The following is a 61,405-nucleotide window of genomic DNA, read 5'->3' as shown; positions in this document are numbered from 1 at the left end:
GCCCATCCCTCAATGCCCTTGAGTCCCACCTGCTGTGCACAGGGACATGTCACATCTCCACCCTCATGGTCCTGACCTCCAGTTGGGTGAAGTCACCCAATATGACGTCAGGCCTGAAAGCGCTAAGAAGGCCAGAGGGTCCCTGGAGGCCAGCGGTGGTCTTCCATCCCTCTCCCTGTTTCTCCAGGCCTTTCCTTATCTCTGCTCCCCATCTCTCCTTTGTGCAGGATGGTCTGGTTGAGCTGGGGTGGGGAGTGGAGGCTGGGAAGAATCCTGGGCCTGTGGCCTATGTCACCTGACGCCAGGAATCACTCCCCAGCCTGGCTCTAGCCCCAGAAGCAGAGCCTTGAGTGTTTTTCCAGATCTGGGGGCCTATGGGGCGGGGGCTGGCTGGAGCCTGAACCCAAGGGGCAGAGAAATGGGGTAGCCCAACGGGGCTCACGTGTGGGCATCCGGTGGGAAGGGGTGGCAGACCCTGGGTCCCCCTGTGACCCTGGGCACTTCCCCACTTTAAAGCCCACCAGCCTTTTGGGAGAGCCCCCCCCCCCGCCCCCCACTGTACTTTAGGGCCTTGTTTGAAGGTGGGGATCCTCAGAACCCTTGGGTGGCTCTTCCTATTGGCCCAGTTCGGCCTCAGTTTCCTCATATGCAGGAGGTGGGGGAGAGGGGGCCACGGTGGGACCTGGAGACTCCTGGCCTGACCCCACTTTGCCGCTCCCCACACAACTCGTCTTTGTCCGGGGTCTCAAGTGACAAAGCAAGGGCTCGTGTGGCCTTTTATTATGGAAATTCTCAAACCTATAGAAAGGATGGAGGCTAGTATGGGGGCGGCTCCACTTCTCCGAGCCCCAGCGTCAGTGGTTACCGCCCCGCTGTGTCCTCTGGACAGAGGCGAACTGAAGCGCCAGGAGAAGGCCCCTCGTCAAGGTCGCGCGCGGCGGCGATGACCTTGGGCGCGTCCCTCTTTTTCGCGGGCCTCAGTTTCCCCTTCTGGGACTAGGCTTGATCGGATCTCCGAGGCCTCGAGCCGCGTGACCTTGGGCCGTCCCAGAGCCAGCGGCCTCAGTTTCTCGGGCGCGGGACCCGTGCGGGGCGCGCCGGGCGTGTGCGCGGGCAGAGGAGGGGCTCCCGCCCCCTCCCCTCCCCCGCGGCCCCGGCTCCGCCCCTCGCGGCTCCGCCCCGCCCTACCCCCGCCTCCCCCCTCCCTCGGGCTCGGGCCGGCGGCGGCGGCGGCGGCTCCGCTCCGCACTGCCCGGCGCCGCCTCGCCATGGACGCGCGCGGGGGCGGCGGGCGGCCAGGGGAAAGCCCGGGCGCGACCCCCGCGCCGGGGCCGCCGCCGCCGCCGCCGCCGCCGCCGCCCGCGCCCCCGCAGCAGCAGCCGCCGCCGCCCGCGCCCCCTCCGGGCCCCGGGCCGGCGCCCCCTCAGCAGGCGCCCCGGACCGAGGCGGCGCCCCTGGAGGCGGCGGACGAGGGCGGCCAGCGGGCCCGACTCCGCAGCCGAGACAGCTCGTGCGGCCGCCCGGGCACCCCGGGCGCGGCGAGCACGGCCAAGGGCAGCCCGAACGGCGAGTGCGGGCGCGGAGAGCCGCAGTGCAGCCCCGCGGGGCCCGAGGGCCCGGCGCGGGGGCCTAAGGTGTCGTTCTCGTGTCGCGGGGCGGCCGCGGGGCCCGCGCCAGAGCCGGGCGCGGGGTCGGGGCCGGCGGACGAGGCGGGCAGCGAGGAGGCGGGCCCGGCGGGGGAGTCGCGCGGCAGCCAGGCCAGCTTCATGCAGCGCCAGTTCGGCGCGCTCCTGCAGCCGGGTGTCAACAAGTTCTCGCTGCGGATGTTCGGCAGCCAGAAGGCCGTGGAGCGGGAGCAGGAGCGCGTCAAGTCGGCGGGGGCCTGGATCATCCACCCGTATAGCGACTTCAGGTACAGCCGCCCAGAGGGCCGGCCGGCCGGCGCGGAGGGGCACGGCGAGCGGACGCGCACAAGGGTCGTCCTGGGAGCGCTGTGGAGAGGGCGGGGCGGTGTGCCCCGCGGGTGACCTCGGGGCCCCTCGGTGACCTCGGGCGCGTCCGGGACCCGCCCCGGAATGACCCGGGCGCTCGAGGCGCCGCCCTTGGAGGGACACTGGGAGGCGCGCGCCCCCTCCCACGCAGCCTGACATTCCCCACCCTTCGGGTGGGCGCACGTCACGGGCCGCAGGACCAGGGTCTGAGCGCGGAGGGGCGGAGAGGACGAATAGAGGGGAACGTGGGCACCGGCGAGGCAGCGGAGCGGAAGGAAGGAGGAAGGAAGGGCGCCCGGGAAGGACGCACCCCGTGGAGGCTGGCGGAGAAAGGGTTAAGCGGACACGCCGGGTCCCAGGGTCTCCACCTGCGTCCCACGCCGCAGGGAGGCGCGTTCCGGGTCCCTGGGCCTCGATATTGCGCAAGGAGGGGACACTGTTCGTGCTGGTGTCCCCCGGCTGTGTCTACTCTGAGCCGCATCAGCTCCAGCGGCTGGGTGGTGTGCCCAGGTGTCAGTGGTGGTGATGTTGATGTGAATTTAGCTGGCTGATCCGTGCAAAGGCTCAGAGCAAGGCCCGGAGCAGGCTCAGCCGCGTGTGTTTGTGGTGTGCCCAGGTGTCAGTAGTTGTGTAGATGCTGATGTGAATTAAGCCAGTTGGTGCGTGGAAAGCCTCAGAGCAAGGCTGGAGCAGTGTCACGCCGCCGCGTATGTTTGCAGTTCCGTTCCCGGGTGAGCGCTGTGTGGCCTGAGAGTGTGAACGATGCATATCATTGCAGGCCGTGTGTGTGATCACGAACATGTGACTGCGGCGGGCAGGGGCCGAGTGCTCTGGGGGGGTGTGTCTGCATGGCGGATCACTGGTGTGTGTTGGGGAGAGAGGGAGTGTGTGCGCATCAGCGGGCAGTGGGTGTGAGGTGTGTGCATGGTGTGTGTGTGTGAGGTGATGTGTCCGTGACTGGGGTGTGTGAGTTGGGGTGCAGAGGGTCTCCCCAGGCCTCCGGGCCAGGATCTCAGGGCAGGCACGGTTTCAGCACCACGGACAGCAGTCCAGCGGCCTCCGAATCCTTTGACACCGCGGGTCTCCCCTCCCTCGGGCCTGAGGTCGGATTCCTGGACCCCCAGAGCTGGGAAAGCGGAGCTGTGGGACTCTGCCTTTCCCTGGCCCTCCATATCCCCTGTGCCTGGCAACTGGGGAAACGGAGGCCCAGGGGCACACAACTCAGGAACGGAGGCTGGAAAAATGTCCAGGATTCCAGCTCCTCACCCCCAGACCGTCCTGGGAGGTGAATGCAGCCTTGACCGGCGGCTTTGGGAGAGGCCAGGGGGTCCAGATGGGGTGCCTCTGGATGGGCCCGACCGGCATGGGGGCTCAGCACCCCTGCAGATGGTTCCAGTCTGTGAAATGGGGATGAACTTGACTTCCAGGGCTCCCTGGCCCACCTGGCCCCTCTGTGAATGGGGGCTAAAGCCAGCTGGCTGGAAAGGGACGTGGGGGCCATGTGGGCAGGGGGAGGTGGCTGCAGAAAGTAGCCATTCCTCTGCCCCTCCAGCACATCCGCCTGCAGCATCCTCGGGGCTGTGGGTGGCCCTGGGCTTCCTCTCAGCTACAGAAGGGGTGGGGGCTGCTGGGAGAAGGAGCTGGGCGTCCCCAGCCTTGTGCGCGTCCAGCACAGTTGCCCGTGGGTCCCTGGGCAGATACATTCTAAACTGGGGGTGAGCAACGGGATGGGGGTGAGGGAGGGATGAGTGGGGCCTGTAGCTGGGACTAGGTGAGCCAGTCAAAGTAAAAACCTTAAGACCCTGCCAAGCTGGGGTGCTGCGGGGCCTCTACAACCCCCCACGTTTTGGGAACCCTTCTAGACCCCTCGGATTCAATCTGGAGACAGACCCCCCCAATCACATGATCGGAGAAGTGCTTCCTGAGCCCCTCTTGGGCCACAGCACCTTAAGAATATAGATCCAATCCTCATGTCAGATGTGAGGTGGCTGCCGCAGCTACCCCAAATTTACATGCGAGGAGAGGGGGTCACGGAGAGGTAAAGTCACTTGCCCAAAGCCACACAGCTAGTCCCCGGCAGAGCAGGGATTCATTCCTGGGCAGGCTGGCCCCTGAGTCTCCACTTTCGGACTGTCAGGCAAGCTGGCCCCTGGCCATGTCCTGTCCAGGCCAAGAAGAAATGGGAGGAGAAAGGCATCCTGGGGATTGTTCAAGATAAGGGGGTTGCCCAGGGGGAGCCGTGGGTCATCTCTGTGTTCGTGTGAGTGTTAGTTTTAAGACCCATTTGTGGAGCAGTAGGGAGAGGCCTTTCTGGGTCTGCTTGTCCACATTTGGCTCCGTTTGTCCTCATGACCTGACGGTGCAGACACCATCCCCGCTGGTGCCCGGGTAAGCCCTGGACATGACTTAAAAGGGAGACTGGGCCGTGAGACCAAGGCTTCTCCCCCAGCCCCAGGTCCTGCCCAGGGCCGTGGCATCTCCACTTTCTTGAGCTACAGCTTTGCTCAGATTGGCACGGCACCCATCTGGCATGGAGCACAGAACAATTCGTGTTTGGTGAACTGGAACAGCCTTGGTCACGCCTAGCTCCTCGGGCCACGTGGGCTTCCAGGGAGGGCATGTGTCTGCAGAGTCCTCGGGGAGGGGGGCTCTTGAGGAAGGTGACTGGACCGAGGCCGGAGGAGCGGGCTGCAGAGGGGCTGCGGCAGTCTGCGGCGAGGCCTGCACCCGCTTTGCATGGCCTGGAGTCCTCTCCGGGCTTCCCTGCCTCAGTTTCCCCAAATGCATGGTGCACCCCATTTCTCTCGTTCCGGTCGATGTCTGCACCGCCCATGCGTTCAGAAGCGGCCTTTTTTCCTTGATACGCTTACCTGCCTCTCCCCACCACCTCCATGGCGTCCTGGGGCCTGGCACGTCGGGGGGGGGGCGGGGCCCAGGATGGTTTTGGGAACCTGCCGAGGGGCACACATGGGTACCAGGCAAGGTCAGTCAGGTCGTGAGCCCCGTTTCCTGGCAGCTTTGGAACAGCCCCAACCCTTTCTGAGGCATGTCTTCACTTCTTCATGGGGCCATGAGTAACACTACAGCTGGCGCCCGGATACAGATGTTCTAGGAGCTTCCATGGGGGCGGGGGAGGGGAGAAGCATGTTCGAGGGACAGCAGGAAGGATTCAGGTTCAGGAGGGTTGCTTTTCCTTCTTTGCACCCTGAGGTCCATTTCTGAGTCAGAACAAGCATGAAGACCACCCCAGAGCAAAGCAGGGAGAGCGGCCAAGGGGCCAGCATGGAGGGTCACAGCCTGGGCCACTGCCTCCCGGAGGTCCTGGGGCCCTGGCAGGATCTTCTGCCCCTGCCCCCAAAAATGTATGAAGAAGAAATACAGTTAACTCCTTCACCTGGCCACCCCGGATTCTAGAGGCCAGAGAGAGGGGTTCGTGGGAAGGAGGAGAGCTCAGAGGGGAGGGTGTGGGTCGTGGTGCTCCAGGCAGCTAGGGCCCGGCTGCAACTCCCCACCGCCCGTTCTGGACAGTCCGCTTTTTCTGCCACTTCCTCCACCTCCTTAGTTGGTGGTCACTTGGTGGTCAAGGCAGCCGTGGCCGTGTGGGAGCGTGGGCAGGTCGGGGGGGCGGGTAGAGGCTTCATCTCCCTAGAGAGAGTGTGGGCAAGTGGCTCCCCACGGCCTTTCATCCCGTTCCCGAGTCTGTAAGTGCTTCTGAGGTCTGACCTGAGTCTCTCCTGCTGCTGCCGCCGAATTTCAGTTCAATGTTCCCGAATTGTGTACCACCGGGGGGCCTGGTTTGTGGGGAGAAGATAAGTGGGTCCTTTTCCTGGCCCTCAGCGGAGCTTAGACAAAGCCAGGACAGGTGGATGCCGACGTGTATCTGTGTGACATCCTGTGGGGTCCCTGAGGGCCTGGGGTGATGGAGGGGCTGGCCTGAAGATCCAACAGGGCTGGAGGACTTCTCCTGCCCCAGATGGCCCTACGGATTAGCGGGAGATCAGGATGCATCAGCTCATGAGAATAAACCCTGAATGATCCCAAGTTGGGGCGGTGGTGAGGGGCGGGGGCCAGGGTTTCCCCGGTTCTGAATCCAGCATGAAGGCACTCAGAGTGGGGGGTTGGTGGACATGCCCATTTCCCAGGTGGGAGGATTGAGGCCCAGGGCCCACCCGGCTGGGAGGAAGGACGCTCCACGGTCCCTGTGAGGGGTCAGGGGCCTGAGGTGGCCGAGGCCCCTCTCCTCTCTCCATTGGTTTCCTGCCAGAATTTGGAGTTTCTGGCCCCTGAATTAACTGCTTTAAAAACGTCACATCCCCACACCCCCTGTTTCAACATCCATGACCTGGGGGTTCAGGGGGACACTGGGGGGCCTTCCTTAGCTACCCACTTGCTCAGGACAGACCCTGCCTCACTTCCCCCATCAGCAAGCCCAACCCAAATGCAAAGAGCACAGGCTACCCCACTTCCTCCCTGGACGCCGCCCTCCGCCCCTTCCTTGCCTTCCGGCTGCCGGCAGGGGCATCTCAAGATTCACGTCCGTCCTTCTCACTTAAAACCTGCCATGGCCATGGCCTCCACGGCCCTGTAGAGCCCGGCTCCCACCCCCTCTCACCCCTTCTCACCTCCCTTCACACCCCTGCTCCAGCCCCAGGCCTCCCAGCCGCCCCGAAAGGCAAACTCCATGCAGCCACGGGACCTTTGCACTTGCCGTTTCATCCGCCCAGGGTGCAGTGCCCGCGCTCTGCCTAGCGGCCCTTCTCCATTATCCACCCACATGTCACTTCCTCTGAGAAGCCGTCCCAGCCCACCCTGGCTAAAGTGGCCCCTCTGAAGCATCCCACTCATTTATCTGTCTGTGTGGAACGCCTGTCTCCCCCCTGGGCTGGGGGCCCTGAGGGAGGGCCGGGTCTGTCTGGTCGCCATGTGTCCCCCCAGGCCTGCACACAGTCAGCCCCACAGTCTGCCCTGTCTTGGGATCACTCAGGAACCTTCCCCTGCAGGAGTCTCAGTTTCCCAATCCCTGACACCTGCCTGGGATCCGTAACTCACATCCGAGGGCTCAGGTCCTAATAATCCATCCCTAGCTCATCCTTAATCCCTGACCCCCCCTCCCTTCCCGGCCCCTAATCCCCTAGGATTTGCCCGATCCGATAGGTAATTCCTGGACTGCTTCCAGCCTGGTTCTTGGTTCTCTGACCCTGAAGGGAGGGAGCCGCTACCCTTGTTAACAGCGTCCCTGAGCAGCCACTTCAAGCTCCCAGGACACCCCTGCCCCTCGTCCGGCCCTGCCCTGCCAGGTCCTGGAAGAATAGGGCTGCTTGTCAGCTTCTGGAATTGGAGGGGCCCCAAGTGCTGGAGGCAGGAGGGTGACAGCATGGTCCTGAGCTGTGGCCTGGAGGTCTGGCCGCCTGGGTTCCGTCATTTCACCACTTCCCACCTGGGTTTCTCCGCCTGCGCAGAGAGAAGGGTCGGGGCAGCTGCTGGAGCGGGAACTGGGCCCACAGTGGGGGCCCTGCTGACATCAGAGCCATGTGGGTGTGGCGCCCGGGAGAGGGTTCCAGGCTCTCCTGTTCACAGGGCGCTGGGGGTCGTTGCCGCTGAGCCCCCGCACCCCACCAGGAGCCCCAGCCTTGCTGGTCTCTCAGGGCCCAGTTCCTGTCCTGGCACAGGCAGGAAGCGGGATCTGAGTGTTTCCCGATGGGGCCCGTTGTTTGTTAGGAAGGACCTTTCAATACGAGGTTTAATTACTGTCCCTGAAGGCCCTGGGTGGCTGAGGGCTGACTCAGGCCCCTGCAGGCCCCGACCCCGTCCCAGAGGTCTCTGGGTCCCAGGGGTCTCTGGGGCAGCCTGATGCGGGAGGGGCTGCCAGAATTGGGCAGAGGGAAGCATTGTGGCTCAGAGAAGGACAGTGATTAGCCCTGGGATGCACAGCCCAAGGGGGCGGGCAGGGCGAGGAGAGGGGGTGCTGGGGAGAGGGACCTGGATCCTCTGCCCCAGCCCTCAGTTTCCCCTCCTCCTACCCAATTCCAGGAGGACCAAGGGCCACAGGCCTGGGGGCGGCAGGCTGGCTTTCAGGTCTTTGCACCCCTCCCTGGCTGGGCCACCTCTCTGGTCTGTCAGTGGGGAAGTGTGGTGCCTGCACCCCCACCCCCACCCCCTACCCCCAGAACAAAAGGAGGGAACGTCTATGACGAGTCGCCTGTGAAGGAGGAGGCCGTCTTCATCCTGGCCATTTACGCTGTGGCTACCCGACGCTGGTAGTTTCTAGGCCCCCCGATTTAGATGGTTTCTAACCCCCCCCCCCCTGGGTTTCTAGGCTCGCGCCCCTGGCCTTCCTGCTCGCTTTGTCCCTGGGCGTGAGCGTCCACTGCCATGGAAGCTCTGGTGGTGGAAATGGGGAATAGGCAGGTGCGGCCCCTCAGTCAGGTTGGGGCTGGGCCCCTGGGGGTCTTGAGGATGAGGAGATGCCCCATTTCAGAGGTCTGAGCCCAACACCTTGTCTGGATTCAGGCAAAAGAAGGTCTTGAATTTGGAGCAGTCATTTGGGTTTTGCCCTTAACACTCACCCCAGATCATGTCAACCCTTTCAGCTCTCAAGGTCTCCATCCCCACACCGAGATGGGTTTCCCGGGCTCTCCCCATCATGGTCGGAGGCCCCATGGCCACTGGGAGAAGGCTCCAGTACATGTGGGCGGACAGAGCCGGGGGTGGGGGAGAACCTCAAAGCCTGCCGCTCCCTGGGCTCCTCCCGGACAGACAGGAGACTGAGGTTCCCAGGGGCTGGAGGGACTTGCCCAAGGTCACACCTGCCAGTGGGCGGGAGCCCAGGTCTGGCTGCTGTCACCACGGTCTTAGACATTGGGTCCCTTCCAACCTTGGCTCTGGAAGACCAAGCTGCTGTGAACATCTTGTTACAAATCACTTTTTAATTTTCTTCTCTTCCTCTTGGATGATTTCCTTGGGATCAATTCCCCGAAGTGGAAGAAGGCCTGGGTCACCCGGCAGGCGCGGTGCTGTAGCTCTGCCCTCGGGGGGCTGCTCAGAACAGAGCCAATTCACAGTGAGTCCCAAAACAGGGAGCCCAGTGCGGCCAGGCCAGCGCTGGGGTTTACGGCTTTCTGCTAATTTGGGAGAGTCCCTCCAGCCCTTGGGAACCTCAGTCTCTTCTTCTATCCATCCAGGAGGAGCCCGGAGAGTGGAAGGCTTTGAGGGTCCCCCAGGCCTGTCCTGCCTACACATGCTAGAGCCTTCTCCAAGAGGACATGGGGACTCCGGCCAGGATGGGGAGGGCGCCGGGCCTACGGGAGAGCCCTGGAAACCCACCGCGGGGTGGGCGTTTCTCCCTGCACCGTGATGGGCAAAGTCAGACGCATGACTCTTCAGAATCTGAGACCCTCCTTTGTCCGAATCTAGACAGGGGGTGTGGGCTTAGACCCCGATCTGGGGCATCTGCTCATCACTGAGACCCTGGGCCTCGGAGGTTTTCTCTTTACGTATACGTGTTAACAGAAATATAACAGTTAGCCTTTAACCATTTAAAACGTACATCTTTTAATGTGTACACAGCGTGTTGCAGCCACCCCCCTTAACACTCGCCAGAGCTTCTTCATCTTCCCAAACAGAAACTCCCCCACCCCTACAGCCACAAACCCACTCTGTGTCTGTGGATCTACCTGTTCTGGACGTTTCCCATCAGTGGAATCACACACCGTGGGTCCTGCTGTGTGCGGCTTGTCTCACTGAGCATCGTGGTCTCGGGGTCCACCGACGTGGTAGCGGGTGTCGGGGCTTCTCTCCTTTCCGCGGCTGCGTGACGCCCTGTGTGTGGAGGGACACGTGTGTTTGTGTGTCCATCCGCTGGTGGACACTCGGGTTGCTCCCACACCATTGTGAATCGTGCTGCCGTGGACGCTGGTGCACAAGTGTCTCTTTGAGTCCCTGCTTTTGAGTCCTTGGGTGAAGGCCCAGGAGTGGAACTGCGGGGCCACATGGTGACTCTAACTTTCTCAGGAACCGACAGGTTTCCCTTGGAGTGGTTTTCTTTCCTATTTTATCGATTGCCGCAGGGCTGGGCATCTCTCCATGTGGCCTTTGCTGCATCTGTCTGTCCTCATGGGTAAATGCTGGACTCGGAACACTGTGCCCGGCCGTTAATATTCCATACATGGACGGGCCTTTTTCTGGGAGCACAGAATTCCCGGGTGGAGTTTTGGAATCGACCTCCAGGACTTGTATCGGTCCTGGGCATATTTGGCCAGTCATCCCTTTTTCGGGTGTATTTATCACATGAAACATCCAAGCCGTGGCCAAGTCCCGTCCCTCAGGCTCTTCCGCCACCTGGCCCTGCGCTCTGCCGGGCAGGCCTTGGCTTCTCCCTTTTTCCCAGACGGCCTGGCACCCTGGCCTCTGTCCGGTCCCCAGCCCCCCCCCCCCCCACCGGCTGCTACCTGAAATGGATGGACAGCCTGTGCCCCCTGTTCAGCCTTCCGGTGCCCCACTGGGAAGTCCGGCCAGGGTGGGGGTCCTGCACCTGGATGTCAAACTGTGGGTGTCCGGTGCCCACCCAGCACCTGCAGCCCCCGGCCGCCCAGCCACTCAACCCTCCTGGCTGCAGTTCCCACCCCCCCCACCCCCCCCCCGCCCCTCCAGCTCCTCCGCGTCTGTCTTCCCCTCCTGGCTCGGCCCTAGTGCTTTTTGGACGGCAGCCTTGTGCCAGGCACGTTGGGCCTTCTTGGTCCTGGGAAACATTTAGTCAATTTTTGAGCGGCCTCTTGGACTCTTCCAGGTCTCCGGCTTCTTCAAGGAGAGAAGGTCAGGCTGGGCCAGCGAGAGGGACCTGGGCTGGGGGAGCCCAGCCGGCAGTGGAGTGCTGTCTGGGGCTTGGGAGGGCTTCCTGGAGGCGGGGTCCACAGTAGCCGGGGCCAAAGTCTCAGCTTTGCCGGAGGAGGCGAGCGCTGGGCTGGTCTTCAGAGGCGCATGCGCGTGTGGTGGGGCAGGCAGGCTCCGCGGAGGGCCCCGCGCAAAGGTGGAGGTGTGACCGCGTGACCGGCTGCACCTTGCCCCCAGGTTCTACTGGGACTTCACCATGCTGCTCTTCATGGTGGGAAACCTCATCATCATCCCCGTGGGCATCACCTTCTTCAAGGACGAGACCACGGCCCCGTGGATTGTGTTCAACGTGGTCTCGGACACATTCTTCCTCATGGACCTGGTGCTGAACTTCCGCACGGGCATCGTGATCGAGGACAACACGGAGATCATCCTGGACCCCGAGAAGATCAAGAAGAAGTACCTGCGCACGTGGTTCGTGGTAGACTTCGTGTCCTCCATCCCCGTGGACTACATCTTCCTCATCGTAGAGAAGGGCATCGACTCCGAGGTCTACAAGACGGCGCGCGCCCTGCGCATCGTGCGCTTCACCAAGATCCTCAGCCTGCTGCGCCTGCTCCGCCTGTCGCGCCTCATCCGCTACATCCACCAATGGGAGGAGGTGAGCACGGCTGCACGTTGGCGCAGGGGCGGGGCCGTGGGCGTGGGCAGGGTCGTGATGAGCGAGGAGGAGTGGTGACGCGGATGCAGGCGTGGGGTCTGTGGGGTCGTGATGGGCTGGAGCGGGGCTAGGATGTAGGGGCACGGGGTTGTGATGAGCGAGGGGGTGGTGATGGGTGAGGATGCCGTGACGGGACCCGGCCACTGGCTGCAGGAGGGGGGCAAGGAGGCACCAGGAACAAAAAGGCGGGGCCGTGATGGGAGACTCTGGGCGGGGCTACCGGGGTCCAGGGACATGGTCACAGTGAGAGGACAGGTGGGGATACAGGCGAACGAGCGGGGTCATTGGGTGGGGCACTGGGCGGAGTTACAGGGACTGCAGTGAGGGGCCCAGGAACCTTAGGGGTGGAACCTGGGCCTCGGGGCGGGGGCGGGGGGCCACGGGGCGTGGTCACAGGAGCTTGTACGAGGTGGAGGGTGGGGGGGGCGGTCACAGGGAGCGCAGCATGGACGCTTAACGCATCCGCACCCCTCTCCCTCCTTCTACCCTGTAAGAGGCATACTCCACAGCCCCGGTGGCAACGGGGAAACTGAGGCTCCGAGAAGCGAAATCACGCCCCTCTCCCCCAAGTTCAGACCCGCCTCTGGACTGAGTGTGACCCGATTCCTGAAGCCCGCGGCCACCACGCAGGCTCAGAGTCGCCGCCACTGTCCGGGACAGCAGCTAGGCTCCGAGGCGGGGAGTGGGTGGGGACAAGGCTGCGGAAAGAGGCCGTGGTCCTGGGAGAGGGCAGTGGGCAGGCAGACGGCCGGGCAGAGAGATTTGGGCGCCCGGGGCGGCAGGCCGAGCAGGGGGCCACGTGCTCTAGTCTAGGGTGCTGCATTACCTTGAAAGGCAACGGGTCTCACAGGAGCGGGGGCCCCACCGGCCGCGTGGGGGGCGTGGTGAGGTGGGGCGGCTCCCGAGGGGAGGGGGCCCTGCGGAGGGCTTCGGGCGGGCGGAGGCCCCTCCCTCGCACACCGCCTGCGGGACTCTCACGGACGCCGCCCCTCCCCCCAGATCTTCCACATGACCTATGACCTGGCCAGCGCGGTCATGCGCATCTGCAACCTCATCAGCATGATGCTGCTCCTGTGCCACTGGGACGGCTGCCTGCAGTTCCTAGTGCCGATGCTGCAGGACTTCCCGCGCAACTGCTGGGTCTCCATCAACGGCATGGTGGTGAGCCCCGAGCCCCCCGCCCCACGTCCGCTCCCGGAGCGCGCGGCGCCTGAAACGCTGCTCTCCGACTTCGAGCCTTGCCTTGCAGACCCCGGCACCGTGGAGACCTTTGACCGTTTGAGGGGCTCTAGGACAGTTTCTGCCCCCCCAGGGATCGCATCATCTGCTTACTGTGCTTTGCGATGCATTCCACTTTTTAATTTGCATACATGTATTTAAAAGACAGTTTTATATCATAGCCCCTCAAATGGAAAGATGGTATCACGGGCCGTGAGAGAGAAAAATTGGAGACTCACAAGCACCTGTTACTTCCTGGCTGAGATGCTGAGTGTTAAAAGCTTTCCTCCTGCACGTGGGGCACAGGGCAGGTGGGCATTGATGGGCGGGAGCAGCGGAGGGAAAACCCGTGGGTGCCCAGCCGGCGCCTGGCACAGCTGCCTGGCTGAGGCAGCTCACTGTCTGGCCGGACACCCAGGCATGTGGTCCTGTTTCCTGAACGGGGCCCGCTGCCCCCTCCCCTAGCCAGGTCAGCTGAGGACCGGGAAGGGCTCCCGGTCCTGCCTGATGCCTCCCCCCTCTCCACCCCTCTGATCAGATGCCAGTGTCCCCGACTCACTGTCTCCGGGGTCCCCGGAACTTCCCCATTCTCTTGGCCTCACAGACACTCTCATCAGAGGCTGAAGAGTGGCGGGGGCTCCTGAGCCCCCAAGGCTAGACCCTGGCCCCTCCGAGCCTCAGTTTCCCAGGACTGAAGCGGGGAGGCGGCTTCAGACCCGCACCTGCTGCTGAGTTGCTGTGACGTGTGCGCACAGCCATGTCAGCTGCCTGAGTCTCAGTTTCCCTTGGTTACCTCTGGAAGACACGGAGCTCACCACCTGGATGCCTGGGGGAGGACCGGCAGGCGGGGCCCTGGGGGGGTGGTGTGTGTCAAGGGGCTCCCTGGGGGCCGCAAGCGCCCACCCACCCACCCACCCACCCGTGGCCTTGCAGAACCACTCGTGGAGTGAGCTGTACTCCTTCGCGCTCTTCAAGGCCATGAGCCACATGCTGTGCATCGGGTACGGGCGGCAGGCACCGGAGAGCATGACAGACATCTGGCTGACGATGCTGAGCATGATCGTGGGCGCCACCTGTTACGCCATGTTCATCGGCCACGCCACCGCCCTCATCCAGTCGCTGGACTCCTCGCGGCGCCAGTACCAGGAGAAGGTGAGAGGGGGAGGCACCCCCCTGGGTCTGGGGGTCCACCCCACATCCCCCCAGCTCTGTGGAGGAAGGAAGTCTGGAGCCTGGAGGGGGACAGGGCAGGAGGGGTTGAGGGAGACACAGGCCAAGGAAGGGGACGGGAGCCAGAGGGGTCCGAACAGGACAGGGCGGCCAGTCCAAGGGGCATCAGGGGGCTCCAGGCGGGGAGGAAGGTCTCTGGGCCATCTCGGGAGGGGCTGGGGTCCTAGGGTCGCTCAAGGACACGGGGGAAGCCTCTGGGGGAGCAAGGATGTCCTGGCGCTTGGCCTCGGTGGAGCCAATCCGAGGGCTGTGGGCCGGGAAGGGCCGAGAGAGGGCGGGTGCGACCCCACAGGCCAGCCCTCTCTGGAGGTCAGCCTCAGTCTCCCCTCCCTAAAGCCAAGGGGGGGGCCTGGTCCCTGGGACATCGCCCCATTGGCCCTGCACTGCTATCCGATGGCTGGCCTCGGCCAGGCAGCTGCAACCCCCCAAGCAGTGCCCAGCAGTCGGGTCGGCTGGGTCAGCTGGGCCTGGCGCCAGGCACCCCGGCTGTCCGGAAACCACCAGCCTCCTACCCAAACATGAGCTGGTGCCGCCACCCGCCTGCCGTCACGGGTTCCGCTGAGCTCAGGGCAGCTGTGGCCAGGCGGGGCTGGGCTGATTTCTCGAAAGATCATTGGGGAGGGGAGCCAGGGCCACCAAAGGGTCTGGGACCTCTGGGGCGGGGGCCAGTCCAGCCCCCTCTAGGGGCTGGGGGTGGGGTGCTGGTGGCGGGAAAGGGTTGCCAGATGAAATTCAGGACAGGACTTCCCAGTGGTCCAGGGGTTAAGACTCCACACTGCCACTGTAGGGGAAACGGGTTCCACCCCTGGTAGGGGAAGTTCTGCGTGCCGTGTGGTATGGCCAAAAAAAAAGGAAATCCAGGACATAGCAATAACTTTTTTTTTTTAATTCATTCATTTCTGGCTGCGTTGGGTCTTCGCCGCTACGCGTGGGCTTTCTCTAGTTGCGGTGCGTGGGCTTCTCATTGCAGTGGCTTCCCTTGCTGTGCAGTGCGGACTCAGTAGTTGTGGCGCACGGGCTCTAGAGCGCAGGCTCAGTAGTTGTGGCGCACAGGCTCTAGAGCGCAGGCTCAGTAGTTGTGGCGCACAGGCTTAGCTGCCCCAGGCTTAGCTGCTCCACAGCACGTGGGATCTTCCAGGACCAGGGCTCGAACCCGTGTCCCCTGCGCTGGTAGGCGGATTCTTGACCACTGCACCACCAGGGAAGTCCCCCGCCCAGGATATCCTTATCTGGGGCATTTTGGTCGTTTATCTGAAGTTCAGATCGCCCTGGGCATCTCGTAGCATGTTACTGTTAAGTCGAGGCCCACTCGGAGCGGGGGCTCGGGAGCGGCGGCCGCTGACCCGGGCCCCCCCGCAACCCGCCCTGTTACAGTACAAGCAGGTGGAGCAGTACATGTCCTTCCACAAGCTGCCTGCTGACTTCCGCCAGAAGATCCACGACTACTACGAGCACCGCTACCAGGGCAAGATGTTCGACGAGGACAGCATCCTGGGCGAGCTCAATGGGCCCCTGCGGGAGGTGAGGTGGGGGTCCGCGTGCGGAGGAGGGTCCTGGGGGAGCCCCACGGGCCCCTGCAGGAGGTGAGGGGCGGGGTGCTCACTCCAGAGGCTCCAGGGAGGGTCCTTCCTGCCCCTCCCAGCTCCTGTTGTGGCCCATGGTTCTCGGTGTCCTTGGCTTGCGGACACGTCACCCGGGCCTCTTCCTTCATCTTCACGTGGCCTGTTCCTGTGTCTCTGTGTCCTCTCCTCTGTAAGGACACCAGCCACTGGGTTCAGCACGACCTCATCTTAACCAATCACACCTGCAAAGGCCCTGTTTCCACATCTGGCCCCGTTCACACGTACCAGGGCTCAGGACTTCAGCGTATGATGGTGGTGGGCGGACAGTTCAACCCGTGACCCTCAGCAAGCAGTTACTGGGCGCCAGCCGTGTGCCCTGCCCTGTTTCCAGGGAGGTGGTGCCAGAGGGGAAGCTCTGGGAGGGACGGAGTGGGGGGGGGCTTGGGGCGACTTCACAGAGGCAAGTGTGAGCCTGCGTGGCCCTGAGGAGGGATAGGAACGGGCGCTAGGATTTCTTCTGAGGGTGGAGGTGCCTCCCAGCAGGGAAGCACTGTGGCTACCTGCAACGAAAATATTCGCTGGGTAATTATTTTCATTCATTCGCTCATTTACAGACAAACACCTCACAGACCACAAAATGCGTGAAATGCCGTGTCAGAGTGGTGCCACCACTGCCGCCTAATCCCGCGGCCTGGCTCAGGACACCCGGCCCTCACTCCCCATTCCCCTCCCGCCAGCCCCTGGTGACCCGTGTTTGATCATTACTTAGGTGTTTACATAAAGTCAAATTTACAAAACCAGATATATTCAGAAAATGCCCGTCTTCTGTCCTGTCCCTCTGCCCGGTTTCCTCCTGCTCTCTCCGTCCATTTTCTGCCTTTTTAACAAAACAAAGGCGGGCAGGCCTCCGGGGTGTCCGTGCCTGGCGCTCCCTCTCGGGTCCTGTTATGCTTTGTGGGAGGAGCTCGCGGCACAGGGCAGAGTCGAGGGTGGGGTCGGGGCCCTGCCGGTCTGTCCAGATTCCCCTCCGAGGGCGCCACGAGGGAGACGGTCCCAAAACGCCCAGGTGAGAGGTGCACCCCTCAGGTGCGGTTCTCTTATTTTCCTGCCATCAGAGGCTTACTTGCATTTCTTTCTGTAAACTGTTCATAACTTTTGCTTGTTTTCCTACAGAACTTTTGGTCTTTTTGTTTTTATTATTTTTTAAAGATTGGGAGCGATTTATTCATTTATTTATGTACAGCTGCGTTGGGTCTTCGATGCTGCATGCGGACTTTCTCTAGTTGCGGCAAGCGGGCTTCTCACTGCGGTGGCTTCTCTTGTTGCAGAGCATGGGCTCTAGGCATGCGGGCTTCAGCAGTTGTGGCTCTCGGGTTTAGCTGCTCCGTGGCCTGTGGGATCTTGCCGGACCAGGGCTCGAACCCGTGTCGCCTGCATCGGCAGGCGGATTCTTAATGACTGCACCACCAGGGAGGTCCCCGGCCGTTTTATCTTTAAAACTTGCTTACTGTGGTTTTATTCCCCCACGTGTGGAATTTTTATGCCCTGTACGTCAGGTGCTGCATGTATGCTTGCTGTACACAGTAAGTGTTCAATGTGTGCTTGTGTAACAGAGCGAGTGTTACAGTGTTCGGTGTTTGGCAGCAGGTGCACAACACCTGACTGCTGTACACAGTAGGTTCTCAATATCTACTCTCTGCGGACATCAGGCACACGATACATGCTCGCTGTATACAGCAGGCGCACAATACCTGCTTGCTGTACACACCCAGGCTTCGGAGGAATCTGCCCACGTTTTCTTCTAATACTTGTAGAGTTTCATTATTGGCATGTAGACCCCCCTATGCCTTTGGAATTTATCGTGGAATCTGGCGTGAGGAAGGGATCCGGTCTTACCTGCTGTGTGGGGCTGAACCATCTGGCTCTGCCCCGAGACTTGGTGGGGGAGGGGCACCTTAAGCTGAAGTTCCCTCCTGCTTGGGTCTATTTCTGGACTTTTCATCTGTCCCATCGGCCTGTCTGCTCTGTGTGCGCCAAACCCACTCTGCATCGCAGAGGTTTGCAATGTGCTTCGGTGTCTCAGAGGGTGAGTTCCCCCTCCCTGCTTGTCTTTGTCACGGGCTTCCCGCTACTTCTGCTCATTTGTTCTAAATGCACTTGACTAGCCCCGGTTATCGAGAAGCGAGCCGGGCGGCATTTCCACAGGGCTCTGTGTCCTGTATCCCTGCCCAGGGAGAATGGGTGTCTTCCGTCTCGAAGATGGTGAGCAGCGCTCTCTAAGGACACAATGTGTTCAAGGCTCTTCTGTGCCTCTGGGAGGGTTTTCAACGTTTCCCCATATAGATTTGGCCATGTCTTGGTAAACTCGTGCCGTGGCATCTTACTTAGCTCTTTATGTGGGTGGAAATGGGGTCTTCTCATCCATTACGTCTTCTTCGAAGTGCCTTTCGTTTGCCTGTACAAAAGCTGTGGATTTTTTATTTAATTAACTTATTTTTGGCTGTGTCGGGTCTTTGATGCTGCACGCAGACTTTCTCTAGTTGAGGCAAGCAGGGTCTACTCTGTGCGGTGCACAGGCTTCTCATTGCAGTGGCTTCTCTTGTTGCGGAGCATGGGCTCTAGGGCGCGCAGGCTTCAGTAGTTGTGGCATGCGGGCTCGGTAGTTGTGGCTCGCGGGCTCTAGAACACAGGCTCAGCCGTTGTGGCGCACGGGCTTAGCTGCTCCGCAGCATGTGGGATCCTCCCGGACCGGGGCACGAACCCGTGTCCCCTGCATTGGCAAGCGGACTCTTAACCACTGCGCCATCAGGGAAGCCCGATTTTCTTTGTAAGGTAAGCAAAGTGCCCCGTCATTAGGGTACACCCGATGGGTGTTCCATCAAGTGAAATCCCCACATGACCCCCACCCAGATCAAACATGGAGCATTTCCATCCCGCAGAAGCTTCTTTGCCAAGGATAACCGTCATCCTGACTTCTACCCCCGTGGATTCGTTTTAAGGCTCTTGGTTTTCATGTTGGTTTTTTTAACCACTTGCTATTTTGACAAATTTCCCTTGTTACAGTTTTCCATTGACTCTTTTGGGTTTTTCAGGCAATCCCATTAATACAGATAGTGAAGAGATAGCTTTACTTTTTCCTTTCCAATTCTTAACGTCTCTGAATGCTCTTCCGTGTCTAACTGCATCGGCCAGTATTGCCAACACAGAGTTCAACAGTAGAGGATCTTGGGAATCTTTTCTTGATCCTGTCTTTGGTGGCAAAACCTCCAGTGTTTGCCTATTAAGATGCTGGCTTTCAGGCTAACGTGTTGTTAAATCCCTTTCACAAACCGAAGGTCTGAGAGGTGCAACAGTCCCAAAGGTAGGGTGCGATGGAGGAGCGGGTGTGCGCCCTGCCGTCACCCCCACCTCCCACCCCTACAGGAGATCGTCAACTTCAACTGCCGGAAGCTGGTGGCCTCGATGCCACTGTTTGCCAACGCCGACCCCAACTTCGTCACGGCCATGCTGACCAAGCTCAAGTTCGAGGTCTTCCAGCCGGGTGACTACATCATCCGTGAGGGCACCGTTGGCAAGAAGATGTACTTCATCCAGCATGGGGTGGTCAGTGTGCTCACCAAGGGCAACAAGGAGATGAAGCTGTCCGACGGCTCCTACTTCGGGGGTGAGCGTCTGTGGGCAGGGGTGCTGGCGGCAGACGGAGTTCAGGGTGGGGAACCCGAGCAGCAGGAAGGCCCTGGGGCGGTGGGGGGGGGGCGGGGCTGGACCGCTCTGCTGGCTGGGAGGGCCCTGGGGACAGCTGGCTTGGGCCGCTGGGTGTGGCCCAGCAGTGAGGACGCTGCCCCTGGCTGCACGCAGAGATCTGCCTGCTGACGCGGGGCCGGCGCACGGCGAGCGTGCGGGCTGACACCTACTGCCGCCTCTACTCGCTGAGCGTGGACAACTTCAACGAGGTGCTGGAGGAGTACCCCATGATGCGGCGGGCCTTCGAGACGGTCGCCATCGACCGGCTGGACCGCATCGGTGAGTGGGCCCGGCGGTCAGCCTCGGTGGCTGTCGGGGGGCCGCCTGAGGAGCGGAGTGGCATGGCCCAGCTGACCCTCAGGGCCCCTTCTGACCCCCGGACCAGATTCCTTGACCCACTTTCTCCCTTGGCCAGACACGGCCCCGGTTTCCCAAGGATGGGGAAATGGGTGTTTCTGCTCCCTAGGCAAATGTTTGAGCACCTACTGTGTGCCGGGAGGTGTAGATGTGGCCCACGAGGCTGACGTGGTGGCTACCCTCAGGCTTGTCACAGAGGAGGGGATGTCCTCGTGACTCCAAGTGGAGACCCAGATGGGTAGGCGTTGCCGGTAGAAAGACAGAGGCATGTTCTGGGAATGGAGACACCATGTGCCAAGGCCCTGAGGTGGGAAAGAGGCCTGGAGTCCAGGGACTCAGGGAAGCTGGGAGGGAGGCGGGCACCAGGCACGTGAGGCCACAGGGCTGTAGAGGAAGGCGCTTGGGCTGTAGGTCAGAAGCACTGGGGAGCCATGGATGATCCCAGGCAGGGGAGGACCTGATCAGATGTGCACTTTACGAGGGTGGGCATATGGAGGAATCTGGTGGCCTGGCCTGTGTGTGTGTGTGTGGGGGGGGTGGCTTTGGGTAAAGGGAGAGGTGGCCGGGCAGGGGGAACCTTAGAAATGGCTAAGGACTTGCCGAAGACTAGAGCAGGATTCAGAGAGGTAGAGGCCCTTGGTGCTATGTGTGGGAATAAAGACAGCGAATGGCTGGAGAAGCAAAATGGGGTGCGGTAGGGAAGAGTTGTTAAGACTTCCCAGGACGCAGAAAGCACTCAACACGTTTATATTATGAGAGGCGCTTAAAATTTTGCTCTGTACGGTATCTGCTTCGACGTGTTTGCTATATACAGTAAGCACTCGACCCATGCTGGCTACGTACACGGCAGGCATTCAGCATGCCGCCCGTGTACAGGCAGGAGTCTGCGTGTGCTGCGTGGCACAGTAAGCGTCTGGTACCTGCGTGGTGTACACAGCAGGTGCACAATACATGCTTGCTGTATACGGGAAGTGCTCCACGCATGCCAGCAGGATTCGGGTGTCTCATACTTGCTTCGTGTGTGAAGCAGGTGCGTGACGTGTTTGTTTGCTACACACAAAGGTGCCTGATTCGTGCTTGCTGTGTACGGTAGGTGTACTAGTTCAGCTTCCTATACACAGCAGACGCTTGGCGTGTTTGCTGTGTGCAGGACGGGCTCCATTCGTGCTGGCTGTACAGAGCAGGCACTCGGAGGCAGGCCTACTGCACGCAGAAGGCGCGCCACACGTGTGTGCGGCGCACGGCAGCAGGCGATTCTGACGCGCCCCCTCCCCTAAACCAGGCAAGAAGAACTCGATCCTGTTGCACAAGGTGCAGCACGACCTCCACTCGGGCGTGTTCAACAACCAGGAGAACGCCATCATCCAAGAGATCGTCAAGTACGACCGCGAGATGGCGCAGCAGGCCGAGCTGGGCCAGCGCGTCGGCCTCTTCCCGCCGCCGCCGCCGCCGCCGCCGCCGCCGCCGCCGCCGCCGCAGGGCGCCTCGGCCATTGCCACGCTGCAGCAGGCCGTGGCCATGAGCTTCTGCCCGCAGGTGGCGCACCCGCTCGTCGGGCCCCTGGCGCTCGGTTCGCCGCGCCTCGTGCACCGCTTGCCCCCCGGGCCCGCGCCCGCTGCCGCCTCGCCCGGGCCCGCGCCTGCTGCCAGCCCCCCGGGCGCGCCCTCCAGCCCCCGGGCACCGCGGACCTCGCCCTATGGCGGCGTGCCTGGCTCACCTGCTGGGCCCGCGCTGCCCGCGCGCCGCCTGAGCCGCGCCTCGCGCCCGCTGTCCGCCTCGCAGCCCTCGCTGCCCCACGGCGCACCCGGCCCCGGCCCCGGTCCCGGTCCCGGAGCCTCGGTGCGCCCGGCCAGCAGCTCCACGCCGCGCCTGGGGCCGGGGCCTGCGCCTGCGCCCGCCGCCCGAGCCGCAGCGCCCAGCCCGGACCGCAGGGACTCGGCCTCGCCCTCACCCTCACCTGGCGCCACCGGCGGACCCGACCCGCTGGACTCCGCGCGCTCACGCCTCTCGTCCAACTTGTGACCCTTGCGCGCCGCCCTGTGGCCCAGCCAGGCCGGGGCGGGGCTGTCACTCAGACCAAAGCCATGCCGTTGCGCAGCCCGGGCCGCCCGCCCCAGAAGCCATAGAGGAGACGTAGGTAGTTGTAGTCGGACGGGCGACCCGGGCCGGCGGGACACCCCCGCCGAGCCACCCATCGCCCCGAGCCCACCCACATCGCCCCTGCCCCCGGCGGCCCCGCGCGGGCGAGGGGGCTCCCTTCACCTCGGTGCCTCAGTTCCCCCAACTGTGAAGCGGGGACAGGCCGGCCGGGGCCAAGGGGAGAGGGCCGTGGAGCCCCGCCCGCGCCCGCCCTCGCCCTCCAATGAGGATCTGTTTTTAAGTGCAATACTCAGCCCGCCGGCTTCCCGCTGCCCCCATCGCGCTCACGCAATAACCAGCCCGGTCCCTGTCCACGCGCGTCCGCGGTGACCACCCCGGAGTGGGCACATACCACTCCCTCCAGCACCCCAGCGTGGGGGCGAGGCTGGGGGGGGGGTCCCTGCCGTCATGGCGAATGTACTGACGAGCCGAGGCAGCAGCGCCCACCGCGCCCCCCACGCCCCACTAAGCCCCACGCCCCACTAAGCCCCACGCCCCCATTCCGCGCAATAAACGACAGCATTGGCGCCCAGCCTGCCGCGTATGATCGCTCTGCCTGGACCCAGCGCGCAGCCCGCCCCTCCCCGAGGCGAGCAGCCCCCACGTGATGACAGACCTTTATTCACACTAAGGTACAGGGAGGCGGCATGGGCCAGTCAGCTGAAGAAGTACGTGGAGTGCTTCACCTGCTCCAGGTTGAATGTCCCTGCGGAGCAGAGCAGAAGGCTGGGGGCGGGCCCTGGGGAAGGCCCCGCCCCCAGCCCGGTGAGGGGCCGTCCAGCCCCGGGCCTCACCTGTCTTGGGCACAGACAGCAGCGTGTCCGTCAGCCTGGAGACCCAGATGCTCTTGGAGGTCCTGAGGGCAAAGGCCGGGTGGGGGTAAGGCTGGGGAGGGAGCGGCCTCTGCGGTGCTGGGCTGGGGGGGCCTCACCTGGGGTCAGAGCAGAACCGCTCGATCAGGAACCTGGACAGGTTGTGGAGAATGGGCTGGCTGTGCAGACGGACGAACTGCTCGCGACAGACCTGCGACGGGGGGGGGGGTGGTGGGGGTGGGGGGGCGTCAGCAGCCAGGAACCAGGCCCAAGGGGCAGGGGGACCGGGCTTCCCAGGTCAGGAGGGGATGAGGTCGGGGGCGCGAGAGCCGGGGGTGTCCGCCCTCGTGGGGGTGGGCCTGCACCTGGTTCATGACCGCAACGTCAGCGGCGTGGGTCCAGAAGCAGTCGTGCACCGAGACGAAGGTCAGGCCCTTCCTGCGGCAGCAGTGAGGGGCCCCCGTGGAGAGGCCACGCCTTGAGGTCCCCTCCCTCACAGTCCACACCCCACCGCCGCCCAGCACTGGCCCAGCTCTCACCTCAAGCCCCTCCCCACCGCTCAGCCGGGGGGGCCCACTGTCCAGTGACGCCCACTCTCCCCTCGCCCCTCACCCCCGCACACTCCAGCAGCTGTCTGTGCGCCACACGTGCCCCTCAGCAGGCAAGTGACAAGTTCTCCTCTTAGGAAGGAGCCTCTTTGCCACCCTACCCCCAGCTGCCACCCAACTGATTCTCAGCTTCCCGTAGGCGACGGCTGAGGCTGGGCCCCCTTCCACCACAGGGCTCCATCCCAGGGGTCCCCGAGCCACCCCAGGGGGGCACAGGAAGAACACAGAACTCCCACAGCGGTCTGGCTCAGTGCGGCCACACCCCCCCCCCCCACAGGAGCAGCCGTTTCTAACAGAACCGCGAGAAACTAGACACCCTCTGCCTGCCCTGGCAGGTGCACCCACGTCAAGAGCAGGCCACACAGCAGGCTGGGCCCGCGGACCCTCCGACGGCCAGCTGCACACTTGGAGTCCCTCCCCTGCCCGGTCAGCCGCGTCCCAACCCCTCCCTGCCTCGAGGCCTGTCGCCTCCGGGGCACCAGGTCCCCCAGACCCCCACAGCTTCGGCCCTCGCCCGACCCCATCTCCAGCGGGCGGCACCCACCGCGGGGTCCCCAGCCCGGGTGCACCTGTAGCAGTGCAGGGCCGTGAGCATCATGTGCGAGGAGTCCAGTGAGTGGATGAAGTTGGGCGGGAAGCCGTTCTTCTGCTTCAGCGTGTTGGGCTTCCTGGGGGCAGGGTGCAAGGAGGGGGACGCTGGAGCCTCAGCCCGGCCCGGCCCAACCCCAGCGGCCTCCCGGCCCAGGCGCCCCGGCCCCACCCCCCCACCCTGTGCACTCACTGGCTGGTGTCCACGCTGCTGCTGAAGGTGAGGCTCTGGAGCCCGCCTTTGATCTGCAGGGTAGGGGCAGTAGGGGCAGGGGCGTTGAGTCCTGCCTGGCGCGGCTGGAGGGGGGCGGCAGGGGCGGGGCGGGGGGGGTGGCCGCACATACCATGACCTTGGAGTCTCGGTGGTAGGGCTGGATGATGGGGATGCCCAGGGGCGTGACCCACTCCACGGCCGAGCCCGTGTGGGAGATGAGCCGGGCGCTCTCGGTCAGCCAGCGCTGCAGGGACGGACACCGGGCTCAGGGGGGCCGGGTCTGGGGAGCCACGGCCGATGGGGGGCAGGGGGAGGATGAGGCCTCACCTGGATGGACCGGGTGCCCGAGAACATCTCCTGCAGGCTGTTGAACACCTGGCGCACGAGGTAGTGAGAAGCCTCCCACACGAAGTCCTGGGGAGAGGGCGAGGGGAGGGCGTGGGCGGGGCCCAGGTTCCCTCTACTACGCCTGATGGCCCTGGGCCAGTGACCTCGCGCACTCTGAGGGGGTGGGCTCGCTCCCATGGGCCCCGCTGGAGGACCCCACGGTGGGCAGAGACAAGACCCTGTGTCAGGACCGCCTGCTGCCCGGTGGCCACCTGCTACAGGACAGCGGCCGGCAGGACCTGGAGTCTCGGCCCCGCGCACCTGGGGGAAGTCGTGGATCTCCCGGAGGCGCTTCTCGATCTGCAGGCGGCCCCCGTAGCGGGTGACCCCGTACACTACGGTCATCACCGTCTGCTTGACCACCTTGCGGCTGATGAAACCCTCCAGCACCTGGGCTACCTGCACACCCTGTTCGGCGTCCTGCCTGCGGAACACCTCCACCTGTTGGAGCAGGGGTCAGTCAGTGGGCGGGGCCCTGCCCACCCAGAAGCCTCCCACCCCGAGGCTCCTTCTCTTCCCGCGGACCTCACCACTGCCCCCTCTGACACGTTCCCCAGGAACCCTGCCTGACTGCCGGGTCACCTGACAGTTGGCGGCCGTGGCAGTGGGGTCCACAGCACCCAGATGTTCGACAGACAGACCCGGGTGGGTCTGGGGGATAAGAGCAAGCGGGGGCGGGGTGGGTGCGCACCTGTGCAGCCACCTCACTGTACACGTCCTGCGGCAGGTCCGAGGGCAACAGGTTGACGGAGGCGGCCCCCACGCTGTCCCGGCCCAGGGCGGCGTAGTGCTGCAGGCCGTTACAGGAGCCGTCCTGGGTGAGGGGTAGAAGAGTGAGGCGCAGGGGGCGAGGGGCGGGGCAAGGCGAGCTCCAGGCTTCCCCAGCTCCGCTCACAGCGAGCTCTCTGGACCTCCCACAGAGCGGAACCGAGGCACAGAAAGGGGGGGCGGCGTGCCTGCACAAGCTGCTCACCGTGGGAACACCAGCCGGCGCAGAGTGGGATGGCCAGGTGCCAGACACCCGAGCCATCCCCCGGCACCTCAGCCCGAGCGAGACACCTTCGGCAGGGGCCCACAAGGGCAGGGCGTGCTCCACGCCAGAGTCCCCCAGCTCACCTGGTGAACTGGGAAGTGGGAGACGTAGGCGGTGGGGTCGGGGGCACGCACCGCCCGGGCAACCTCCATGCAGCAGGCCAGGGCTTGCCAGGGCTCATCCGCCTCCATCCACCACTTGCGGCCCTGCAGGAGGCAGCGGGCTGGGTGAGGCCAGGCCTGGTGGGGTCAGAGCCAGCCTGGGGGCACCTCCTGGGCGGGTCCAGGTGTCGCGGGGACAGGCGTGGAGAAAGAACAGCAGTGATAGACCAGGGAGGGGCCAGCCTGGAGGGAGGCCTATTGTGGCACGGGAGGCCGCTGATGGCCCAGGACAGAGGGAAAGACAAGCAGAAAGAAGGCTGCCTGAGAAGAAGCAGGGGGTGGGGGGTGCCTGCATGGGTCTGAGGTGGGTGCCGCGGCGGCCAGGAGAGCCAGACAGTCAGGGGTCAGGGGTCAGGGCCCAGCTGCTGTCCTCCCCACGCCACCCACCGTCATGGGCCGGTCCGCCGAGTCCAGGATGTCCTCCATCAGCTCGTCCGCATAGTCCCGGCGTGCCTGCAGCGACTCGCGCTTCTTGAGCCCCGTGAGGTTGACCAGGTGGATCTTGAGCCAGTTGAGGCCGTGGGGGCCGAGCGGGCGGCCCTGGGCGAACTCCAGCAGTGCGCGGGCCAGGTCGCTGCCCAGGTGGTTGAAATGCGGCGAGCAGGGGTAGGTCCGGCCGCGGAAGTCCATGTTGTGCGGCAGCCAGAAGACACGGTGCCGCAGGTGCTGGGCCAGCGACAGGCGGTACAGGGCATCGGCGCGCAGGCTCTGCATCTCCCGTGCCACCTTCAGGCGCCGGGCCAGCTCCCGCCGCATCTCAGCCTTTTCAGCGGGCGAGACCTCGGGCAGCAAGCAGCGCTTGGGAGCCTGACGGCCCTCGGGTGGCCGGGGGGCCTCGGAGGGTGGGGCGGGCACACCCAGGCGAGGGCAGCCCTTGTCAGTGAAGAGCTCCAGCACCAGGTCCAGCACGCGCCCGTTGACCCGCCAGGCACAGTTGCCCAGCTGGGTGAGGGCATCCAGGGCGCCATGCAGCTCGGCCGGCGGGCAGCGCTCCAGCAGGAGCTGGTGCTGCTGGCTGCCCTCCACTGAGCGCATCATCTTGGTGGGGCTCAGCAGAAAGGCGCCCGAGTGGGGCGACGTCCAGGGCAGTGGCGGGCACAGCATGGGCACGTCCGTCGACTCAAAGGTCAGTGTGCGCTCTGCCGCCGTCTCCAGCAGCTGCGTGAAGGCCGGGTGAGGCTTCAGGATCCCGATCTGGGGGCGGGGCAGGCAGAGAAGGTCAGGGGGCTGCCCCAAAGGCAGTGGAGGAGGGCCCTGGGGTCCCCTCAGATGCCCCGACCCTGAGACCAGGTCTGGGGCCACAGCAGAATTCTGGCAGGATCCCACCATGGCCCAGGGGCCCTGCACCACCCAGAGCCCGCGGCCTCCTCGCACGCCCGTCCCCACAGTGGCCCACCTGGCGGAAGCTGCGGAAGGAGTACACGTGGTAGAGCACAGGGATGAGTGTGCCAGGGCTCCGGGGCGCTGCCAGGCTGCTGGGCATCTGCGCGGCCCGCACCAGCACCTCCGCCAGCTGCTTGCCCAGCTGCACCACCACTGACATGGGCCAGGGCTGCTCGTGGGGGGCCTCAGGCACCCCCAGTGCCTCCCAATGCTGCCGCGGCAGGCACGGTTCCGCCACCTGCGAGTGGGAGGGTGGCTCAGGGGGATGAGAGTCTGGGTGCAGAGCCGGAGACCCCCACCCACCCCCAGGGAGGGGCGAGCTGACTGCTATCCCAGGGTTAGGTGAGGAAAATGAGGTGGAGTCTGGGGGCAAATCCAGCCGCCTCAGGAAAGGGGAGAGGAGAGAGGGGAGAGGACCTCCGCTCGACGCCTGGGTTTCCCCACCCAGGCTCCCTGGGCCTCACCTGGGTGTCGGAGGCCAGCAGGTGCAGGTACTTGGAGTAGCGCTGCTCCAGTTCCTGCACCTCGTTTCTGAGCTGCTTCCTCTTGAAGACGCGCAGACCCAGCTCGTGTGCCAGGAAGAGAAGTGACTCTCCCTGCGCGGGCAGCGCCTGCAGGGTCTGGAGGGCAGCGAGCACCATGAGTCCCGCGCTCCGCGTGGAACCCGCAGGCACGCCCGCAGCAGCCCCTCCCCCCGGCCCCGCGCGCACCTGCAGCAGCACCCTCACAATCTCCTTCTCGCTGAGCAGGCACAGGTACGGGAAGAGTGAGAGGCGGCCTTCTCGAGCAGCGTGGGCCTCGCTCTCCTTGGTCTCTTGCAGCTCCCGGTACAGCGCCGTCCTCCATCGGGTGCGCAGGCCTGCCAGGGTCTTCCGCTGGGGGGAGGGTGTACACAAGGAGTCATCACCGTGCCCACCCAACCCTGCAGCCCGCGAGGCCCCAGCCCTATGCCTGGCAGTGCCTGGCTCAGCGGGGGTCGGGGGGTGGGGGGGTGGTTGCCGTGCAGCCGGCCTCCCCCACGCGACCCTGCCCAGGCAGGGGACGCCCCGCTCGGCCGGAGCGGACCACCCCCCAGCCCCTTACCGCATGCAGGACCTCCTTGGTCAGCAGTGGAACCTTCTCCACGGACTCCACGGTGATGGTGGTGGCCATCTCCACGCGAAGCTGCTGTTGGAAGAGGCCCTGCAGCTCCTTCAGGGACAAGTGCAGCCTTGGGTAGGACACAGCGGGATCCTGCTGGTGGCAACAGGCTGGTGGTGAGGTCCCGGTGCCTGACCTCTCGACCTGAGTCCCCCAGGGTTCCATCCACACCCGAGGTCAAGAAGAGCAGCTGCCCACCGTACACACGCAAGGACCCCCACCCGCCCCCCTGGCAGAATCACAGTCATTTTCCCAAGTCTCCTGAAAATCATCCATCCTTAACGCCGCGGGGAGAGCAGGGCCCAGGATAGTAAGACAACGATGCTGGTGTGACAGCATCTGCCGGCCTTGCCAGGCGGGCAGGATGCCCAGGAAGACAGTGCGAGTCCCCGGATGCTGCCGTTTTCTCTTTAAACTTGCAACTGTGTGAACGTGCGACCCTTCCAGAAATAGATAAATTAAAAGTAGCGAAACCCAACACACACACTGAGAATCCAAAACATACATCCACACAAAGACCTGTCCACAGCCACAGCAGCATGGTTCACGATGTTTAAAAGCTAGAAACGACCAAATTGTCCGTCAACAGATGATAAACACAACGTGGTCCCTCCACACACGGGAACATCACTCAACCCTGAGAAGGGGTGAAGGCCCTGACACTCGCTACAGCGTGGATGGACCCTGAGGACACCATGCTCAGTGAGAGAAGCCACACACAGAAGGACACCCAGGGTGTGATTCCACTGATGGGAAACGTCCAGAACAGGTCGATCCACAGACACAGAGTTAGTGGCTAGTGGTTGTCAGGGGCTGGCGGGGGGGGGGGGCGGGGGTTGGGGGGGAATGGGGACTGACTGCTGATGGGGACGGGCTTCCTTTCGGGATGATGGAATGTTCTGGAATTACATAGAGATCAATATACTAAAAAAAAAAAAAATACTGAATTACACTTTAAAAGGTGAACTGTAGAATAGGAGAATTACGTCCCAGTAAAAAGAAAAAACCCAGTGCCTCAAGGTGTCATGCTCTACTCCACCCTGGGAGGTGGGTGTGGCCTCGCCCGCTGCCTGCCGCCTGCGGAGTCAGCTGTCCAGTCTTAGGGAGGGCACACAGGCCCTGCGACACCCCGACGCTCGGCCCACGGCTGCATCGCCACGTGGAAACCGAGGACAGTGCGGCATGGGCCCCCCCACAGCAGCCTCCCTCCCGCCAGCATGGGGGTGGGTGGGGCCGACCCCGCCAGGAGAGACGGGAAGGGGCCGAGGCACCCGGAGATGACAACACCCCCCCCCCGCCCCCCACCCCCGGCAGGTGCCAGGCCACAGGCCCCAGCTCACCTTGGCGTAGATCTCCCGGAGCAGCGGCGAGGTGTTGACCTGGGGCGGGGGCACGGGCAGCCGCGGGGGGGTGAAGGTGGGCTTGGCCTTGCGCACGGCCCGCAGGAGCTCAGCCCGCTCCTCGGCGCTCAGCGGCACAGCCGTGAAGAGCCCCTGCAGCTGTAGCCCGTCCTGCGCCATCTGCTTCAGGCACCTGCAGGGCACACACACCCGGCTCACAGCGCCAGTGCCCGGGGAGCCCCAGGGATCCCAGCCCCCAGCTCAGCCAGGCCACCCTACACCAACCCACCCACCTTCGGATGGTACCAGCATCCTGGTCCAGGCGCCCCATGCACTGCAGGGCAGCCGCATAGGACTGCAGGTCTGGGGCGAGGCCGGCGTCTTTCAGCATGAAGAACACGTACGTCAGCTCTTTGAAGGAGCCCTGGGGGAACCAAGCGGGGTGAGGGCCTGCGGGGGGGCCGGGTGTGGGCGGGAGGGAGGCCCCAGCTCGGCCCACAGTGCTCCCTGCTGCCCGCCCACTCCTCTACCCAGTTTCCCGGCGACCGGGCCTCCTTCCTCCACACAGGCCTCCCCGCTAACTTCCCCTGTGGTTTCTCCTCCAGCCCACTGGTGGCTCAGGAGAGATGCCACAGACCCTTCCAGAGAGAGGCATTCCCAGCACCCCGCCATGTGTCCTGCACCCTGTCTGACAGGTGCTGCCACCCCAGACCACGTGCCAGCAACTGGGTCCTAGGTGCTTGCCTGCACGGCCCGGGGTGGGGGGCAGGAAGCGGGGGCTGCTCAGTCCGGTAGTCACCAACCACAGCAGCCACTTAGTTTAAATTAAATACTTGCTTCAACAGCGACAGGAGCTGGAGCAGGTGAGGAACCCTGGCAACGTCACAGAAAGGCCTACCGGACGCTGCTGGTCCAGATGCAGCCCATCTATCCTACCTCTAAACACTCACAGCAGGAGGACTTCCCTGGTGGCGCGGTGGTTAAGGATCCTCCTGCCAACGCAGGGGACACGGGTTCGAGCCCCGGTCCAGGAGGATCCCACGTGCCGCGGAGCAACTAAGCCCGTGCGCCACAACTACTGAGCCTGCGCTCTAGAGCCCGCGAGCCACAACTAAGACCTGATGCAGCCAAATAAATAAATAAAAAGTGGAAACAACTTTTATGAAAAAAAAGAAAAAAAAAACTCACAGTAACGTCACCACCACCACGGAAACATGCATTCGAACCTTCACAGTGTTAAACACACACATACATGGGGTTGGAGCCCTGGATTACAGCCCTCACTCCTCCCAAGATGGGAAACCCAAGGGTCAGAAGGAAGGGAGGGGTGTGGCCACGGGGAGCACGTGGCAGAACGGGACTAAACTCAGGTCTGGGTGGCAGCCAGGCCTGCCGGGCATAGGCTGGCTGCCTAGGGCCCCCAAAACTCACATCCACCTGGAACCTCAGAAAAGGGCCTTATTTGGAAACCGGGTCCCTGCAGGTGCAGGGTGCAGTTAGGATGAGGTCAGTTAGATGAGGTCAGGTGCAGTTAGGATGAGGTCACACTGCAGGAGGCCGTGTGACCACTGAGGCAGAGATCAGAGGGACGCAGTCACAGCCCAAGGGACAGCGCGGACCCAGGAGCTGGCAGAGGCACGAAGCCCCCTCCCCTGGAGCCTCCAGAGGGAGTGGGGCCCTGCCACGCCCTGACCTCGGACGTCTGGCCGCTGGGACTAAAAGAAAACAAACTTCTGCTACTTTAAGCCTCCCAGTTTGTGTTCATTTGCTCGGCAGCCCCAGGAAGCTCATCTAATCAGAAATATGCTGCCGTAACAGGACGCTTTGTTGGGGGGATGGCGGAGGCCAGAAACCTGGGAAGGCAGACTAACTCCTGGAACTGAGCGCCCTCCTGCAAAGACAATGCAGGCAAGAAGCCCCCCGTGGCTGTCGCTGTGGAGGCCTTCGGAGCCTCCCAGCGCTATCAGGCAGCTCTGGGCCGCGTTCTGTGCGTGAGTCAGCTCAGCGAAGTCCCCGCCGCCAACGTGCCTTAGCGAGTTGCACCTGTGTCTTCACACAACTGTTTCCCTCGTTTGCCCGGCACTAACGCTTTCCCTGCTGCTCCTCAAATGAGGCCGCAGACCCACGGGAGGGAGGGTGTTGGGGAAGTTTTCACAGCAAGGGCGCTTAAGCAACACTCCTAAGCAGCCACAGGTCAGAGGAGAAATCGCAGGTGAAAACAGAAGACGTGGGAGAGGGAAGCAGCTAAAGTTGTTCCCAGAGGGAAATTCACAGCTGTGAATGTCCGCATTAAAAAGAAGGATCCCACCTAGGAAACTCGAGACAAGAACAAGCCAGATGGAAAGCATTGAGGTCACAGCCCCAGGGAGGGTCTGCAGCGCCCCTCGCACCAGAGCCGTGGTCAAGTAACCAGGAGGAAATGCTCTGAACCAGAGCACAGCTTCGTTTTCACACTTTGCTTTGAAGGCCACGTGTGACTCATAATCGACAAGCCTGAAGAATTATTAAAACAAGAAAAGACAAAGGCCTGAGCCCTGGGGCTAAAAGACAAGGGTTCAAATCTAAGTGCCCCCAAGTTGGCTTCTGCCTCTGACCCCGGGGCACTCGCTCCCTGGGCCCAGTCACTCACCTGGCGAGCCCAGCCGAGCATGACCATGTTGTACATGGAGAGCGTGAGCAGCCGCTGCTGCTGGGACTTGCTGTGGTGGGTGACCAGCACGTGGTGGGCCAGGGGCAGGTGGCCCGTGAGCAGGCAGCACTCAAAGAAGGACAGGAGCCTCTGCCGCTGGCCCTCCAGCCGCGACTCGGGGCCTCTGTCCGCCGGAGCCGCCGCCGCCTCGCTGCTCAGCCTGTGTGGGGCCTCCTGCAGCAGCTGTGCCAGCTGCTCCTCCCACGGGCTCCGGGGTGCCCCCTGCTCCCAGTGCTGCAGCTGGCTCGCCAGCTTCCTGCTCAGCAGCCGGGGCTCCAGGCGCAGCTGCTTTTGCCAGGCCCCCTTCTCCACACGCTCCTGCAGCTTCCCCTCCAGCCGCTGCTTGCGCTTCTCCATCAGCTGCTGATCGCTGTCCAGTTTCTGCGCCCAGCGGCTGCTGAGTGTGGCGGCGGCCCCCTTGGCCCCGGCCTGGGCCTGCCTGGGTGGCTGGGCGCCGCCAGCCTCCGGGGCTCGAGCCACGGCCACCCTCTTCACCGTCACCTCTGCCACGCCCTCGGCCTGCAGCTGCCGCACCCGCGCCTTGAGCACTATGGGGCAGAGGGCGAGACGTCAGGGGACCCCTTTGCCCAGGAGGCGAGAGACCTCAGCCCCATGTGTCTGCTGACCACCGCCAACGTCCCTAGACTTACCTCGTTGGCCACGCACGCCCCGCCCACCCAACCAGCACCCATCCACCCGAGCCACTCAAACCCAACGTCCCGAACAGGCTCCCGGTGTTGCCCACAACCTGCCTCTCTGCGTCTTCCCCCACCCCACCAAGCTCCGTCCTTCCCAGCCTGACCAAAAGTCACAGGTCGTCTGCGACTCTCCCCCTCTACATGCAGCCCGTGAGCGCCTCCTCAGGGCTCTGCCTTCAAAATCCACCCGGGTGCCGGTGCCTCCCTGCCCCTCCCACCCCCACTCCATCCATAATGGCCTCAGGGCCTTTGCACGTGCCATTACCCCCACACCCCACCACCCCACACAGACAATTCACAGCCCGCCGCTGCCCTGTGCCACTTCACGGACAGTCAGCTCTCAGGACCTGGGGCAGTTCTGTTCTACAGAGTTTCAGGCCACTGAGCTGGTGAACAGGGAACCACCACTCCCAGGCAAACACGGGGCTCCTGAGAGCCCGCGGTCATATTTCCACCAACAGGTCCACACATAACACCGTTCTGTGAGTTCTCATCTGAGATATCTTATTTCCTATGTATTGCTAATTCACTAACATTGAACTCACAGCCAACACTCCTACAACTCACCCCTCAACAAAGCTTGTCGAACATGCAGATTTTCTACAAAAGGCACGTCACAGCCCCGTTGAGCTGAGGAAACTAGACAGCACCCCAGCACCAGGTCTGGGGCCATTTTAAACTGCAGAAACACCAACGAACAGCACAAACTGCAAAAACGTCGCACCAGATACACCCTGAAAAGGATGCCTGTTGACAGGGCGTCGCCCGGCTCCACCTCAGCTGGGAAGGTGTGCATCGGCTTTGGGGTTACAAGTTCAGCTGGTAGGAGACTTTGCAAACACAGAATCCGCGAACGTGAGGACCAAGGGTATCCACCTCCTGCCTGCGCCTGTCTCACTACAACATCGGCCCCAGAGAGAGCTGGCCCAGAGCAGAAACACAGGCGCGGCCCTAGCCTCAGTATCCGGAGACTCGGCAGACCCTTTCTGCACGTGTGGGAGAGTGTCCGGCGGCAAAGCGTCGGGCAGGACACGAGGCAGAAGCAGGATGTGGGCACAGGTTTCCCTTGGAGGCAGCCGCATCCAAGCCACCTGGGGGGTGACCCAGGACAGGCAGGTGCAAAGCTCCTGATGCCAGAAGCCGAGGAGGTAGGCAAAGGCCTGGAGGTCTACGGCCCTCAGTGGGGGCCTGGAGATTATTCTGTGAGAGAGGAAACAGTTGGACGGTTCAAGGCTGGGGAGTGAGATGAAGTGATTCAGATTTCCAGACCCTGGGCTTAGCTTTAAAATAATGAGATGGGTGAGAAACGAAAGAAGGTTGCTCTCGAAGCCCGTGGAACCTGTGGCTTCACATCTGCGTGTTTGGGGTTTTCTGAAATTAGGTGTTATTTTTCAAAGCCTCCCCCACCCCACTCCTGGCTGCTGGACACACACTGGACGAGGAACAGGAGGGGAAGCAGGAGGCACTGGACATCTAGGAGGGAGACGACAGTGAGGCGGCGAGAAGGACAGATGCCCCCCCACTTGCTACAGAGGCCGCCAGGACCTGGCTGTCTGTCCCAGGCGACAAGGACCACGAGTAGACCCCATCATGCGCCCAAGCCCAGGAAGCTGAGCCAGGACCACTGAGCTTGGTCATGTCACAGCTCAAAGCCCAGCTCTGCACATGCAGCGGTGGGTGGCCTTGAGCCAGTCTCTCCAGCCACAGATCTGGGCCTCCACTGTCTCATCTGGAAAGGGGGAGCCCCTGCTGGGACGAGGGGACTACAAGAGCTCGCTGTGTACAGCACTCGCTTCACCGTGGGAGCCCTCGGACCACCAGAGAGCGGGACCCCATGAGTCACCCCACCTTACAGACTGACATCCCTTCTCACCGGGGTCCCTGTGGGGAACCAGGGAGGCGGCTCCAAGCAGCGCTGCCGACGGGGGGACAGCGAGGAAGGGGCTTCAGGCCCCAAACCTCGGGGGTCAGGCTCACCCTCCAGCAGCTCGGCATGGCCCCAGTCCTTCCGGCGGTCCTGCTCACAAGGGCTGGCAGTCGAGCTCCTCTTACGGCTCCAGACGCCACCAAGGGCCCCTGCAGGAGAGACCAGGGAGGCTGAAGGAGGCGGGCATCAGGGGTGGGGGAGGGAGGGCCCTGACAGGGGCAAAGGAACCCTAAAGGCAGTGGGAACTGTCAGCGGTCACCGGTCTCACACTGGAAAGAAACTAACAGGACAAAAGTGAAGGGGACACCACGGGCAAAGGAAAAAAGAAAACTGGGGCGTGGGGTGGAGGATAAAAGGTTCGTCGAACTAAGGCACAGACAATTCAAAGGTTAAAAACCCTAAACCGTAAATAGTGGGTCATGGGGCTCCAAAAGAAATCAAGGGTCGAAGATCAAAGTGCCCCGCCGACCCCTGTCCGGAGAGTGGGCCAAGGGCGAGTGAAAGCGGGGTCGAGTCACTGGGTTTCCCAGAACTCCCAAGAGCAAAGGGCAAGGGTCGGAGGAAGCTGGATTCCGAGGGTCGAGAAGCCAAAGGTCACGGCCGCGGGTGGGGGGGCAGGGCAGCGGTTCCGGGACTCCCCTTCATTACCTTCCTCGGCCAGGAGGCCGGGGGATCCCGCCGGCCACAGGGCCCTCCCGAACCCCGCCGCGCCGCGGCCCCAGCGTACAGCTGACATGCCGCCAGCACGCGGAACCACCGCGCCGTCGCAACGCACATGCGCCGCCCGCGCCCGCCGGGAGTTGTAGTCCTATGGCCTACGGCGGCCGCGAAGGGACCACTCGCCTGGAGAGCGCGGGAGGAACCACAATTCCCAGGGGGCATCGGGGCGCCGGAGGCCGGGGGGGGGGGCATGCGACGGTGGTGCCCGCTGATTGGCTGTTCCCTGTCGAGGCGGGGCGGGACAGAGCCGTTGCTTGGGCAACACTGCGAGAATCTAAGCCATCTTTGGGAGGACCCGGAACCTGGGTTTTGTTGTTGTTGTTGTTGTTTAAGGAATAGTCGCCAAATAATTAGGACAGCGTTCTGCAATTTAGAGATTCCTATCCGCGATCTTCATTGATCCAAAGATAGCTCTGGGGAGGGAACTATTACTATCTCCGGTTTATTGTGGAGGAAGCTGAGGTTCAGAGAGGTCAATCAGGTTCCCCAAAGACACACAGCACGAATGTCAGAGAGACTGGAATGAAGGCCCACATCCGTCTGATTCAAAGCCGCAGAGCCAACGGTCAGCTGGGTCATTGTGTTTCCTGGACATTTCCCTCATTCACTCTTTCTGGCCTCAGTTTACCCACTAGTTCCCAAGGCCAGGGACGGAGTGGGGCAGAGAGCGCAGACTCACCTCTAACTAAGTTGACTTGATGACAAGTGGAATGAAATAATGCCTGGAGCATCTCAGCCCTGGTCTCCAGGGAGATCCCACTCAGGAGTAAGCAGGGCCAGAACTTTAGAATCAGACCTGGAAGGCATGCCTCACCTTATCGTTCAGTTGGGGAAACTGAGGTCAGGGGAGGGAGCGTCTTCTCTGGGATCGGTTGGTATGTGAAGGGTGAGAATAGGCACACATGGTGTAACTGCGCTCCAGGCAGCAATCAAAGTGAGTACAAAGGCCTGAGAGACAGGAAAGTTGGAATTGGAGCAGTGTTTGGGAGAGAGGAAGCAGAGACAAAGGTGGAAGGGTGCTCAGGGGCCAGACCACGGTGGGCCTTAGGGGCCTCAGCTCAAGCTGCCACCTGTCCCCAGTTGCTCAGACTTCAGTCTCCCCACTACCCAGAGTGGAGGCCGGACTTGTACTCTGGAAGGGCCAGACTCCTAGGTCTGGACGCCTCTCACCAGCACATTCCAGACGCAGCTGCCCACGCAGGGCTGTGCACTGTGATGCCACCAGCTGGGAATGTTTTCAACAGACAGCAGCATCCTCCCGAAACAGCCCCAATCCACCCCAAGATGCCCTGGGGTACCGTGACCTCAGACCTGGCTCATATCTAGGGTTTCCTTCCTGGCCTGGTGGGGGAGGGGGTCACTGAATCAGCTGGCCCTGGCTCCCCCAAGACCTAGAGACATCCCCTCGTATCCCTGCAGTCTGGCAGAGCCAGGAGCCTGGACTGGAAGCCAAGACTTCTGAATTCTTTTGCCTCAGTTTCCTCTTTTACTCTCTGGGACATCAGATTCCCTAAACCAGTATCTCCCCAAGAGCTGGATCCTGGATCTTGGCGGTGAGGAAGCCATTCTCCTTTCAGTCCCTGCTCAAACACAGGCGGTCTCGATTGTTGCCACCTGCGTGTTACCCCTGTCTCAGCTCCCAGGCTGGGGTCCTGCCAATCGGAGACTTTTGTCACAGGGTCTCTTCTCTTTGTATTTCTTCTTACAGCTTATTGTCAGTGTGTCAACGTATGGCACTGGTTTTCCACTCCTGACGGGGATATCAAATTTCCTTGTAAAACTTAAGCATGAAAATACGAATAACACACGAGACAAGTGGAGACAGATGTCCTTAAGAGGGAGTCATGGCATCGAGGCGTTGGGGTTTGGGCAAGACTGTGTTTCAGAAGCTGTTCGCGTGTGCTGGGTTCTTCCCCAAAACTTTTCACCCAAATTGAACCAAGAGACGATCAGGTGAGCTTAGGCTGTGAGACATTCTGTGAGACTTCAGAAGTGCTGGGGGGAGGGGAGGGATAAACTGGGAGACTGGGATGGACACACACACACTACCATACATAAAATAGAAAACTAGTAAGGACCTACCATGTAGCACAGGGAACTCTACTCAGTACTCTGTAATGACCTATACGGGAAAAGAATCTAGAAAAGAGTGGATATATGTATATGCATAGCTGATTCAGTTTGCTCTACACCTGAAACTAACACAGTATTGTAAATCAATTATACTCCAAGAAAAAATTAATAATAATAAAAAAAAGGAGACGTGTTGAGGAAGGCAAGGAATGCTCTCTAAATGGAAAGACACGGCATCAGATTCTGGGGGCCACCATAACAAACGACCACAAACTTGGTGCCTAACAGCAGAAATTAATTCTCTCATATTTCTGGAGACAAGACATCCAAAATTAGTATCACGAGGATGAAATCAGGGTGTGGACAGAGCCGTGCCCCATCTGGAGGCTCCCGGGGAGGGTCCTTACTGCCTCTTCCAGCTTCTGGGGCTCCAGGCGTCCTGGGCTTGTGGCCACGTCCCTCTCATCTCTGCCTTCGCCTTCACGTGGCCTCTCCTCCGTGTCTGTGTCTCTCATAAGGGTACTTGTGACTGCATTTAGGGCCCCTAGGATGATCTCATTTGAAAATCTTAATGTAATGGCAGCTGCCAAGACTCTTTATCCAAATAAGGTCAGATTCACATGTTCTGGGGATTAGAATGTGGACACGTTTGTGGGTCTTTATTCAGCCAATCACAGAGACAAAGGGAGAACAGAAGGCACTGCATGTGCCCTACCCAGGTTTGGCATGAGAAAAAAATGTATTCAAGGACATAACGGTGACAAGAGGGGGCATTTGAGCGTGGATGAGGGATGAGGTTGCCGCTTGGCTATGACGGAGGACCTTGACATTAGAAGACTTGTCCGGGAATTCCCTGGCGGTCCAGTGGTTAAGACCCTCGATTTCACTGCCAAGGGTCTGGGTTCAATCCCTGGTCGGTGAAATGTGATCCCCAGCCGCATGGCACAGCCAAAGGAAAAAAAAAAAAAAAAAAACTAGTCCGACCATTTCTGAGGCTGCCTCTCAAATACTCACGTACATAAAAAGACCACACGTGTGTATTTTTCAGGTAGAACATGAACAGTGCACACATCAAGAATACAGTTCACGGGACTTCCCTGGCGGTCCAGTGGTTAAGACTCTGCATATCCAATGCAGGGGGCGCGGTTCCATCCCTGGTCAGGGAACTAAGATCCCACAGGCCGCGTGGGAGCAGCCAAAAAAAAAAGAAAGAAAGAATACAGTTCAATTAATTTTCCAGGACACAGGGGTGTTCCAAAGAACACCCAGCCCCTGAAACCCCCTCATGTCCCCTATCATTGCCCCTGAGGGCGACACCCATCGGACAGTTCACACCATGGGTTGGTTTTCCAGAATGTCCCATAGATGGACATCTATTGTGTCTGACTGCTTCTCCTCATTCTGTCTCATTCATCCACATTGTTGTGTATTCAGTGGGTTACTCTTCTTCATGGCTGCATAGTACTCCCCGGTGAGTTTGCTGCAGTGTATTTACCCATCCTCCAGCTGACAGAAATCAAAAATAATATGTAGAACCGGGGACTCCCGCAACAGGGCGTTAATTGTGCTGTTCTCACAACTTGTCTGTAGGCTTGACGTCTTCCAGAAAACCACAGGGAGATACCTCTGTACCCAACTAGGATGGCTGCAGTCAAAACGATGGCCAATCACAGCTGCTGGTGAAGAGGTGGGAACACTGGAGCACCCGTGCACAGCTGGTGAGAATGTGAGATGGGGCAGCTGTTGTGGAAGACGTTCTGGCAGCTCCTCAAAAAGCCAACCGGGCTTCTCTGGTGGCACAGTGGTTGGGAGTCTGCCTGCCGACACAGGGGACACGGGTTCGTGCCCCGGTCCGGGAGGATCCCACATGCCGCGGAGCGGCTGGGCCCGTGAGCCATGGCCGCTGAGCCTGCGTATCCGGAGCCTGTGCTCCGCAACGGGAGAGACCACAACAGTGAGAAAAAAAAAAAAAAAAAAAGCCAAACCATAGAATCACCATGTGACCCAGCAGTTCCACTCTTGGGTATACACATGAGAGAAATGGCGACTTATGTTCACACTTAAACTCGTACACGTCCGCAGTAGCATGATTCACGACAGCCAAAAGGCAGCAACCACCACGTGTCCAGCAATGGATGATGGGTAAACAGAATATGGTCCCTCCACACATGGGGGCATCACTCAGCCATGCGAAGGGGTGAAGCGTTGACACTTGATACAGTGTGGATGGAAGCTGAACACGACGCTCAGTGAGAGAAGCCAGACACAGAAGGACACAAAGGGTGTGAGTCCATTGATGGGAAACGTCCAGAACAGGCAAATCCACGGAGACAGAGAGTAGATTCGTGGTTGTCAGGGGCTGGGGAGGGGATGAGGGTAACTGCTGATGGGGACGGGGCTTCTCTTTGGGGTGATGGAATGTTCTGGAACTAGACAGAGGTAAGCATTGACAACTCTGTACTGAAAGCATTAATTGCACAATTTCCTGGGTGAACTGGGTGGCATGTGAATTATATTTCAGTGAAGCTGTTGCGAAAAGCACCCTGGGGCGCAGCTCTCTTCTCAGGCGTGGGTTCCCTCCGGTCATACAGGGCCCTGGATCTTGTCCTCCCGGCAGGTGGGGTGGGGACAGTCTACGAAGGGAAGACCAAGCTTCTAGCTGGTGGGAGTGGAGGTGTTATTCCGAGTACCCAGTGAGGTTGTGGATTATCTCATTATTCCATCCTTCCAGCCTTCCCTCTCCTGGCCTATTTTCCACAGGAGGAGGCAAGGCTTGGGGAGGTGATGCCTGCAGGCCAGTCCCCTGGGTGCTGGCCTCAGGGCTCTGAGTGTGGGGAGACAGTCCGGGCTGGACCCCTATCTCAGTCCTGGGGTCCTGGGCTTGGATGTCTGCCACACCCCCTGCGTGGCCCTCCTGAGGCCAGGAAGAGGGATCGGGGAATCCCTGGAGCCACCAGGAAGGCATCCCGGCGACACCGTCTGGCTGGACCGGTTGGCCCCCCAGCAGTCCATCAGGGCAGGGTTGTCACCTTGTCCTCACCCCGGTGCTATTTAAAGGTGCCACCTGCATCCATGGCTGTAGAACTGAGCCACCAGGAGCCAAAAGGCAGGGAGCCCTGGGATGCGTCCTGTGTGTAGCCTTGGGGAAATCCCTGCCCTTCCTGGGCCTTGGCTCCCCCACCTGTCAATGATGTCGCTTGGCTCTGAGTCTGTGAAGGTTTACTGCACTCACCTCACAGGGCCCAGGGCACTGGGTGGGTGTGTCTGTAACAGGGTGGCCCCATTCCTACCACCTTGGACATGCAGAGACGGATGCTGGGGACAGGGTGCTGGCCTTGGTCGTCAACCCGGTCCCCATCAGCTGGCCTCGGACATGCCCAGCTGTCCATCCTCCCATCGGCCACCTTGCTGCCCAACACCTGTGTGCACAGCATATGCTCCAACAGTTCACCTGCCCCTCCACCCACACTTTCCTCCAGGCCCACCCCTCAGCGAAGCCGCATGCCCCCTGGGCCTGGCTCTCAGGAAGCTCTAGTTGGAAGGGTAGACAAGCCCCCCGGGGCATTCCCTGTTCAGGGGCCTGGCTGGCAAGGACAGGCACTTGGGCCAGAACTTCCATCCCAACCTCTGACCCCTGGGCAGCTCCATCTCTCCCTGTCTCTCTGCCTCTCACACATCTGTCTGTCTCTGTCTCTGTCTCATCCATCTCCGCCTGTGCAGTCTCATAGACTCTGTCCCTCCATCTTAGTCTCTGTCTATATCTCTGCCTCTCAGTCTCTTGTCTCTTTGTCTTTCTGTTTCTGGCTCTGTTTTTTTTTTTTACCCTTTTTAAAAATTGATGTGTAGTTAATTTACAATGTTGTGTTAGTTTCAGGCGTACCGCAAAGTGATTCAGTTACACATATATACTATTCTGTTTTGGATTCTTTTCCATTATAGGTTATTAGAAGACCTGTGCTGTACACCTGGCTCTGTCTTTATATCTCTCTGTCTCTGGCTCTGTCTCTCCCTCTCTTTGGCTCTGACTCCCGCCGTGTCTCTGTGGCCCGCCTCTCTCACACTCCCGCAGCCCCTGCAGGCCAATCTGGCTACTCACGGACAAGCACCGCCCTCCCCGCCCCGCAAGGCAAACAAACACGCGTGGAGGCCGGAGTGTTTTCCCGAATGGGCCCCGCCCTTGTACTGGCCCCACCCTCGTGGGGAGTCATCCCGCCCCCTGCGGCTCTGGCCCCGCCCCCCCAGGAGCCGCATTGGCCTGTCCCAGACTCTGCAGGGCGGTCAGGCCGCCCTGACCGGGGCCCCGCCCCGCATCCTGGCCCACCCACTGTGGCTCTGGCCCCGCCCCCGAGGCGCCCTATTGGCCCCGTCGGGCACTCTGCCCCCCATCTCGCAATGGCAGAGCCGCGGACGCGCGCGGGGAGTCAAGACCAGGCGGCGGCGAGCGGGGCGCGGCGCCGTACGCGGCCGCCTGTGGCTGGGCCTGGCGTGGCTACTGCTGGCACGGGCGCCCGGCGCCGCGGGGACCCCAAACAGTCCGCGGAGACCACGCAGCTACATGCATCTGGAGGGCGACGTGCGCTGACGGCGCCTCTTCTCCTCCACCCACTTCTTCCTGTGTGTGGACCCCAGCGGCCACGTGCAGGGCACCCGCTGGCGCGACAGCCCTGACAGTGAGTAGCCGGGGGCGCTGCGCGGGGGCAGGGGTACAGGGCAGATAGGCGGACAATAATAGCAAAGGCAGCAGTAATAGCAGCAGTGAACTGGGCCCTCTCCCACTTGAGGGAGGGTCCGGAGGCTTCTCTGGCCGCGTGGCGTCAGCCAAGTCATTTCCTGACTGGGGCCTCAGTTTCCTCAACTGTAAAATGGGGTCCAATTCACTTGGAAGGAGGGTTGGACAGTTGGTGTGAAGGTCACAGGGGAAGCTCCCAGCTCTGGTCCTGGCTCAGCAGAAGGGTCTTTGTGAGATAATTGACGTTGGGGTCACGGGACCCATTTACAGAGGGGAAGCTGAGGCTCCCGGAAGGGCCCCCGTGGGCCCAGTACATAATGAGATGGGGCCAGAGCTGGGTCTGAACTCCCCACCCTGCAAAACAAAACTCAGGACCTGCCAGAGTTGGGGACCCCTCTATGTCTTCCTAGACACCCATTTGGCAGATGAGGAAACTGAAGCAGAGAGAGGGCAAATGACCTGCCTGAGGTGGGAGGTGGGGGCATGGAGCTAGGGCTCCAAAGTGCCCAGAACCTCATCGAGTTGGAGTCATATCCCTGCTGCCCTGCCCAGCAAACAGTAGGTGCTCCATAAGTGTTCGTGGAACGTATGAGGCAAGAGGAGATGAAGGGACAAAGAAGGAGAAGGAGGAGGTTGGTGATAAGTGGGAGACCAGGGCGGTCGGTGACTCCAGGCTTGTCTCAGTCTCCCCACATTTTTGAGGCTGGGCAGGGGAGCGGGGGAGCCGAGCCATTGCTGGCCACTGCCTGAATCACCACCATTAGGGCAGATAATCACCCCTGCCCTTCCCACCTGCTTTCATCTGGGGCTCTCAAGGCCCTCATTAGGCTAACTGGACGAGGGCAAGGACAGGGGGAGTGGCTGGGCCGGTTGCTCAGTGCTGGGCCTGGCCAGGAAGGGTGGCCTCGGGCTGGGGGTGAGGTCTGGCTCTGCTGGGTGACCTGGGACAGTCACTGCTTCTCTCTGAGCCTCGGTTTCCCCATCTGGGCAGCGATAAGGGTGACAATGAGGAGGTGGGCTTGAGTTGAGCCTCATAAAGAAGGAGCTGGCCATGCACAAGAGGAGCTGACTGCCTGACCCAGGAAATAGCAGGTGTGTCCTGTGGGACATGAGGTGAGCTGCCCATCACCTGAGGCATCCAAGTCCAGAGTGAACACCAGAGGGCAAGGCCTTGACTCCAGATTAGGCCCCAGTGCCTGGGTGTGGCTCAGAGAGAGTGGGCTGGGGCTTGTCCCCCAGCTCTGCTTCACTGGATAGGAAACATCAGCTCAGATGGGGCAGGGCTCGCCCAGGGTCATCCATCCACAGACAGGGCCCGAGAAACTGGCTCTGCCACTTCTCAGGCCTCAGTTTTCCCCTGTGGGAAGTGGGCACAGTCCACACCTCCCTCCAGGGGCTGCTGTGTGGGCTTGGTGGGATACAATGCCTGGCATACAGTTGGCACTCAAGCAGTGTTAGCGGGTATCACTGATGCGAACACACTGTGCTTTAAACACCCTATGTCCCACCCCCAGGCCGTTGCCTGGGCCGTACCTCCTGTCTGGAATTGTCTCCCCCATAACCGGACACGGCCGTGGCTAGCCGAGCTGTCAGGGTCGTTGCCGGGGGTCTACATCTGATAGCAGCAGCTCACCTGGCAGGCACTCACCTCCTCTGGCTTGGTTTTCTCATCCCTGACTAACGGGGCCCTCCCCTGGGCTCCCTGTTGCCCTCCAGAGAAAACCCTGAGCTCTCCCCAATGACTTCCCCCGACCCATCAGGGCCAGTCCTGCCTCAGGCCTTCCCCCTGGCTTGGTGTCCTTCCTCCCCCACCCCGTCACTCCCACGGCCACGGCCACTCCCACGGACCTGCGTGGTCCCTGGTGCATCCCCACGCCCAGCACAGGGCCAGGAGCACGGTAGGTACTTGGGGAATGTTCCCCACACGAATGAATGAATGAAGAGCGGGGTGGGTGGGCAAGTGGGTGGTGGGCGGGCCCTGACCCAGCCCCTCCCCGCAGGCGTCTTCTTCGAGATGCGCTCCATCCGCGTGGGCGTCGTGGCGCTCAAGGCCGTGAACACCGGCTTTTATGTGGCCATGAACCGCCGCGGCCGCCCCTCCGGGTCGGTGAGTGCAAGTGCGCGGGGCGGGCTGGGGTGCGTGGGGCGCGCCCGAGTGGGGGCGTGGCCAGGGGCGTGGCCAGGGCCGCTGTGAGCGGGTCTGCGCTAAGTTCCGGGAGCGCATCGAGAAGGGCTACAACACCTACGAGTCCGTGCCCTGGCGCCACCGCGGCCGGCCCATGTTCCTGGCGTTGGACGGGCGGGGGGCCCCGAGGCGCGGGGTCCGCACGCAGCGACACCACCCGTCCACGCACTTCCTGCCCGTCCTGGTCTCCTGAGGCCCAGGATCCATGAGTGACGGCTGGACCGAGATTCCAGGAGGCGCGCGAGCCGGGCGGGCAGCTGAAGACCGAGGCCGGGGAAGGCCCGATCCGGGCGAGCCCGTGTCTGGTTACTCAGTGGTTTCACATGCGTTGAGCGCCTGCTGTGCGGGGCATTGGGGACACAGCCGGACCCCACAGACGCGGCCGGCCCTCAGGGAGCCCCTGAGTCTGAGGGGACACTGAGCTGAGCAGGGGCCATAGGAGTCCAGTCACAAGCTGGGGTCAGGGAGGCTTCGACAAAAGCACCTGCCAGGCGGGAGACGGGGACTCGGCCACGCGGGGGCCAGGTCTGGGAGGGCACTCCAGGCTGGGCACAGCCAAGCAAAGGCTCGGACCTGGGAACTCATTGGGGTGCCTGGGGCAGCGAGGAGGTGAGGGAGGCTGGGGAACACCGACCCGCCACAGACTGGCAGGGCCTGGTCCTGGGCCACCGAGCACGTGTCACCTCATGAGGCAGAGGGGACTTCGCAGGTGGGATTAAGTTAAGGCCCCTGAGACGGGGACGACCCTGGATTCCCTGAGGGGCCCAGCGTCATCCCAGGGTCCTTATAAGAGGGAGGCGGGAGGGTCAGACGCAGAGAGAGACGGGAGATGCTGCGCTGCTGGCTGTGAGGATGCAGGAGGGGCCGCGAGCCAGGGAGGCGGCGCCTCTAGAAGCTGGAAAAGGCGGGAACCGATGCTGCCCTGGAGCCTCTGGAGGAACCAGCCCTGCCCAAGCCTGCATTTAGCCCCTAAGATGCAAATTGTGACCCCAGGACTGATATGATAAGCGTGTTGTCTTAAGTCACCAAGTTTTGGTGAGTTGTCACAGCTGCCCTTGGAGACACGAACACGGTGTCCTCAGAGCCCCTCAGATCCGGCAGGGTGTACAGGCTGGGGTGGGGGTGGGGCGTGATCAGCCTCCTGGGGGTTGATCTTCCTCCGAGTTGCAGGGGTGGAGCCAAGAGGGTGCAGGGGAGGCTCCCACCCCTCCCAGCAGCCACCTTCCACTTCAGAGACGGAAGACCAATATGGGGGGCACTTCCCAGGGCGCAAGCTGGACACTCACCGGCCGAGGCAGCCGTGTGACCCTGATGGGGGACAGCCTGTGGATGACACGCCAGCCGCGGGGGCTCGGCCGGCTCACCTCCCCGGCCCGGGGCTGCGCCCCCCGACGCACACAAGTAACACGCCAACCACCTGCTTTTCTTTCTAAGTAGATGTATTTTTAAATAGCTTTCAAGATACACATATTTTCTCCTTTAAAAAACGTCTGTCAGAGCAGTTTCGTCCTTGTTTTGCTGGTCATCCTGGTGGTCCCGGGCCCCCGAGCTTGGAGTGGGGTGCAACGGCCTGTCCACGCGGTTGGGACCCCAGCCGAGCGACTCCACCCTGTCTCTCCACAGATCATGCAGGGCCGCGAGTGAGCTCAAACGTCCATTTATTTCAAAGCAGTAATAATTTAAAATTATAAAAACCTTTCTGCCGTCGAACACGTAGAGGGTGAGGTCACAGACAAACAGGAAGGGAGTCAGACGCCCCAGGCGGCATGTGCCTAGCCTAGCCTGGCCTGGCCCGGCCCGGCCCGGCCCGGCCCGGCCCTGGGGAGGCCGGGCTCCCTCCGCAGCCCGGAGGGGCGGGTCCTCCAAGCCTGTGCCGTGTGGGGCCTGGCGGCACCGCAGTCCGTGGGCGCGAGGGGTGCGGGAGTCCGCCGAGGCCCGCAGCCGGGTGCTCGCCCTGGGGGTCGGCTGGGACACTCAGGAGCTGCTGGCCGGGTTCTCGTTACCGGGCGAGCTGGAGGAGGATGACGAGGAGGAGGAGAAGCTCACGCCCGCCAGGCCCGGGGGGTCGGTGGCCGTGTTCTGTCCTGTGAGGCTCTTTCGGCAGACGGGGCAGCTGTCGTGCTTTGTGGGGACAGAGGGGAGAGGGGAGCTGTTCAGAGGCGGGCGGGGCGGGGAGGGTCCCGGGCCGGCCCGCCGCTCACCTGCTCCAGCCAGGGCACGATGCAGCCGTCGTGGAAGAGGTGGTTGCAGGGCAGCTGCCGCACGCGCTCGCCCAACCCGTAGTCGTCCTTGCACACGGGGCACTCCAGCCCGGAGCCTGTGGGAGCGGGCGGGCCATGGGGCTCTCAGGGGGGCTTCTCTGCAGCCCCCGCCAGAGGTGTCCCAGGGGATGGAGGGCACACTGGCCTCCGGACCAGAGAAGGCTGGGCACAGGCACGTACCTACGTGCTCCTCGGTCACGGGGATGGTGGGGAGGGCCTGGATTTTCTCTTTGTCTGCGGGTGGGGGACCCGTGTTTTCAAACTGATTGAGGAGCTGAAACACAAGAGGCCAGAGTGCCGGGAGCCTGTTGGCGGGCGGGCAGGGCCCTCGCCCCACGGGGCTCTGAAATGCAAGGCTGGGTTACCTGCAAAAGCACCGAGGCCCCGTTTGTCCTGGCCCGACCCCCTCGGGGGTCAGAGGTCAGCTGCCCCCAGGAGGCCCAGCCCCGGGCTTCTGCCCACTCTTCTCATCTAGTGAGCGTCACTTCACAGCCGGGCCCGGCAGGCACCTCCCACGGCCGAGGCACCTCCCCAAATCCTCGCGCGGCTACAACCAGGGGACCAGGCACCAGTGACAAAAAATACTCAGTGGAAGGCCCCAAGGTGGTCACGTCCCCACCTCACAAGTGCCACCAGGGACGTGGATGTGGGAGACGACACCCCGTCCTCCAGGGAGCACGGGCCTATAAAGTCGTCGTGCCCAGTGCCAACCCCGGGGAGGCCCCTGTACCTGCGTGATGATCGCATCCAGGCCGTTGGCCCCCCAGGCGTAGTCCATTGGGTTTGAATGCAGGACGCCCCTGGGCAAAGAAGTCTGGGGTTCAAGTGGCAGAGGGGCCGGAAAGGGCACAGGGGGACCCCCCCCACCTACTCACCAGGGGCCCAGGCCCAGGTTGGGGATGGTGGCCGGGGTGATGATGCCGTTGACCAGCTGCTGGATGATCCTGGAACAGAGCAGCCAGGCCCAAGGTTAGCGCCCTCCCAGGGAGGGGCCAGCGTCAAAGGGCTGGCTTTTCAACTGGTAATAATAAGAACCAAACACGAAAGGCGCCCGAAGGCAGTGTCTCCTTGAGTGCTGTATGGCACCTGTCAATGCACGACTGCATCCAACTCTCATTTTGCAACCTGGGGAAAGCACCGTGGGGGATCCCAGGGGCTTGAGGAAGCCTGGGATCAGCCTGGCTGTTCGCGGCGGCCCTGAAACGTGCCGGCTGAGGTCACAGTGAGCCAAGGCTGTGTCCTGAGCTGGACAGGCCTCGGCCTACCTGCAGTCAAGTTCCATCTACAAAGACCCACAAGAGCTCAGCCCCGACTCCTGCAGGGCTGGGACGGGCCTACTAGGTCCTCCTGTCCTCATGACCCCGCACACGGGAGGGGCAGGGACACCGGACACCTCATACCGCTGCTCGCCTGCACCCGGGGCGGCTCGTCTGGGCGTGGACCAGCGCATCTCAGCAGATGAAGATGCCCATGGGGCGGAGGCCCCTCTGAGAAGGACGATGGGGGGCAGGGGCGGGGTGCGGGGAGGGCAGGCAGGCAGTGGGCACACAGCTCCTCGGGCCAGCCGGACCCACCGGGGAACTGCCCTGCCCGGGGCACAGCCCCTGAGCCAGCACCCACACCTCCGTGCCCACAGAACCTCCTGGAAGGATAGCTGGCTGCTCTGCCTGAGCGGGGTGGGGCGGGCTCGAAGCCCCGAGCGTCCCGCCCGCGGCCGCCCCCGGGCCCCCTCACCCTTCCAGCGTGGGGACGCCTTCGTGCCGGCCGGTGGTCCGCCTCGCGGTGAGGCGGGCGCGGGGCTGCCGGGCGCCGTACCGGTGCCGGGAGTGCTGCTCTCTCTCCCGCCGGCTCTCGGGGTCCCTGCCGTCGTCGGCCTGTGCCCCGGGGGGGAAGGTGGGAATCTCGAAGCTGTCATCAAAGATGCCGAAAGCAAAGTGCCCGTAGCCCTGCGGCAGCGTGAACAGGGGCTGGTCCACGTTCTGCGGAGAGGAGGGCCGTGACCGCGTGGATGGGGGCGCGGAGGGGGCGGGGGCAGGGAGAGAGGCCACTGCTCACCACTCACCTCGAATGGCTGCCGGCTCTGGTCCGCGGGGGCTGTGGAGGGGGTCGAGCCATTCTCTGCACTCCTGGGAGGACAGGCGCCGTCAGCAGCGGGACAAAAGCGGGACCCCCCTACCCATGGGCCTCAGGCCGCCTTCCACAGCCCCTGCCCAGGGCCCGAGGCAGGAGGCTAAGGAACCTAAGGGCGGAGGTCCAGCCCAACCACCACCCAGGTCCGGCCGCTGGCCCTCGTCACGGCCCCCCCCCGCCGTCCCCCCTACCAGGTTCGGCCAGCGCACCCTCGGGCCGGGGGTCTGTGCCGGGGGAAGCCTTACCTGGTCTCTTCTGGAAGCTCCTCGATAAAGCCAGACTCGCATCTTGGGCAGATGTAATCCTGCGGGAGGAGAGGGCAGCGAGCGTGATCTCTGGGCTGTGGTAGGGCCAGCATGGGCGTCATCTCAAGGCCCTGGGTGTGAACCCGCCAGGTCCGGCCGGGCCGCTCCGGGCAGGGCTGGCGCACAGACGCCCTTGCCCGCGGCTACGGCCTCCGATGCTCCCCTCGCAGGTGGCCTCCTCGACCTCCCATGTCCCCGAGTCCATCAGCCGGTGCTCCCCACAGTGACAGAAGTCACAGTTTCGGGGCCTCCAGTCAGCCGCATCCATCAACAAGCTAGTTCACATGGGTTCAGCAAACTCTCCCAACTTGGGGGACACGAGAGTGTTCTGTGACACCCTCACCCACACACGCACAAAAAGGAGGGCTGGGAGAATGACTAGCGGGGCTCCAGGACTATCTGGGCCTCGGAGCAGATCTGCTCCCAGGAAGGTGGCCACCAAGGGCGGGAGGCACCACCCAGGCAGAGGGACCGGCCTGCGGAACATTCTGGCAGCCCCAGCATGCAGCCCATGACACCAGGCTGGAGCTCGACTCCATCCACACCAGCCACCTGCCCTCCCAGCCCTTGCTTTCCCCAGGCCGGACAGCCAGCGGGCAGAGACCATGATGTTCCAAGGCAGCGGAGAGGGGGACCTGCCCCAGGGACGGCAAGACGTCTGAGCACCAAAGCCACCACTCAGGCCCAGAACCGGGCCCAGGCCACACGTGTCCCAAAGCCACGCAAACAGGGAGCTGAGCCGCGAGCGTGAGGTCCTTCCACCCGAGGCCAGCCACGTACCCACGGGGAGAGGTGCGGTTCCTGGGGGCAGAGGGCACCACTGGCCTTGCCACCCTCTGCGGGGAGCGACGCCGGGGTGCAGCGGGCACAGCCCACCCTGCGGACGGCGGGACCACCACGGTGCATACCGTGTCCCCCCACCTGCCCCGCTCCAGAAAGCAAAGGAAGGTCGAGGATCAGAGGACACTGTCTGAGCCACGGGGAGGGTGGCTGGAGCTGCACAGGTGATGGGGACTTGTATCCAGAATACCTACAGAACTCTCACAATTCAACAACGAAAAGACAAACACCCTGGTTAAAAAACGGCCAGACAGAATGGCAGTGTGATGAATTGGAAGATCGGGACTGACATACATACACTAACATGTATAAAATGGATAACTGATAGGAACCTGCTGCATAAAAAAATAAAAATAAAATTCAAAACTTCAAAACAAACACAAAAACCGGACAGAGGATCAGAACAGACGTTTCTCCCAAGATAGACAAGTGGCAACAAGCCAAGAACAGACACACAACACAGGCAACAGGGAAACGCAACCCGAAACCAGCGGGACACACTTCACACCCGCCCCGGACGGCTGGACCCACAAAGCCAACAGGGACCAGTGCGGGGAGGAGCTGGAGAAATCAGAGCCCCTACATGGCCGGTGGGGGCGTGAAACGGGGCAGCGTCCTCGGAAAACAGCCACAGTCACCCCACGACCCTGATTCCACAGCCAGGTGCCCACCAGAGGCAACGGAGACACACGTCCACAGCAGCCAAAGGTGGACACAACCCAAGTGTCCACCAGCGGATGACGGATAAACACCACATGGTCCCTCCACACACGGGAGCATCACTCGGCCACGTAAAGGGGTGAAGCCTCGACGCTCACAACAACGTGGACGGACCCTGAGAACACGATGCTCAGTGAGAGAAGCCAGACACAGAAGGACACACAGGGTGTGATTCCACTGACGGGAAACGTCCAGAACAGGCCGATCCACAGACACAGAGAGTGGGTTCATACTTGTCAGGGGCCGGGGTGACAGCTGATGGGCACAGGGCTTCTGTTTGGGGTGATGGAATGTTCTGGACTTGGACAGAGGTGACCAAGTCCTGCTGGCTTCAGGACTCTGAGTGGACTGAACACACCAACGTGTACGCTTTAAGTGGGTGGAGTGTATCGCAATAATGCTGAGCCAGAAACAACAGGGATGGCAGCGCTCTGCCCTCCTGAGCAGGGCGAGGGGCCCAGGGGAGGATCCCCTACACAGTGAGTGGCCATGACAGTAGTCACTGGCGTGGGATTTCCAGGGCCGGCGGGGACATCACTCAGGGGCTCCTCCTCAGGCCCCCCAGCCAGCCCTCAACCTGTTGTTTATTTCAACGTTTCACAGGGTGCAAAACGTGGCCACAGGAGGCTTTGTGATGGGTGACCAGGTGACCAGGGTTCTCACCCCCTCTGCCCAGCCCCCGGGGGGAGGGCAATGGACACAGGCAAAAGGGCTGCAGGTGAGTCTGTGGTGACCGAGGTTAGGAAGCTGGGAACCAGACGGCCCCTGAACACAAGCTCACAGGCAAGCTAGGACTCCGGCCTGCCCACACCACCAGGGTCTGATCTAGGTCAGCAGGCAGGTCCAGAACCTCACTGGAGCCTGGCAGAACCCCCGTGAGAAGCATCTCTCTCTCTCTCTCCCGGGGACCCTGCCTGCCCCAGGCCCGCACCCTGCCCCGGGGTGAGCCTGGAAGAGCCAGGGCGGGGCCGGCGGCACACCCTGCTGGAGATCGGGCACCCCCACTTCCACTCTTGAGGCTCGCCACTGCTCCTGGGTGCCTGAGAGCCTGTCACCTCGCCATTCTCTGGAGTCCCTGTGTCTCCCTGAGCCCAAGTGCTCCCCACCTCACCTTGCAGCCCCAGAACAACCCAGCCCGGCCACGCCCACTCCCAGCTCCGCCCATCTCTGGGCCTCTGCCATCCCCTGTCCCCTGTGTCCCCTCGATCCGAGCAGATATCTACCTGGCTTGCTCCCTCTTGGAAGCTGGGTCTGCTCAAACATCACCTCCCGGCTGCAAGCCTCGGTCTCCCCATCTGCAAATGGAGGGTGGCCTCAACCCCAGGCTCTGGAATCCGGCAGCCGCGGCTGTCCTGCGGCTCAGTGCTGGCTGTGGTCAGGCCCTGCTCTGCGCCCTCCATCCTCGGAGAGCCCCACGCCCTGAGACTGAGTGGCCTGGCTGAGCAGTGCTCGCCCCGCACCCAGGGATTCAGGCAGGGCCCCGGGCTCTGCTCGCAGGCGGTGGGGAAGGCCCAGACCCTGGTCTTCCAATGCTCTCCTCCAAGGGCGTGTCCCTGAGATTTTTATTACATCACTGTGTAATAAAAGCGGTGGAAACCCTGGGATGGAGTGCTCGCCCCCCACAGGGCAGGGCCTGTCTCCCTCGGCAGGACCCTAGCTCGTGAGCACCTGTTCCTAGATGAAGACTCCTCCTCTTGAGGAGATGGCTGGCAAGAGGGCCATCCTGTCATCATCACCACGGCAACAGCCGCCGACCGGCAGACAAGTGCTACAGTGCTACATTTACTGAGCGTTTGCTCCCTGTGCTCGGCCAACTGGGGCCCTCAGAGACAGGCCTCACCCTTCACGCGCCCTTTCACACCACGTGCAGACCCAGGGTCCCCAGCCAGGCGCGTGTGGTGAAGCCGGGGACGCTGAGGTGGGAGCCGGAGAGATGCTGGCCTCGGCGGGCCCAGGGCCCCCAGAAAGGGTTGGGGCACAGAGCTGTGGGGAGTATGTGAGCTCAGGTCCAGATACAGACCTGACGAGACTCCCCACGCCCCTGCAGCCCCTCGTGCTCCCAGCCTGACCTCACCAGCCCACAGACCCCAGGGGCAACCCTCCTCAGATGTCACTGGGCCCACCCAGACCCCGTGGGCAAGTGCCCCTGCCCCGCAGCACTCTCTTCTGCGACTTAGCAGCTGCCCCACAAAGCGCATTCACGCCCCTCTGTCCCCCCCAGCATCTGTGAGCCCCACGCATGCTGCTGAATGCCGGGGTGCAGCACCGTCCCGGGGCCTCGCATCACCTGGGGCCCGCTAAGTGCCGGCAAGCGCCCATCGACGTGACACATGGGCCCATCCTGCCGGGGGTGCGCCTCACTTCAGCCTCCAACGGCGCCGGGAGGCTTGGAGGTGCAGCCGGGGAGCCCCACAGTGTGGCTGTCTGGCACCCCTCGTCCAGCCACCCCTCCGGGGCTCAGCCCCCTGCTGCACCCCCAGACTCCCGCCCTGTGCCGCACCGGCTGTCTCTGGAGCAGCCGTTGGGTCGGCCCTGTGGGGCAGCCCTCATCTCTAGGCCCCTGGGTCTCAACTCCAGGCCCAGGGCTGAGCCTCCCTGGGCCTCGGCAGCAGCGGGGGAAAGGGGCGCCCTCGGCAGCTGCACAGCACGCCGCCGGGCGGGTGGGGGCCCAGCCTGCTCCCCAGCGGCTCTGTGTGGAGGACAAGGTGCGGGTGCGTAAGGCTGGGGACACACACGGGCCTTCTCTCCTCACCCTGATGGCCCTCCGAGGCAGCTGCCAGGTCCTGTCCCCGTCCTCCGACCCTGCTCAGGGACACTTCCGAGAGGAAGACAGGGGTCATCCACAGGACAGCAGGCCTCAACAAGGCCACCCGTGGTGGTGGGCCAAACCCCAAACGCCACCTGGTCCGCCCACCCGCAGGGCCCGCCCGCAGACGCCCCATGTCCACCTCGTCCCTGGTGCTCCCATTTCCTGGGAGATTTCCTGGGGGAATCGAGTCTGGGCCTGCGCACCTGCGCAGAGGCCTCCGGATCGGCCAGCCGGTCCGGTTCCTGCTCCCACATGCCCGCTCCAGGCAGGCACCAGCCCCTCCCCAGCTTCCCGGGCCCCCCTGACCACGCGTGCCCATCAAGCACAGGGGTGCCCTCGCCAACCCGTCTGACAGGCGAGGAGACCGAGGCCCAGGGCGTCTGGGCTGCTGCGAGGAAGCCTGCGGGCAGAGGGCGGGCAGAGGGCCTCGACAGCAGGTCAGGACGAGCAGCTCAACACCAGCCATTGTCTCACTGCACACCAACCTCGGGCCGGTTTCCCGTGAACAGAGGTCCGTGCTGGCGGGCGGCAGGGGCTGGGGGGCAGGGGTGGTGGTGGTGGCGGGGAGCGCAATTGCTGGTGGGGCACTTCCAACGTCACCATGTTAAGAGCCCACCTTCCTGCCCCCGAGAACACCAAGTGCGCCCCCTACTCATAAACAGACACCCACTCTACTGGGCCTCTTCCAATCCCGTCCCAAACTCCACGCCGGTCCCCTCCCTGCCATTATTTGCGCTTAACAGAATTTACCAACGTTCCCGATCAAATATTTGCCAATCGCTTGTTCAGCGTTGGCTCCCTATAAACTGGGAGGGCAAAGGTCATGGCTACCTTGTCACCACTGGATCCTGTGACTAGGAAAAACCTCGCTAGCCCAGTGACAGTCGGAAAAGGTCAGGGTCCTTCTGGGCCAGGACCCGGGCCCCAGGCTGGCCCCAGGAGGGGAGGCCAAAACAGCTAGCAACACAGACTGCCCGGCCCCAGGCTTCCGATGGCTCTGGACAGGCCACTCTGGGGTAAGCCTGAGACCCAGGGCCTGTCCAGGGCTCACAACAGCTGCGAGGGGCTGCGTGCAGCTCCTCCAGGCTGGGGACTGTCCTGCGACCAGCCCCTTCCTGCCAGTCGAGAAAACCAGACCCATTGCTGGGGCGTGCAGGGAGCCGGAAGAGGCAGAAGGAGGACTTCTTCCGGGACGCTGGAGTGGGGGAGTGGGGCAAGTCTCAGCTCCTCAAGTCTGCTCATGCACCCAGGGTTTCGATTTATGCACCCCCGCCAAGCCCCTTGCCTCTGGAAGCCACACCACCTCTACCCTTTCTCTCCTCCTGGGCCCGGGCACTCCTCTCCCCTCCAAACCCTGACTCTACCTCAGTCTCCTCTGAAGCTGGGATAATGTCCACCAACTCCTTCTCCTGCCTCCCCCAGGGAAGCCCACAGCTGCAAAGGCAGGACTAAGAGTCTGGCTCTAAAATCAACCAGGTGACCAAGGAGAGCTGGTACTCTATCAATCGCTGCCACCTGCAGCTCCTTCCCCTGGTCAACCGCACCGCCCGCTTCTTGCTCCCCGGGAGCTAGCCGAGCGGCAAATGCCGGGAGCGGGGCCGCCGTGCCTTCAGTCTTCCACCCGTGCAGCGGGGGAGGGTCGGCCGGGAGCTGGGGCACTGATCCCATCCCGGACCTACCGACTCGGAACTTCCGGGCTGAGAGGTCTGGAAACCGAGCCTTTCACGAGCAGCCCTCCCGCGGCCTCCACCCGGGCGAGGGCGCAGGGCCCACCTGGGTGCAGGCCCCCACCCTCGGGAGGCAGAAGAACGCAGAATTGGGCCGCCGTCGGGCCCGGGAGAGCGGCGACTCCCTCCCACGAGGCGGCCGCGGCGCCGACCGCGCTCGGGGCCGGCCCCGTTCCCTCCCGGCCGCCGGCCCAGCTGCGCCACCAGGGCCGCCCGCTTCCGGGCCCTCCGCGGGGACCTCAGTTTCCCCGTCCGAGCCAGCTCGCCTCAGGCTGAGGCAAAGGCCCCCGCCCGCCTGGCCTGGGCCTCACCGGCAGGCGCGGCACGATCTCGACCGAGCAGCAGTGACAGAAGTACCGTCCGGGCTGCGGTGACGCCTCGGCCATGGCCACCGCCGCCTCCTCCGCGCCGCCCGCCCCCCGCGCGGCACTCGCCGCCCGCCGCCGGCCGTTTGCTGCTCCCTCGCCGGCCGACGCTCCCGCGCACGCTCACGCAAGGCACGCAGGGCACGCACGGCGTGAGACAGGGAAGGGCGGCGGAAGCGGAGCAGGCGGCGCACGCGGCGGGCGGTGGCCCGGGCGACGGTGGCTGCCGAGGGGCAAACTAGGAGCGGGCGCAGGGCCGGGGCGGGGCCAGGCTGTGGGGATGGCGGGGGGGCGGGTCCTGAGGGGGCGAGGCCGAGTACCCTTGGCAAACCTGGATCAGGGCCCGGGGTGGGGTTGGGGGCGGGGCCGAAGGCTGCGGGAAAGGCCGAAGGCGGGTCTTGGGCGGGTCCGAGCCCTTCCTCTTCTACAAATCTACAAAGGTCCCCGCTTCCCTCATTATTGCTCTTATTGCCAAGTCCCACCTTTCTCTCACCTTTCTGTCCTCTCTGTTCCTGGGACGCTCTTGAGCGCTCTCACCTGCGGGCCTTTGCACTGGCTGTGCCCCTACCCGGTGCACCGTTCCCAGGACACCTGCGTGGCTTCCTAACCCACACGTTTCAAGTCTTTGCTCAAATGTCCGTCTATTGAGGCGCCCTCCGCAATAGCACTCATTTCCGCCTGATAAACTGTAGGGTCAGCTCCACAACAGAAGGGATTTTTGTATCTTGTTCCCAGCTGGACTCAGAACAGTGCCTGGCACACAGGCAATCCATAAACATTCGTTGAATGCATACAGACAGGAGACCCATTCCTGAATCAAGGAGGGCTGCCCTCCCATGTCTCAGTGTGGCACATGGGATAAGAGTCTGAGGCCTGCCAGGTATGGCCTTGTTTCCATGATGCCTTCGGGTGAGAAGAGGGCAGAAAACCTAAACCCCCCAAAAAATTAATCAGCAGGCCAGGGTCATTTCTGAGGTTAGTTCCAGGCCAATCATGCACTTATTTCTTTATCCACTCGACAAACTTTCATTGAGCTCCTGTAGTATGCCAGACCCTTTGCTGGGTGCAAGGACACAGCAGGGGCAATCACAGACTCAACAGGCAATAAAAGTGGTTTTCTGAAGTACTCCATGTCTGGAGGAGACAGAGCTGGTTGAAGATACCCTCCAGCCCCGCGAGGTTGAGCCGGAGGATGAGTCCCTAGGGTAGACTTGGTTCGGCCTGGGGAGACAGACAGGACTTCCCAGGGGAGAGGACATTGGAGCCAGGGCTTTGAAGAACGAATAGGAGTTGGTTGGAGTTGCGCTTCCTGCTGAAGGGAGCACTGGAGCACGAGCGTCAAATTGGAGCCAGTGTATAAACGATTTTGAATGTCAAGAGACTAGGAACAGAGACTTGTCTGCCAGCCACCATTTTGTACCCCTCAAGGCTCAGTGATTCCAAGCCATTCCTGCTCTGACCACCAGAGAGCGCCCCAACCCTGTTGCTGGGAAACCAGGCAACACCCACCCACCCCTGCCCCGCCCCCCCAGGATGGGCCTTTTGTCTCAGGCCGTTAATGCCTAGCCCTGGGCTTGTTTCGCACCAAAGACATATATTCATTCATTCATCCTGCAGAAGTTTGTTTTTTTAGTGTGGGTTTTCTTGTTTGTTTGTTTGCTTGCTTGTTTTGCCGCGCAGCTTGTGGAGTCTTAACTCCCCAACCAGGGATTGAACCCTGGGCCCTCGGCAGTGAGAGCACGTAGTCCTAACTACTAGACTGCCAGGGAATTCCCCATCCTGCAGAAGTTTATGAGGTACTGCGCAAGAGGCCTTGGAGTTAGCGGGCATGCGTTCAAATCCCACCAAGTCACACTGGCTCTGTGGTCCTGGGCAACTCGCTTAACCTCTCTGGGCAGGCGGCAGAAACTGCCTCTCAGGGTTGTGAGATTGGATTAGGCTTGGGGCACCTGTGGGTACCCAAAACACCTCCTCACTGGGCCCTGCTGCCTGCCCTGAGTTTATCTGCCCCTCTCCCACCCCTCCCCAGCCCAGTCTCATTGGCGCCCATGGGTAGGCCAATCTGTATCCCACCTCAGGGCATTTGCCTGGTCATGCCCTCTGCTGGGAGTGCCATTCCTACCTTCCCTTCTCTTTACCTGCTTCTCATGAGGCTGCCCCTACCCTATCCTGGGGGAGCCCACATCTCCTGCTGCACCCGGCTGCCCAGTGCCTTCTTCCCTCTCCCCCTGCCACGGCCACTCCTGGATCCAGGAGTTATCAGTGGTGTCTCCCAATATGTGAAGCCAATACCCTGCATATAGTAGGTGCTCAAAAGCACCTCAGCGCCAGGCCTGCACAGGGTGCTGGGGATACAGTGGGAACAAGAATATGGGGTTTTGTATATTATAAAACTAAGAGCTCAGGATGTGCCAGGCCTGAAGTTTAATCCTCACACAAGCACCATGATGTGGGAAAAATGAAGACTCCCATTTTACAGATGAGGAGGCTGAGGCTCAAACATGGTCATATAGCAGACTCCACCGTTGGACCTCTGGGTCTGGGCTACTTGCCCTGCTGGTCACCCTGGGACTGGGGCATTTGAATTCAAGAAATCGGGCCACTGTCTGCATGTGATCCAGTGTTCCTGAGGTTCTTGGGCCTCAGGCATCCATTTGTGACTGGTGGCCACCTTGCTGCTGCCACTGATGGGACAGACTTGTGAGGGGTGCCCTGGCCACCCCAGGGCTCTCTGATTGCGGGATGCAGCGAGACACAGGTGCCTCCTGATGGGTTCTCAGCATTTTCTTGAAAAGTCTTTGAAAGTGGATTATGAGGTAACCCCTCAGGACAGAACCATGTCACCCCTCCCCCCCGCCCAAGTCACTGACTTGGGTTCAAATCAAGCCTCTGGGAGGGACCTTTGGAGGCTTTGGAGCTGGAGAAAGCACTGCTGTTACCCACCTTGCAGGCAGGCCACCGCTCCACCGAGCATTATTTCAACAGGTATGAGTACACTGCTACCTGCTCATGCATTTTGGGGTTTGCTTTTTATTCTTTTATTTAAATATTTTCTTATGTCTTTTTTTTCTTTTCATTTATATTTGTTGGTTTGTGTTTTTTATTTCTATTTTTCATTTGCTTTTTAAAAATTAATTAAATTTTTGGCTGCATTCGGTCTTCGTTGCTGCACGCGGGCTTTCTCTAGTTGTGGCGAGCGGAGGCTCCTCTGTTGTGGTGCACAGGCCTACTCACTGCGGTGGCTTCTCTTGTTGCGGAGCACAGGCTCTAGGTGCGCGGGCTTCAGTAGTTGTGGCTCGCAGGCTCTAGAGTGCAAGCGCACGGGCTTAGTTGGTCCGCGGCATGTGGGATCTTCCCGGACCAGGGCGCGAACCTGTGTTCCCTGCATTGGCAGGCAGATTCTTAACCACTGCACCACCAGGGAAGCCCCATTTGCTTTTTTGTTTGTTTGTTTTTGATTTCTGTTGATACTTTTTGAGTTGTGCTTTTTCCTTTTTTTCACTTTTTTGGGTTTTTTTGCGGTACGCGGGCCTCTCACTGCTGTGGCCTCTCCCGTTGCGGAGCACAGGCTCCGGACGCTCAGGCTCAGTGGCCATGGCTCACGGGCCCAGCCGCTCCGCGGCATGTGGGATCCTCCCGGACCGGGGCACGAACCCGCATCCCCTGCATCGGCAGGCGGACTCTCAACCACTGCGCCACCAGGGAAGCCCCACTTTTTAATTCATATGTTTTAGTTTGTGGAATGGGTTTGTTTTTTAACTTTGTTTTTTATTTGTTGGTTTGGAGATATAAATACACACGGTAATTCCTCAGAGTTCTGTTCAAATGGCCTGACGTGGACCCCTGAGTCACCCATACCCAGACCAGGACCCAGGACCCTGCAGCCCCAGAACCTCCGATATTCCCCAAGCTATTCCCCAGGAGGGTAGTCACCATCATGTTAGATCAAACTTCCTTCATTTCTACCTGCTCAAAGAATCTTTCAGGAATAAGCCGTCAGAACAGGGACAGGGAAGCCAGTGGGGAAGATGGATGCCTCCATTCTCTCTCTCCTGATGAATGTCCCTTGAGTGCTGCTCAAAAGTTGTTACTTTAAACAATTTCTAACTTGCAGAAAAGTTTCAAGAATAATACAAAGGGTATTATTGACCCGGGCGTCCTTGACCCAGACGCCCCAGTGGTTGACATTTTTTGCTCTCTCTCTGTGTCCGTGTGGAATTTCAGGCAACGTTACTGCCCCCACGCCCCTTTATCCCAAACACGACCAGGCGTACTTCCAAAAGCAGGCCTCTCTCTTACCTGAAACAGTAGCACGTTTACCAAATTGGGTAATCAGCTTTCAGGGCTTTACCAAGGCTGCCCCACCCCCACCCCCACCCCCGGAAAAGGGGGTGGGGTCCCTCCACCTCTCAGCCTAGCAGGGACAGAGACCACCATGCAATCCCTCAATCAAGATGCTGGTGGAGGATCGACTGTGTGCGAGGAGCAAGAACACAGCCAAGATGCAGCAACAAATGTCTGCGAAACTAGCCACGCACTCAACAATACTGAGCGCCGTGATGCGCAGAATAAAGGCCCCCAAATACGTCTGATTTCAGCTCCTGTCGGACTCCTGATCTCCAGAAGTAATAAATGTGTGCTATTTTCAGCAGCTAAATTTACGGCACTTTGTTAAAGCAGCAAACAGGAAACTCATACGTCAAGCTATACTGGGTCGCCTCCAGACACAGTCCGCCTGGGCATTTGTGAGTTTCCTAGAAACCCCACCCCCAACAGGCCATTGGCCAGTGCTGTATTACATGATTGTGCCTGACAGCCCGTCAACTCTTTTCAACCAATCAGAATTCACCTCTGGGCTGAGGGAGGGCCCTACCTTCTGCCGCAAACGTGGCCGCCAGATTCCTGCGTAAAATCCCGTAGTCCGCTGTAGGGAAGGGGATGGGGTGGGGACATTCGGGGGTAACGTGGTAAAGTAGCTGCGGGAAGGGGCATGAATTGAGCAGGCTCACAAGCAAGGGCTTCAAACCCAGGCCGGCAAGCCTGGACTCCATCCAGGGGCTGTGGGGAGCCATGGGTGGCGTTTGGAGCAGGGACCGTACGTACGATGGGGGCGTTATAATGCCCAGCTCTGTTCAGAGATCTCCCGTGCTATCTACCATGGCCGAGTCTTCAGTGCTGCCTTGGTTATCATCATATGCCCCATTAGGGAACAAGCAAGGCCTTGCTTCCCACAGCCTGGAGCGTTTCACGTCTAGTCCAAGGGCTGCAGATGCTAAGTTCATGTGGAGTCTATCACAAGCATTCTTCTGCCTTGAGTAATATGGGATCGGGTGACCCTGAGTGTTCCGGACCAGGCCACGCATGACCTGCATCCTGGACGCAGTGGCACGTCAGGGTGTGTGTGATTCCTACAGCCCCTGCAGAACCCGCTGCTCTGGATTCTAAAGGCTCCGCTTGAATAAAATGTAAACGGGCTTATTGTAAGCTGGTCTTGTCCACAGCAAGTGATAGAAACGCCTCTTAAACCAGCTTTATCTAATTGGGGAGGCGGAGTTCAGGCACAGCTGGATCCAGGACCTCCAAGAACAGCACAGGGCATTGCTGCTGCCTCTCTTGGCTCAGTGTCCCACTGCGCCGGCCTCTCCCTGGCCATTGGCAGGAGCCACCTGCAGCTCCAGGTTCACACCCCTCTAGCTCAGGCAAGAAGTGGGTGTCCCTTCCCCAGCAAAAGTCTCAGAGCTGACTCTTCCTGGTTTGCTGAATGTCCGAT

General features: G+C 61.8%; 4 protein-coding genes across 21 annotated transcripts; 2 read left to right on the top strand and 2 right to left on the bottom strand.

Annotated features, from left to right (window-relative positions):
• Nucleotides 1–1,268: 1,268 nt before the first annotated feature.
• On the top strand, nucleotides 1,269–21,674 carry HCN2 (hyperpolarization activated cyclic nucleotide gated potassium and sodium channel 2). Its single transcript, XM_065875202.1, has 8 exons — nucleotides 1,269–1,912; nucleotides 11,058–11,481; nucleotides 12,541–12,702; nucleotides 13,693–13,911; nucleotides 15,364–15,510; nucleotides 18,975–19,215; nucleotides 19,410–19,574; nucleotides 20,935–21,674. The coding sequence occupies exons 1-8, from the start codon at nucleotides 1,269–1,271 to the stop codon at nucleotides 21,672–21,674; spliced, it is 2,742 nt and encodes a 913-aa protein (XP_065731274.1).
• Nucleotides 21,675–22,267: 593 nt separating this feature from the next.
• On the bottom strand, nucleotides 22,268–35,511 carry POLRMT (RNA polymerase mitochondrial). 17 transcript variants are annotated; one of them, XM_065875196.1, is made up of 22 exons: nucleotides 35,420–35,507; nucleotides 34,822–34,920; nucleotides 32,087–32,694; nucleotide 30,330; nucleotides 29,751–29,838; nucleotides 29,458–29,650; nucleotides 28,061–28,210; nucleotides 27,688–27,852; nucleotides 27,442–27,597; nucleotides 26,991–27,215; nucleotides 25,982–26,788; nucleotides 25,517–25,639; nucleotides 25,092–25,214; nucleotides 24,662–24,841; nucleotides 24,341–24,427; nucleotides 24,144–24,257; nucleotides 23,993–24,045; nucleotides 23,781–23,879; nucleotides 22,969–23,041; nucleotides 22,723–22,814; nucleotides 22,586–22,647; nucleotides 22,409–22,497 (listed from the first exon to the last, which is right to left on the bottom strand). In XM_065875196.1, the coding sequence occupies exons 1-22, from the start codon at nucleotides 35,505–35,507 to the stop codon at nucleotides 22,448–22,450; spliced, it is 3,636 nt and encodes a 1,211-aa protein (XP_065731268.1). In that variant the 3' UTR covers nucleotides 22,409–22,447. The 17 variants fall into 17 exon arrangements, with proteins under 17 accessions (XP_065731259.1, XP_065731268.1, XP_065731261.1 ...); XM_065875190.1 differs by having other exon boundaries at nucleotides 22,448–22,497; nucleotides 22,969–23,080; XM_065875187.1 differs by lacking the exon at nucleotide 30,330 and having other exon boundaries at nucleotides 22,268–22,497; nucleotides 24,135–24,257; nucleotides 29,751–29,881; nucleotides 35,420–35,511.
• A 4,139-nt stretch (nucleotides 35,512–39,650) lies between these two features.
• On the top strand, nucleotides 39,651–44,671 carry FGF22 (fibroblast growth factor 22). The gene is given in 4 exon segments (XM_065873883.1): nucleotides 39,651–39,706; nucleotides 41,807–42,234; nucleotides 44,294–44,400; nucleotides 44,477–44,671. Coding segments are annotated over 4 exon segments (786 nt in total).
• Nucleotides 44,672–46,119: 1,448 nt separating this feature from the next.
• RNF126 (ring finger protein 126) lies at nucleotides 46,120–55,739 on the bottom strand. Of its 2 annotated transcripts, none has more exons than XM_065875215.1 (9): nucleotides 55,582–55,739; nucleotides 49,115–49,173; nucleotides 48,802–48,865; nucleotides 48,474–48,718; nucleotides 47,615–47,683; nucleotides 47,470–47,539; nucleotides 46,920–47,013; nucleotides 46,680–46,795; nucleotides 46,120–46,599 (listed from the first exon to the last, which is right to left on the bottom strand). In XM_065875215.1, the coding sequence occupies exons 1-9, from the start codon at nucleotides 55,654–55,656 to the stop codon at nucleotides 46,453–46,455; spliced, it is 939 nt and encodes a 312-aa protein (XP_065731287.1). In that variant the 5' UTR covers nucleotides 55,657–55,739; the 3' UTR covers nucleotides 46,120–46,452. The 2 variants fall into 2 exon arrangements, with proteins under 2 accessions (XP_065731287.1, XP_065731288.1); XM_065875216.1 differs by having other exon boundaries at nucleotides 46,453–46,599; nucleotides 48,555–48,718; nucleotides 55,582–55,656.
• Between the last annotated feature and the right edge of the window lie 5,666 nt (nucleotides 55,740–61,405).

Source organism: Phocoena phocoena, chromosome 3 (genome assembly GCF_963924675.1).
Source record: "Phocoena phocoena chromosome 3, mPhoPho1.1, whole genome shotgun sequence".
In the NCBI taxonomy this organism is placed as follows: domain Eukaryota; kingdom Metazoa; phylum Chordata; class Mammalia; order Artiodactyla; family Phocoenidae; genus Phocoena; species Phocoena phocoena.
This window is presented reverse-complemented; position numbering and strand designations above follow the sequence as displayed.

What these genes read in the sequence shown, in the direction of transcription:
- HCN2 (XM_065875202.1), top strand. Translation starts at nt 1,269, where the DNA reads ATGGACGCGCGCGGGGGCGGCGGGCGGCCAGGGGAAAGCCCGGGCGCG. An exon ending in CACCCGTATAGCGACTTCAG is followed by an intron (nt 1,913 to 11,057) that starts GTACAGCCGCCC and finishes CCTTGCCCCCAG; the next exon opens with GTTCTACTGGGACTTCACCA. An exon ending in CGACGGCTCCTACTTCGGGG is followed by an intron (nt 19,216 to 19,409) that starts GTGAGCGTCTGT and finishes GGCTGCACGCAG; the next exon opens with AGATCTGCCTGCTGACGCGG.
- RNF126 (XM_065875215.1), bottom strand. Translation starts at nt 55,656, where the DNA reads ATGGCCGAGGCGTCACCGCAGCCCGGACGGTACTTCTGTCACTGCTGC. An exon ending in TGGATGCGATCATCACGCAG is followed by an intron (nt 47,014 to 47,469) that starts GTACAGGGGCCT and finishes CTTGTGTTTCAG; the next exon opens with CTCCTCAATCAGTTTGAAAA. An exon ending in TCGTGCCCTGGCTGGAGCAG is followed by an intron (nt 46,600 to 46,679) that starts GTGAGCGGCGGG and finishes GTCCCCACAAAG; the next exon opens with CACGACAGCTGCCCCGTCTG.
- POLRMT (XM_065875184.1), bottom strand. Translation starts at nt 35,507, where the DNA reads ATGTCAGCTGTACGCTGGGGCCGCGGCGCGGCGGGGTTCGGGAGGGCC. An exon ending in CCATGCCGAGCTGCTGGAGG is followed by an intron (nt 32,695 to 34,821) that starts GTGAGCCTGACC and finishes TCTGCCCCATAG; the next exon opens with TGCTCAAGGCGCGGGTGCGG. An exon ending in ACGTTGCGGTCATGAACCAG is followed by an intron (nt 22,815 to 22,968) that starts GTGCAGGCCCAC and finishes CCCCCGTCGCAG; the next exon opens with GTCTGTCGCGAGCAGTTCGT.